Raw genomic sequence first — 72,089 nt, forward strand, 5'->3', positions numbered from 1 at the left:
ATTGTTCTGAAGATAGGTAGGCCTCTGTGTTAATAACAACCACAACAACGTTGTTTCGATTGCGGTTAGGAAGTTAGAAACTCAGCCTCCAGTTTTCCAATAGTCCCTCTGCTCTAACCTTTGAGATCTAATCTAATCTATGTTGAAGAACAATGTTAAAGTAGTGCTATGTTGGATCCCTTTTTGTGTTGTTTTTTTAAAATTGTAAAACATTTGATGTTCATCGAATTCGAAATGTCTACAATAAAAAGGGCAAAGTGTCCCACTAAACGTATGAACGGTTCAGAGGCTCAGTAATTGTTCTGGTCTGGACTTTTATCGCATCATCGTTTCAGAGTTTATTTTGGCCGTGGTGCGCTTCAGTGTTCAGCAGCCAGAGATTAAAGAGAATCAGCCTGCTTTTATTATTTAAAACAAAGTTGATTCTAAACTTCAACGTTATGCATAGGCCTAGCCTACTTCAGATTAGATGGCCGGTTCAGTGTCAATTATGAAAAATGTAGACTTCATACCCAAAGAGTCAATACCACCCAAGCAGATGAGACAGTTCTCGGTCTACAGTGGTTAATAGGCCGTTATGGGCTGTATGTGGCACTGTGGCCCCTGAGTGGCCCCCTCTGCTAGATTGGGCTTGCTTCCTCTCCCATAATGTCCACTTTCTATAGTGGAACGGTTTTATGAAGCTTTTAATATTCTTTTTAAGTAGAAAAAAATGGAATGGTATGGTCCACTGAGGGTGACCCACTATAAACCCAATAGCTTGATACATACTAATTCATTGGTATTTAACCACTGTACAGATTGTATCGTTTCATTGGCCTACAGATTATTTGCTGTTATTTAACACGATTATCTCAAAGCTTTGTGGAACCATGCCTAGTTTAAATTAAGATTTAGACCTACTTTATTAATCCCAGACTAGTTAGGCTATCCGTCTCACAGAAGAATCCTGCTCATGAGATTTAAATAGTAAATTGTTTTAACAATTTAAACACAATTGTGTAGTTGTTTGAACAAATTACTTCTACGTGAAGCAAATGCTCTAATTGTAATGCCTATTCAATTATTTCAACTACATTACAATGCATGCGCAGATTGGAAAGATAATATTTTGATGGTTCTAGCAAACCAATTCAAGTTACCTTTGTTTAGAACAAGACCCAGTTTAAGTTTATGCTATCTAACTTTATTGTGAACACCGATATGACTTAATCAATCTCAAAGTAACCATTCCAATGTCAACAGAAAATAATTCCATTAACAATAGGAAAAAGAGCAAAGTCATAAACAAAACATCTAATCTACAATGACATATTGTCAGTTTATTTTCAACACCAAAATTTCCTCCATTTTGGAGACACAGAAATGCTGTCACATGAGCTTTGCTGTCAGACGCTTTGGACATCCTCCTTACGCCTCTGAAATCACTGTTTAAAATAGGAAAGGAGTGTTTTTCGTGGAAGAAGGCTCACATGGTTGTGTTTGAGATCTCCTCTTTCTCAATTCTCATCTTGACATGAAGAAACAGTATTTTGGGTAAAAACAGTCCCATCTTCCAGAAAAGGGCTAGGCCTCTTAAGGCAGTGGCCTTGGCTGGAGTCTCGCTTTCTCTACTGGCCCTCCTCCTCGCGAAGGAACTGGAAGACCGAGGAGAAATCTTTGCTGGCGTAGCCCCGTGCGCACATCATGCGGTAGATCTGGTGGGCTAAGGACCCCAGGGGCACCGGTGTCTTTGTGTTGGTGGCTGTGTTCTGGGCCAGACCCAGGTCCTGGAGGGAGAGAGGGAGTGTGGAAAAAGATGGACATTTCAAGGCAAACAGAATTTAGAAAAGACAAATAAACAACCTTTCGATTTTACTATTGAACATATTGGATGTAGGGTAACAGCTCATAATTGGCATCATAATAAAACATGAAAAATATGAAGACTTCAGAAAAATATTTATACCATGATCCGTTTTACTACACTAGATATCTCTGCAGAGTTTTGATAAAAAGTTGGACTAGGGGTCACAAATAACAATATAATTCCAGATAATTCAAGTGGACAAAAATCCTGTTCCTTTCATGACATTGAATGAACGGACCTTGGCCATCAGCTGGGTGCCGAAGCCCCCCTGGTAGTGGTTCCCCGACGGAACCCCCTCCATGACCCCGGGGACAGGGTTGTAGGTGTCGCTGGACCAGCAGCGACCAGAACTCATGTTGAGGATCTTGGCCAGTAGTTTTGGATCAAGGCCTAGTCTGTTCTCAAATTATTTTGGAGGGGTTTGGAGAAAGGGCCATGTCACCAGTGGTATATGTGGTTAAATGGATCATATAGATCAGGAAATATTACTGAAGTAAAGCCCACCTGATTCCCAGGTTCATCGTCTCTGAAGTACCAATCATTCCAATAGCCAACAGCATGTTGTTGCAAATCTTGGCAGCCTACAACAACAACAAAAAATGAGTTAGTGAATCTATAGGTGCGTATATTTCCCATAAAATAGTCAGATCCTCTCCATCATGCTGACTCTTACCTGACCAGTTCCGACCTGACCGCAGTACACCACGTTGGCTCCCATGCAGTTCAGAAGCTCTTGGGCCGCAGTGAACTCCGCCTCAGCTCCTCCCACCATAAAAGTCAGTTTCCCTGAACTGGCAGCTCCCACACCTAAGGAAAGGGAAAAACAGGATGTTTTGAGCAAATCACACCAAACATTTAGTTTTTTGCCAAAAAAATAAAATAAAAATCATACTAAATTAGCTGGCTAAGGTAGCTGACAATGATGCTGAGGATGAGACACAATCAGCTGCTTTACTGTACTGTTCCCTGTTCTTCCCACTTAAGCGCCAAGCACACACACAGCACAGATTTCAGTTAATCTGTGTAGCTCCATAATACAAACAAAATCATATCGGTTTAATTGAGCTCGAAGGGCTTGTTTTTTTACACTTGCTGTCTATTTTGGACGCAGATTTTCCTATGTTTTCCAAGTATTCCTATGAATAAATAAAACTTGAACACAAGATATTTGTTGCCTGTTTTACGAACAAATCCAGTTCCACAAACAATTTCTTGACAAATTAACATACAATCTGCTTTAGGAATATCAATGATTGGACCAATGTTAGTTTTCTTGCTTTGAGTACAAATTCAGATGGTTCTCATCCATTTTTATTTTAAATTGAGACATTTTTTTTAAGAAATGCAATGCATTGTGGTGTGACTTTCAGCATATGAAGTTAGTGAGCAAGTCTGAAAGCCAAGAGTTGTGGATTTGTTTTCTAATGTTGGACGCTTCAATCTGTGCGGTCCTTCCCTGCAACAAAAACATCTCAATTTAATGCAGACCATGTTAACCTTTCCACTTTTTTTCCCAAAGCAAACCCATTTCACTGTCAGGGATATTTAATCCAAGCCTTGCTCCAACATACAATAATTGAGACATGTGGCACCACATATCTTGTCGGACTGGATAGAAATGGTCATTTGGCATTGCATGACATTCATAATCCCAAATGATCCTTGGAGCAGTTATTAAACACGCTAAAATAGACCAATTCAAAGTTCAGTGCAGCAAAGTTCTGAGAGTCCCAGGTCTGAAAAGGTGCAATGCAACAGCAAGTGAAGGTTTCAGATGTCAGGGTTCACACTTCCTCATATTCCACTCCAACCTCAATTAGCTAATGCCTATTGATATATGAGTGTTTGCTTAATAAAACGTGTGAGTCGTGGATAACTGGATATTGAACACTTCAGAAATGGGTTACGCATTGCCAGTGGCCATCATTCATTTAATTGAATGCCATTTTGTCACAATTCCTTAAATAATAGCCAAGATCTGAAAGAACAGGCATAAATTACTATTTTGCAGGCCTCTGCAAACGAGATTATGAACATTCTACTCAACTCCTAACTTGGATCCCATTTTATTTGTAACATAAGTGCAAAGATGAAGTGGCCCGACGCCAAGAAGGCTATTGCCATGGTGTGTGGACAGTCTGTCTGGGTGCGTTCTTCAGGGCTAAGCTTCTCATACACAGTGCAATGCCACCATGTGTGCCAAATTTCCTTCTACAAAATTGCTATAAGAAAACTCTATACTGAACAAGGTTGGCAAAACCAACTTGTCCTTCCTCATTTCAGAGCTAGGAGCCAAAGCTGAAACAGGTTTTTTTTTTATTTACAGTTGAAAAGGAATGAGTCACTCCAAATTGACTATTAATGAGTTAAAACATGGCATGCATGTGTCAGAAACACTATGTGCGTTGGGTGGAGCACTCCCCACTTAGCAAAACAACGCAGCACTGTTGCTTCACAGCACTATAGTAGAGGTTGGAGATATGGTTCATCATGATGCCCTTTTTTTATTAAATAATATTTTAATAAAGGGCATCCATCCATGTTCCCTCAAACAGGGATTTGGGAATAGAGTTCAATAGAAATCGTAGCTATCTAGAAGCCTTAGAATGACGACCTATACATTTTGTTCAAAAGCTTCAAAATTATTTATTAAATGTTACAGAATCTTCCAAGAACTATTCAAGAGTAAGAACAAAAAAATAGTTTTATAATATTATGTAAGGGTGCATTATTCCTTAAGAGCTTGATGCTATGTGTGCAGAGACAGAGAGAGACATAATTATCCATTCTAATAGGTGTCTAATTTGATTAATAATTAAGAGACAAATCTCTCTAGGGTTGAACTATTTTGTTCAGAATAGGAATATTCAAGGATTATTAGAACTTGTTACAATATTAAATGAAAACAATGAATATGCTGAATACATATTTACCTTGAACTCTAGTGAGCCATTCTGCAATCTTCAAAGAATCTCTTTAACCAGGCCAACGCATACTTAATATTTAAGGCATCCTTTAGGTGTGCAAAAATATATTTATAATAAATAAAAAAGATTGACCTCCTGAAACTGGTGCATCCATAAAAACAGCCCCCATCTTCTCAGCTGCGGAGGCCATCTCCTTAGACACCGCTGGGTCGATCGTGCTGGAGTCTATCAGCAGGGAGCCCTTCTTCACCTTCCTGTTGAGCCAAACGCCCATCAACTTCATACAGCTGATGTAATGGTGACATTTGGACTTAAACATAACTAAATTAAGGTAATAAAAAAGGGGTACTTGAGAATGCCATTGGGCCCTGTGTACACATCAATAACATTAGGACTGGAGGGAAGCATGGTGATGATGCGGTCTGCCTTGTCTGCCACTTCAGCGGGATTATCCAGAATCTAAGAACAAACAAGAGCACATCATGAGGACAGATCACACATTACATGCTTTAGAAGTGTTTGAGCCATTTAAAAAGTTCTCACCTGAGCCCCTAGCTCTTGCAACTCTTTGCAAGACTCTGGGAACACATCTGTAGCAATGACTGGGTATCCATGTTTCAGCAGGTTCTTTGCCATTGGGTTTCCCATATTGCCCAGTCCAATGAATCCCACTTGTGTCTTTGAAGCCATGGATCTTGTTGACACTTAACATACAAACAAAAAGTTTGCAGTAGACAGCATCATATTGATAATATCGTCGAATATTAATACAATTTCTCCACCTTGACAGTAGATTGCCAGCCGTTTGTAACCATTAATAGCAATGTAGTACAAGGTCCTTCCGTATTTCTGACGTATTACTGAACGCTTAATGCCTGCCCTTCAAGATCAATGTCATCTAAATGCTAATCATGCACCTTCACTTTATTTACTTGCAGTAAATAATTCTGCTAAAATTACATTGTATAACGAGTTTTTGCATTTCATTTGACTTTACGTAGCATTCAGATTTTCGAGGGTACAATGTACATTCTACAATGCTCGATCCGTTTGCCTTACCAACTGGTTTCATGTCTAGAACACCGGAAATATTGGTTTAAAGCGTACATATGTAGAATCCTATTCCCTCCACTACCAAGCGTTAGAGACCCTAACCACACAACAGGAGACGGAATGGAATGACTTCAGCGCGTCATGCAGTCAACATAGGTCAACTTTGGTTTAGACGACAGTCAAACACTAATTCTGGCATTTTCATATCGCCAAAGAGCCCAGTTTAACAAAGTTAAAGATTTTCGCCACGTTTAACGTACGTTACGTACAAAAGCATACTCTTCGTTATATCAGGTAACCGAGAAAGCACGCGTAAAAATAGGTTTAAAGACGATGTTATAATTTTCAATAGGTGCATAGCATTGCAACTTGTAGAAACACTTCGTTTGACATCCCTTACCGAACGCAAATCCAACATGTTTGATAAACCTTGCCCCCAGGTACCGCGACCCTCTCAGAGCGACCGCCATGCTTCTTCCTCTTGACCTCAGCTTGACGTCAGAGGCGGACATATATCTGACCCCCACCAATCACAGCACGGCAGCCTCCACAGCGAGAGCCAATGAGGTAAGAGGGCGTGTCTGGGTTGGCCCGTACATTACGACACGTTGCTGTCTACATACTAAAATATGATTTTGTATTACAGTATACCGACTCATTTTATAAGCGCGTTCATTTAAAGCTTCTGTACACCAATTATGAATTTACGTACGGTGTCCCCTGTAAATACACCCGTAACAGTAAAGTTATTACCATTTAAATTTCAATTCAAACGGTTTCTAAATGTATACCAACAACATTCATAACGTTTTCGACCGAAGAATGTAAATTTAAATTAAATATAGATCAACCTTTGGGAGTCCAGTTTTACCCGGAAGTGACGTAATGTTTTGTTATTCCAGGAAGAGGACTGGAAAGTACAGAACTGCGTAGACAATTATTCTGGCAGATTTGTTCGGTTTTTCCTCTACATTTAGACATGACAACGTGGTGAGTTCATATTTTGCCTAATGTTGATGTAAAGTGTTTTTTTCTAAAGGCTTATTTCCTATCAGATGTGACGGTTATTTAATGTAACTAGGTCGTTAGCTAGATGGCTAATCTTGTCGAGCAGCTGGTCATATCTTTCTGGAGGACAGAGTAACACAGAGACAGAGTAATAAAGAGTACATAGAGACAGAGTACATTGAGACAGAGTAACACAGAGTTCATAGAGACACAGTGCCAGCCCATTACAAGGGGGAACCGGTGTTCTCAGGAAACACTGATGGTTGAGGATTAAATCGCATTAATATTTGTTCATCGTAGTTGTCATCAACGATGTCAGGATGTTAAGATAAACGATGCTCTCTCTTAACAAACAGGCTAGGGCTTACCTAACCCTAACCATTAATGCAGCTACAGTTATAGTTACAAAATAAATGAATTACTATTAACATTACAACCTGAGGATTTATATGAAAAACAGAACAATAAGAAGACAGGACATATGCGTTCATATACGCCCTATAAGAAGTGATGGGCATTCAGGGCCCAGTGCGTCTAAAGCTTGAAGCCCTGTGGGCCTAACACAAAGTTAGTAACGTTATGGGAATTAACTTAATACTACTAGTGCCATATTGATACAGTAAAAAATGACTTAAAGCTCTCATACTACATAGGCTACATTAATAATGTTAGATAATAGAATAACATAGTTTATGTTTTGATTTTACTTTTACCTACCAGGGTTTTATTTTTGTTCAACCCCTGTGTTTGTTCTCATTGATTTAACGACTTTTGATATGAAAGGACTTAATGATACGCTCTGTTCTTTGTAAAACAAACTAAGATTTATTAAACAACTACTGAATTAAACCAGCACAATAAGCTTGATACAATCAGGATTATTGTGCCGATTTAATTTGTTATTACATCATGCCGATGTGGAAGTTATCCACATGATGTAAGTTAACAATATAGAATGTAAATCAATTCGCTTTTCTGTATTTGTTATTTATTCCTGTTTTAAGCATTATTGAAGAATCAAGGCCTGAACCTAACTATGAAAAAAACAAACAGTATCTTTTGAAAAAATGGTTTGCAATAGCATTTGTGGCCTAGCTGTCATTTATATTGCAATATTTAGAGAATGATGTGATAAATTGCTGACCTTGGTTTGCGAGGATAGGCTAAATATGTTTATAGGTTTGGATTGTTGTTTTCATGGTAACATTTTATTTTCCTCAGCTGAAGCATTATGTCCGATGCCAGACCCTTCATTGACACATCCTAATTGGGTTTACCCTACTAGTTTCTCAGATACGGGTTGTTTATTATTGCACAATAATGATAATGTTATCTGCTTTTGCTCTGTCATGTTATATTTCTCTGTAGCCACTGCTGAGTGTTTCACAACCCTCTTCAAGAGAAAACATCAACAGAATACAACATGGACATGTCAAACTTTGCCCATGTCATTTTTCAAAATGTGGGTAAGAGCTACCTGCCACATGCTGCCCTGGAGTGTCACTACACCCTAACACAGTTCATCAAACCTCATCAGAAAGACTGGGTCGGCATCTTTAAGGTAAGCACAATTTCTTAGTATTTTTTAAGGAATCGTTGGATTTACTTATGACAGGTTACATTTATTAGAATGTATTGGCAGCCTATATCCTCCGATAGCCTTTATTAAGGGGAATATCCTTTTAGGGCAAACCTTTTACCGTACCTCCTAGACTTCACTAAATGGTTGATGAATCAAGGACATTATCAGAGCTATGAAGAGTAATTGACCTACCTTCTAAATCTTGACTTGTTACTTTTAGAAACCACTTGACATGTTTGCCTGAAGTTTTTGGTGCAAATAGATGGAAAGCCCTTACACTTGCACTTAAAGGAGAGTGAGACAGTTGATGCATTAATAAGATAAAAGTGAATTCCATATGTGAGGATTTTGAGTGAAGTGGAATTCAAAAGTTTGGAAAGTGGAGCCAGGTTTTCTGCACACTTGAATTTCCCAGATGGATCCACTTAAAGGGAGCATGTTGAATCCAACATGGAGGAGGATGTCATTAATTTTCACCTCCTCTGCAGTGAGCGGGAATGAGGACAGCACAGGGCTTTGACTCATGCTGAAGCCTGCTTCTTCACCAGGGATCTGTAGATATTTTTTTTCTGGGACTAAATTTAAACAGTTGTAAACTGGTAGGCCTAGTTGCTCTGCTTGAAATTGTGGCCCACAGCCGGTAACGTTTCTAAAGCATTATTCACATTTGATCAGATGGGCAATGTTTTGTTTGACGACATGAAGTTATAGAAGTAGGGAGTTATGAATATAAATCCCCATCATTACTACCATTCTAACAATGACTACATGAGAGGAACTGTTTCAGCACTCTAAGGAGGTTAATGAATGTTTTTTGCTCTAATCCATTCAACCTGGTCTCACAGAAATCTGTGAAATGACCATGGGTGCTTAAGTCAAAATCCGTGGTGGTCTCACGGAATCACTGCAATTTCCGTGATGCGGCCGAGGATTTTGCTCCAATGCAAGTTATGACACTCATATTCCGTGGCACACACAGGTCCCCATTTCAACGACCGAGTCGACCCCGGGCACTTAACTCAAAATCCATGGTGGCCCCATGGGATCCCTTAAATTGTCTGTGATATGGCCATGGATTTTGCTCTAATGCAAGTTAATGACACTCATATTCCGTGGCGCACACACAGATCCAGTGGTGTAGTCTATTTTATTGTAGTGTGTATACTGTGATGATTCCCTCCCAGCCTCGTACACACCCGTCCCGCCGGTATACGTACGTGTGTGGCGCTTATGGGGTGTCGCACCACAATCAATAACGCGTGGGGTCTACAACCCGCTGCATGGATTTAAGAGTGCAACGATTATCAACATCATGGAAAGCTGAATAGGCTTATCCATTTTAATAACAGTATAGTATGAACAAATAAAACGCAAAAATGACAAGCTGTCCTTTGTGTATCTATAGTAGCAATAGCACCTGCTGTTTACAACAAGGTCAAAATCTACTCAAAATAATTTTATGAACTGTTTACAACCATGGCTAACCAATGCATGAGAAGGAGATGAAAGGAGATTAATGTTCCACTCTTTCAATTGCTCTAATTATAGCTTTAACTTTTGTTATCTAACATACCATACAGTAATTTAATTTTGTAAAAGTCTGATACTGCACCTTAAAAATGACTGAATTAGCTATACTCTCATTTGCATATTAATTAACTTTATGAATTTCAATTGTGTATACCAACTGCATGTTGGCTGACATTTACCTAACCTTCTTTCCCTCCACTCTAACCAAGGATGCCTGTTTTTAAATTCCTTAGCCTGACACAGTCCGAAAGGCTGGTCAGGGGTTCTCATCTAAAAGTAACAAGGAGATATACAGTGGGATTAAAACATTGTCTTCTGTTGACTACTTGTTATGTGGTATACATATTAATATGGGAGGACTGGACACACACACATTTTAATTCTTTATTTGAATCCACCAATCACATTACAAGAGACAGGATTCAAATATTTCAGAGATAAGATAGGTCTTTGTTCAAGGGTACCAAAAACATCTCTTGCGCACACGGCCAGACTGCCTATCACTGCTGATATGGAGCAGAACTTTGCTAAATGTTTAGATTTTCTGCTGGAGAGCCCTGCCAGCCTTAACCCACTGTAAACACGGTTGTGGACATGCCCCAAGCTGCCAAAAATAAACACTATTAGCTTGCATTGGTAGCCTAGGTCCCTTAGTACTTCCAGAATGGGCTGGTACTTAACGATTTTATCGTTGAAAGCAATTTCCATGTACAGATCAAACACACAGCCTATCTCAAGTAGGAGCACTTCCCTTCTGTCTCTGTTTAAAAACAAAACATCAGGGGTATTTGGGATGTTACAAAACACATCAGTAGAGCTGTTAAACCATTCCGGCATGATACGTGAATGTTTGTACATGGTCACATTTTCTAGAAATACTTCTTTAACATTGCTGGAAATCAGATCGACAAGTCGGTCATGACGTGCAATACACCCACACACAACCCCACCCCAACCCTGCTTCGTAACAGAGACAGGGCAGAGCGCGAGCATGCAGGGGGAATTTTATGACTGGTGAATGTAGGAGATAACTTCCCCTGCTAAAAGTATTTTATTGCAGTTACACCCAACCGGTATTTGCGAAAAATAAACACTGAATTAAAAGTTCTGTCCCAAAACGATTGATACGTATCCGTGCACATTTTTTAAGTGGGTATATGGAAATCCTGGAGCGTTCCTAGTGGGTATACGGCGTATACCTGCGAATCACGTAGACTACACCACTGCACAGATCCCTGTTTCAACGACCGAGTCAACCAAGGGCGCTTAACTCAAAATCCGTGGTGGCCTCACAGAATCATTTAATTTTGCTCCAATGCAAGTTAATGACACTCATATTCCGTTGCACACAAACAGATCCCCGTTTCAACGACCGAGTCAACCTAGTCTCACAGGGATCCTTGAATATTAGTGCTGTCAGTTTAACGCGTTATTAACAGAGTTAATGCAAACCAATTTTGACGGCGTTCATTTTTTTATTGCGCGATTAATGCTCTTTTGGCTGGGCAAACTTTGTAGTTTTTTCACCTGCTGTCTAGCAACAACTAGTCACGTTAGAAAAACTACAACACCATACCGGATCTAGCTACACCGGAAACAAAACAACAAGCACGCCGCACAAACTTGTTGGGTCAAGCAAGGATACGGAGCGGGTGAAAAACTCCTTAAAAGAGTTAAAAGAGTAAAAGTGTGTGTGTGTGTGTGTGAGCGGCCCCTCCCGAAGTGGTACAGCCCAGGTGGGCATTGAACTGCGATTGGTCAGAAGGACGTAACAGCTAATGACAACATTGAACTCTCGTGCAGGCTCGAACAGTGTGACACACAAACACACACACACTTTTAAGGAGTTTTTCACCCACTTCGTACCCTTGCTTGCCCCAAGAAGTTTGTGTGCCGTGCTTGTTGTTTTGTTTCCGGTGTTGCTAGATCTGGTATGGTGTTGTAGTTTTTCTAACGTGAATAGTTGTTGCTAGACAGCAGGTGAAAAAACTACAACGTTTGCCAAGCTAAAATAGCATTAATCGCGCGACAAAAAAATGAACGCTGTTAAAATCGGTTTGCGTTAAGGCCATTAAGAACGTGTTAAACTGACAGCACTAATATATATATATATATATATATATATGTATATATATATATATATATATATATATATATATATATATATATATATATATATATATATATATATATATATATATATATCTATAACAGTGCAGGCTTCTTCTTTGAGGAAGATCCTCCTTAACATTGTTGAGAATTAAAAATGTAGATTGTCCAGACTTCTGTAATGAATTAATGCCCTTAAATATGACTACTTTAATGCCTTTGAATATATAACGTTCGTTTCCATGGGTAAAGGGACATTAGCATCGCCTATTGACAATTAATTCAGGGAGGACGTTACTCCCTCAGCCTCCATTGACTCCCATTCATTTCCCCAAAAGTACTGGCGGCCGGTGAATAGCATGGGTTTCAATGGGAGAGAGGAGGAAAGTCCTCCTCTGAGTAGGTGTGACCGTAAGGGGTCTGATTCGCGCAAAAATCTATTTGTGCTGCGCTATGAACCATTAAGCAGGATCCCTGGTTGTTGAGCAGTGTTGCCAGATTGGGCAGATTTCCCACCCAATTGGGCTACTTTTAACCACGTTAGGCTGGAAAAATTATCATTGGGCGGGAAATCTGCCCAATCTGGCAACGCTGTCGATAGCAAACCCGTCTGGCACGTCTGGCACTGCAGGATTTGAGTCCCTGGGGGCGTAGTGTGTTAGTGATGGTAGCCTTTGTTACTTTGGTCCCAGCTCTCTGGAGGTCATTCACTAGGTCCCCCCGTGTGGTTCTGGGATTTTTTGTTCACCGTTCTTGTGATCATTTTGACCCCACAGGGTGAGATCTTGCGTGGAGCCCCAGATCGAGGGAGATTATCAGTGGTCTCGTATGTATTCCATTTCCTAATAATTGCTCCCACAGTTGATTTCTTCACACCAAGCTGCTTACCTATTGCAGATTCAGACTTCCCAGCCTGGTGCAGGCCTACAATTGTGTTTCTGGTGTCCTTTTGACAGCTCTTTGGTCTTGGCCATAGTGGAGTTTCGAGTGTGACTGTTTGAGGTTGTGGACAGGTGTCTTTTATAATGATAAGGAGTTCAAACAGGTGCCATTAATACAGGTAACGAGTGGAGGACAGAGGAGCCTCTTAAAGAAGAAGTTACAGGTCTGTGACAGCCAGAAATCCTGCTGGTTTGTAGGTGACCAAATACTTATTTTCCACCATAATTTGCAAATAAATTCTTAAAAAATCAGACAATGTGATTTTCTGGATTTTTTTTTTCATTTTGTCTCTCATAGCTGAGGTTTACCTATGATGAAAATTATAGGCCTCTCTCGTCTTTTTAAGTAGGAGAACTTGCACAATTGATGGCTGACTAAATACTTTTTTGCCCCACTGTATATATATATATATATATATATATATATATATATATATATATATATACACAGACATGAAATGGCAATGGGAGCGTTTCTCAGACTTTTTCATTTTCCACAGAACAAAATGTAAACCAATGCATTTTGAATGAGAGCATTTCTCAGATTTTTTTTTTTTTGAGAGAGAGAGAGAGGGGTCAATGCTTTGTATTATGGATACTCCAATTTTTATGGATACTCCAGCAGATCATATTTATATATAGGTCTTGTGGTCTCCGTATATAATAAATAAATGTATACATACATTTATTTATTTATGTATTAGGCATATTGATGTAACGAGAAAGGATGTAATGATAACACAAAGAAGAAAAAGGCTACATGGCTATAACATGGCTTATAAAGCGTATTACGACAACGAGACGATAGTTGTGGGCCAGCAGAGGCTGAATTTTAACCGAATTCGGCCTATAACCATATCTATAGCCTAACTCTATATACATGTCAAATGTATGATATGCTGTACGTATAGCCTATTTTTTATATGATTGATATTTTAATATTGTCTGGTTATACCTGAACCACACTCCCCATAGAAAAAGTAGGCCTACACTGTGTTAGTTGGTGTTACAACCCTTTTCGTTGATTGGATTGGTGGAAGTGGATTGTTAATGGTCAGATACAGATCTTGTTATAACGATAATAACTACATGATCTACTTATATTATAATTAAATAATTGTATATTTATATATATATAGGGGTACACAGTAGGGGCACACTAGACATAAATAGGAACCACACTCAGGAGGAGGAATGACCTCACACATGATAACTTAATTAATTGTTTGAAATAACCCTGCCTCGTTAAATCAATGAGCTTGGTCTATTGCTTTCAGGAATAGGTTATAAGCTGTGTCACTACAAATTCTGTCCATGCGGATCTCTCAGAGTGACGTAACTAGACACAAGACAGCGATTTAAAAAAAAAAGCGAGTCAAGTTCAATTCAGAAGTAACTTATTATTGCATTCTAAACTGCGGAAAATAGAAAGATATTCCAAGTTGCCTTTTGGAGGGCAATTATATTTCCTAGCCAGCGGACCCTAGTTTACGACAAAACATTTGAAATCGGTTCATCCTATCCTGAGAAAAGGCAGAAAGTGTCTCTCTGGCTCAAAAGTAAGAAATCCTACAACTACCACAGTGCATTGCGCTCGCTGCACCGCCTGCCTGTTTCCGTTTAGAGGGGGAAGGACCCATGGTCCTAGCGCGAGTGTCAGCGCGAGCAAACTTTGTGTAAACAAATCCCCGTGATACGTTGACTACTTGTAACTGAAAGGTTGCTAGTTCGATCCCCAGAGTGTTGATGTGTCCCTGAGCAAGACACTTAACCCTAACTGCTCCTGGCGTGCTGGGTGTCGCCTTGCATGGTTGACTCTGCTGTCGGTGTGTCAATGTGTGTATTAACCGATGTAAGTCGCTTTGGATAAAAACGTCTGCTAAATGCCCTAATTGTAATTGCTCTCGTTTTTTCAAACGCAATGATGCCCAGTGGTTGTTGGGTACCCGGTTGCACCGAAAAGACGAGGATGGGACAAAGAGTAAGTTTTCACGTTTTTTCAGTGAAAGTCGATCAGTGTTGCAAACTATGGCTGCTGGCGATTAACAACCCCACAATTGGAGAAGACACCGGTATGGAAATTATAAAAGGAAAAATGATGTGCAGTCTCCATTTCAAACTGGAGGATTATGATGTAAATCTTTTCGGCATGATGAGGCATGCTCTCAAACCAACTGCTGTTCCGTCCGTCTTCGCTGTGGGCCCGTTCCCAGATCACTTAACAGGCTGGGGCTTCTAATGCACCTCCCCAGCAAAACGCACTCGCCTACAGGTAAGACTGTCGTAATATTCTACTATATTTCTGTTTACAAAGTACACAATAATAGCTGCTATTGGGGCAAATTGCTAAAATTGTTCAAAAACAAAGTAAAGCAGCTTTGTTTATCGCTGTTATAATCGTATGTTCTCCAGGCAAACAAAACATGTTTTTAAACGACATCATTTTCAGTGAGATAGAATCTAATGTTATACTAGTAATAACTGTTGTCTTTATGGTGATATTTCAGAATCCGATTGCTTCAGCTGCTGGGATAGTGGGATCAGAAGATCAATTCCAAGGCCAGTCTACTTCTCAAGCAACACTCTCAAGCAGAGAGGTATGCTACAAATTGTGTACAGTATAATAGTGTATGTGTTGTGGAAGCAAATGCATATTGAGCAGTTTTATGTTATTCTTGTCCCTACATTCAATTTTTTATAGTTTTATGTGTATTTCCTCTCGTCTTTATTTTTTATGGCCCCTATAAGGGAACTTGCTGTGAATAAATCAGCCTGATGGGTGGCCGACACCCTAAACTTCCTGATTGTTTCAAAGAAAACCCATTTCATTTGCATCATCCTGGTGACTGCCAGGGCCCTATTTTAACGGTCTGAAACGCAAGTGAGAAGCGCCAAGCACAAGTAGCTTTGTGGGCGGTTCTATGGCGATGTCGCTATTTTTTGTATAATAGAATAGAAAAGAAAAATAAATCTTGGCAAGACATTCATTTTTACCACATTAATCCTACCTATCAATGACAGAGGAAGAGAATTCCACCGCTTGAAATCTAGTCCAAGCTGGGTAACCAAAGGGACATAATTGGCAGAATAGAGAGAAGGCAAGGTGCGGGTCACATTAATCCCTAAATATTTAAACCCCGAGGGGCTGAGCTTAAAAGGAATATCGGACTGTTGGAGTTGTAAAGCTAGGGTGTTTTATAGGATAGCATTCACTTTTAAGTAGATTAACTTGATAACCTGAGAAAGAGCCAAATCTCTCCAGTAATGATAAAATTGACGGAATAGTAGTCAGGGGGTCCGATATATACAAAAGAAGGTCGTCAGCATAGAGAGACAATTTTAAGTCAATGCCAGAACGAGGAATGCCGTGAAAGTGGGGGAGAGATCTTAAAGCAATGGAGAGGGGCTCTATGGCCAAAGCGAAAAGTAAGGGGGAGAGGGGACAGCCCTGTCTAGTACCACGTGATAATGTGAAATATTTAGAACGGGAATTATTTGTGTGGACACTTGCTTGAGGGTTGGTATACAGAAGTCGAATCCAATAAATAAACCTGTTCCCCAGGCCAAACTGTTGTAGAACTTCAAAAAGATATCGCCATTCTACCCGATCAAATGCTTTCTCAGCATCGAGCGAAATAACAACTTCGGGCGTTGAGGCGGAATGACCAGAGAAAATTACATTTAAAAGTGTTCGGACATTGAAAAACAGCTGGCGCCCTTTGATGAAGCCATTCTGTTCCTCCGATATGATGACAGGAAGAATCTTTTCAAGACGAGTTGCTAAGGTTTTGGCTAAAATCTTAACATCAACATCAAGAAGTGACAGAGGCCTGTACGAGGCACAAGAAACAGGGTCTTTTCCTTTCTTCAAAAGAAGGGATATGGACCTGTCGGACTGGTGCAAGAAACTGAATGTACAAATGATCGCTGAGAATACATTCTATGAGATGCAGAAGGCTTACTTGCACCCTGCCATTGAAGACCTGTATCAAGAACATAGAAAATATATCATGGCCAGAGTGTACCTAGAACAGGAGGATGGGAAGAAGCTACCCTTGACAGGGGATGGCCGGTGTGACACGCTAGGTTTCAGTGCCAAGTACTGCTATTACACCCTCATGTTGGCAACACAAAGGAGATTATTCATACAGAACTGCTGCAGGTAAATAAAAGATTAACACTGGAAAATAAAAATATATGAAATTACAATTGTTGCTGTGAAAATTGTTATTCAATTCAAGTAACTATTAAACTTTATTTTCTAGTCTACAGAAGCCGGCAGCTCTGTTGCCATGGAACCACTCGGTTTCAAAAGGGGCATGAAGGAGATCATGATCACGGACCGCTCCACATCGATGCGTAAGGTCATGAGGGAAGAATTCCCCAATGTCCAGCATGAGTTTGACATCTGGCATACAGCGAAAGGTACGTATTTTAGGCCTTCACTGTACACACACTCCCAAACATAATCCTCCACCATTCTTCAGCCCTCCCCATTCACACATCATGTCCAGAGCTTTGCAGCACAGAGTGATTTATATATTCCAGATAAAAGGATGGGATTTGGCTGTACTTTACAACAAAAAATAAACAAATGCTGTTGTGAGGTGACCAAACTTCTGTTAAATTTATTCTTTCAGGTTTCAGGAAGGAGATACAGTGTAAAGGAAAAATTAAAGGGAACGATTCTTGCTGCATGGAGCTTTTCCCTTTTATTTTATTGCATACAGGGCCTTTGGAGGTCTTTCACATTGCACTGCTGAAGTACCTCCCAAAAAGGCAGGCATTCTCTTTCCAGGGAATGAGAGAAAGGGGTCATCTTGCACGTTTGGAGCACAATGAAAACATTGTCAAAAGAAAGCAGGCCACAACCAAGACAGGTGTGTAGTAAGAGTTGCACAATGAATAAGAATATAATTTTCACAGCTTACTCAGGTTGCAGATTTAGCTGATTAATTAGGGTATTTCATTTGAAAAAAGTACAACATGTCAAATGTTGTCTTTATAGTCTTTTATCTATAATTATTTTTCATTTTTTTTGCAGGACAACCACGCTTCAACCAAGTATTTTGCAAGAGATCCAAGCAGTGGGTCGTGAAGCAGATTTTCATTCCACACACCACCCAGTTCATTGACACTCTTGTCAAGTGTCATAGACAGAAGACGAAACCCAAACATTCTATATAAGATTTCAACAGCCTTACTTGCCCTGCCCCAGCCTGTGCTGCCACCTAACATTGCACCAGTGCCAAAACCACCAAAGGAGGCGGCAGTTGCTGACTTTAAAAGCCGCTTCTGAGAGGGACATTTGACCATGGCACATCTTTGGAATTTCAACAACTTCAAAATCTGCTGCATCTCATCACTCATCAGTATAGTACTTTCTATTCTCACGCCTGTAAACTGTTGAAAGACATGAAACAGATGGCCATGTTCAAACATACTGGGGAAAATAGTTATCCTAATAAGCTTGAATACTTTACAAAATCACTCCCTAAAGAGCATGTTTTATTTTTCATATTCTTTTCTCTTTATTTTATTGCATACTGGGCGGCTGGAGGTCTTTCACAGTGCACTGCTGAAGTACCCATGGGGGTGGATAGCATGGGCATCGTCACTACCTGGAGCCTGGGTCTGTTGAAGGAGGCGTTGTTATTTTTAGGCTGTGATAGGCATGTGATAGTATATGATAGGTAGAATCGGCATTGACACAACCTGGAGCTGGCATGTATGGAGCCTGGGTCTGTTGAAGGTGGCGTTGATGTTTTTAGACTGTGATAGCCATATGATAGGATAGGATAGGTAGAATCGGCATTGACACAACCTGGAGCTTTCATGTACGGAGCCTGGGTCTGTTGAAGGTGGCGTTGCTTTTTTTAGGCTTTGATAGCCATAGGATAGGATAGGATAGGTAGAATCGGCATTGACACAATCTGGAGCTTGCATGTACGGAGCCTGGGTCTGTTGAAGGTGGCGTTTCTGTTTTTAGGGTGTGATGGGATAGGTACATTCTACCTATTTTCTTTATTTATTTTAACTTATCTTTTATAACAAAACATTTGTTTTTAAATTGTATCTTTGTAATGTTGATATATTGGATCATTTTCCATTGTGAATAAAATCTTATTGTTTTTACCACCTTACATTGGATTCCTGTATAAACCCATGTTCACCATAACAAACTTGTGTGTCCCACTCACATGGTTTAACCATATGGTTAAAACTACAACTTATGTGGTATAAATCACGAAGATGCAAAGTAGGTTCAACATGCAGCGATCATGTATGAATGTAGCAACAATAGCTTATCTGAAGTACTTTAGGTATCTGTAACAGGTCCACAAATGCACAAAGGGGAGCAGGCAGGGGTGCTGTCCCTCAGCGGGTGGTCTCTTTTATTGTTTTTAAAACGAGAACACACAAACTCGTAATGGTAATGAAAAAGGGGTTCGTTCCCACAATGTCTCTCTCTCTCTGGACTCCTGCGGGATCTCGGGGGTCCGTGCTCCGGGTTTTCCTTCTCCTACTACAACAGAAAGCAGGCACATAAGTACACCCTCCCTGATTGACCTGAGTGCAGACACCTGCTCACCACCAGGTCCAATCCCCCCAGCCAATCCCGTGCGCTCCCAACCTGTCCATACTCCCCCTGCAGGCCAGACGTCGCACGTCCCCCCACAGTATCATTTGTATATTACTGTACAGCATAAAAACATTTGCTAATTACAGTAGCTCAGCATATCAAGTATTTGTAAACCTTTTCTCCCCAGTTTAAATAAGTGTTCATCTTATACAGCAGGCCTACTTTAATGTACCAGCACTTGATATAGTAAACAAATCACAACAACCAACATGAATTTGAAGTTTTATTCATAAAATATAAACTATATACAAAAATAAAATGTATGGTGCATTTGCTAATAATCACAGCTCATCTTGGGCATCTACTGTCTCCTGGTAGCCACGGTACTGCCCATCTTGTGCTTGGTAATTAGCCCTGATGGCCTGGATAACACAGGTTGGCAAAACAAGGCGATTGCCTCTCCCAAGTCTCTCGCCTTGCAGTACCCACTCCAGGAAATGCCAGTAAGATGTAAGCTGATACTGTCAAAGAAAGAATAAAATTAGCAAAGCAAGATAAATTATGCCTTGAGTAGCCTATACAGCATTACACAGACTTCAAGATAACGTAACGTAGCCTATGCTCTGCCAATAAGGTTGGCTACTTTCGGATAACTACATTGTCACGTTCCCCGGGACTCAATACTATTGTAGCCAATGTGTTAGTAAAAAAAAAAGTACTCTGTGCTCAGACATCCGTTTCTCCCGGCGGGCTTTGGCTGGCGCTTCCAGTTCACTTTCTGGGTCCGGAAACATGTGTCCAATACCCAACTGTTCAGATGAGGCGTAAAGCCTGGGTGAGAGGTTACACACACGGCCCCGTCCTCGCTAGATTCAGCCATTTCTTCTCGAAGAAACTGGCATCTGTGAAATTCCCTGCAGCACAGGGACTCTGTGAGTGCCCATAGGTGAACAGAGCAAACATGTACACCACCAGTTCACTTCGGCGCGCTCCGGTTCCTCGTCCTCGGCAACAGGCAAGGCTTGTTCAGCTGCAGCCTCAGCAGCCTCCGCCTGTATTCTTCTCAATTCTTCCTCGCTGTATTCTGGCTCATACAAACTTCTTCCTCAAACTTCGGCTGTTTCCCATTGCAAATTTGCTTCTGCCATGGAGGTTTGTGAAGGTCTCGGGATAAACGGTGAAGAAACATGGCGGACATTGTGTTTACACCTAGTACGCAAGCTCCCGCCTCCCTCATTCCTTTTTGGTGGGCTTACAATTTTGCAGAAGTGGTGTAGTCCTCGGCCCTTCTAGCAGGCCAAAAGAAATTCTCCCGAGATGACGTCAAACGCGTCATTTGACGTCATCTCGGGAGAAAATTAGATCAGGAAAGCTCGGCCAAGGGAAGACTGGGTTAGACTGAGGGAAAAAAAACATTTTTTTTATATTACAATAGCGATTTTATAATGATAGAACACTGGTTCTGAATGGGTGAAGTATCCCTTTAATATTGAATTAATTACACATTCAAATATATATTATCTATTTATAGATATATATAAATATACAATTATTTAGTTATAATATTATAAGTAGACCATGTAGCTATTATCGTTATAACAAGATCTGTATCTGACCATTGACAATCCACTTCCACCAATCCAATCAACGAAAAGGGTTGTAACATCAACTACCACGTTGTACTTTTTCTATGGAGAGCATGGTTCAGGTACAACCAGACAGTATTAAAGTATTTATAATATAAAAATGAGGCTATACGAACAGCATATCATACATTTGACATGTATATAGAGTTAGACTATAGATATATGGATAAGGTTATAGGCCGAATTTGGTTAAAATTCAGCCTCTGCTGGCTATCGTCTTGTTGTCTCATTGTACGCTTTTAATAGACCATTTTCGTTGCTTTGAGGAGGTCTGGTAGCCTCTGTATATATATATATATATATATATATATGTATATAATTATTTATTTATTATATATAATAAATAAATATATGTATTTATTTATTTCGTTGCTTCAAGGCCTCGAAGCAACAAAATAAAAAAAAAAATATAAATATGATCTGCTTCAAAAATTTGAGTATCCATAATACAACACATTGACCCTTTGTTGCATTTGTGGTTTGTACATATAGCCTACATAAATAGGGTGCACTGTAATATCTGCGCACACACCTTCTGAAGCTCTCTCTCTCTCTCCCTCTCTCCCTCCCTCCCTCCCTCTCTCTCCCTTGTTTCGTTCTGTGGAGCACGAAAAAGTCTGAGAAATGCTCCCATTCCCATATTGTGTGTGTGTATATATATATATATATATATATATATATATATATATATATATATATATATATATTCACGGATCCCGGTGAGACCAGGTTAACTCGGTCGTTGAAACGGGGATCAGTGTGTGTGCCACGGAATATGAGTGTCATTAACTTGCATTGGAGCAAAATCCGTGGCTGCATCACGGAAATTGCAGTGATTCCATGAGGCCACCAAGGGTTTTGATTTAAGCGCCCGTGGTCATTTCACGGATTCCTGTGAGACCAGGTTGAATCCATCAGAGCCAAAAACCAATCAACTAATCTCAAAAGTACTTTAACCATGTAGCTTTATTAGTCAGATTACTAGGTTTTTGTTTTTTAGGTACTTAAGGTGTGTGTTGAAAGGGAACCACTCCATTCAGTTCACATGGTGCTTTACCAAGAAGCAAGGCATATATCTTATCCAGCAATTTAGACAGACACACACACACACACACACACACACACACACACACACACACACACACACACACACACACACACACACGCGCACACACACATATACACACACACACACACACACGCACACACACACATATACACACACACACACACACCGGGTGTAGGACCGTAAATCATGTAAATGTTCCTGGCTCTCATGCAAGCACTCTGTGGTGCTTGCATGCTAAGAGATCCTTGGATCTGAACTCCCTGTTCTCACCGGCTCAATGTCCTTGCTACAGCTCAGTAAGGTGCTGTAGTGGCTCTAACCTGGTGTTGAGCAGATGCTGTTCTGCCATCTATGTGCTATGGATATATCAATATGTGGCTCTTTGTTTTTTTGAAGACTTAGAAACTATTTCAGAGATGTAATCCAGGCAACATGCAGACTTACAGACATACAGATTCCTAAAAAATGCAGATCTTGTGTGAAATCCATACACGTAAAGATGTTTTATGAATTAAAAAAGATGGCCTTATTGAAGGTCTTGCCTGGAAAGTAATGTAAGGTTATATTTAGGATGAAGCATGTTGTCAGGACAGGTAGTTGGAGTGGCTTAGCAGAAGACACAAGCAGCTTTATAATTAAACTGTCGCTGAGCACAACCCCTGTATATGATTGATGAAAAACCTGCCCATACATTTTGAGTTCTATGTCTGACTGGCACATAGACAGCATACTATCTACTGCAATGCATGGGCTTCTGTTGACACACTCCTTAATGCACAACTTGCTGGAATGTTGGTGAAACCGTCTCTTATAATGTGGTGTTAAAGGATTGCAGGGATTCAATGGGTTATGAGGCTATTCATTAAACTTTCCTTGTCTAAATTGTCTACCTTGTTGGTCTAACTTCATAGCTGCGGCATCTGCTTCTTGCTACTTTATGGAGTATGAAAGCCCAACCATTGCCTTAATCTTAAGTAGGAAAATTGAAGACCTTGTGGCCCGAGCCGGAGTTCCTCTCAATTCCTTTCCAGCTCTCTCAGCCACCTTCCCTGCTCTAATGAGTGCAGTGGTAATGGCCTTCAGTAACGATACTGCCTAACTAGGTGCACACTTTAATGGCTTCCTGTTCTTTACTGCTGCAGGCTGGAGCGCCCCTTGGTAACAACCGGGCGGCTCTGAGCCCAGAGCTGCTATCTCTGGCTCTGAGAAACACAACCAAGTATGAGGACCCGCGCTTTATGCCGCTCACCAAAGAAGGTTAAAGCAAGGAATGATGTCCTTTATGTCAACAACATCGGCTGCAGATGGTTTTAGAAACAGTGGACCACCATATGTTGTGTGCTATAATTTGCATGGTTGATTATAGAAAATAAATGGAGCGCTCCGGTTTGGGAATAGAGGGGTCCTTGTGTTTGGAAGTCTGCGCAAGCCTTCAGTGCAGGCAGAGAACCAGCCAACACCATGTGACTGTGATTTAGTTTGACAGTTTTATGGCAGTTGGCTGAAGTTATGGATGTGTTTTCTGTGCTTTCCCCCCTCATCAGCCATCAGTTAACAACACATAAAATACATATAATTACATTTTGGTTTTCATTTTGAAGTCGCCTTTGTATAAAATTTTCACCTATTTCCCTTTTCCTGTCTAAAGTGAGTTGTAGCTTCTAATCCTTACTTTGGCTGGCTCTTGACAAGAGACCTGCCATATGCAACATGAACATGGCAAGAAAGGACTAGTTAGAGGGATCCCTTTCTGTCTTTAAGAAATAATTTAACAGCCATCGCGAGCCAGATCCCTAGCAGTCGTTCATTAAACTACACCACGGCTAGTGTCACTCATGGAGAGCCTGAAAGATTAATTTGGAAAACTCAGTATCCTGTACTGTTATATTGCTTGCGTTAAACTGATGTACCTCATCCTCTTTCAGGTCGGTTGGAGCACTGCACGGGACTACTACACCTTCTTGTGGTCCCCTCTCCTGGAGAACTATGTGGAAGGCACCACGGTCAACAGAGTGGTGGTCTTTCAGGGTAAGACCATAGAATAACGTAATTTTACTTTGCTACCTTTAGATTAGGGATGCAACGCCACCGATATGAAAAATGTGGCCGATATCCGATATTAATTTTGCTGTTATGGCTGATAACCGATATTTACCGATATCGATATATGTTTTTTAAAAAAAGTTTCTGAGATGATGAAATTTTGTACAGACTGAAAATCATGCAAACTGAATTTTTCAATGTCTTCCTTTATTCTCAGAACGTATTTAACTTCTAAATAACAAGATTACAGGGCTACCATAAAACATAAGTAGCCTAACCAACCTTTACCAACCAACCTATACTCTAGGGTCTATAGCATATAAACATGTTGTCGGATTACAGTTTAATTCATTTTTCACAATTTACCAGCTCTTGTTTTGAAGAATAATCACACGCCATTCGTTTCAATGGGAATCGCGACAGTCTATACTTTCAACATAAAGTGTACATATTTATAATTCGAAATTCGTCCCAGCCTTTATACCACAGATACACTAGGGTATATAGCATATAACCGCGTTGTCTGATTACAGTTTAATTATTTTTTTACAATTTACCAGCTCTCGTTTTGAAGAATATCACCGCGCCATTTGTTCAATGAGAATCGCGTCGGTCTATACTTTCAACATAAGGTGTACATATTTATAATTCGAAATTCGTCCCAGCCTTTATACCACGGATACTCTAGGGACTATAGCATATAACCGCGTTGTCTGATTACAGTTTAATCCATTTTTCACAATTTACCAGCTCTCGTTTTGAAGAATAATCACAGCGGCACTCGTTTCAATGGGAATCGTGACGGTCTATACTTTCAACAGAAAGTGTACATTAGGGATGTGAATAACTCAAATTTTTCATGGTCGAATAATCGGTGGGTGGTATGAACGAATAATCGATTATTCGATGTGTGCCGACATTCACAAAGGCAGCCATGGATCGTCGGCAAGAAATCACAGTTTCTTAAACGCAAGTAGTTCCAGTCAAATTGTCTGTTCAGCCATCAAAACGAGAGCTGGTAAATTGTGAAAAATGCATTAAACTGTAATCCGAAAACGCGGTTATATGCTATACCCTATAATATCTGTGGTATAAAGGCTGAATCGCGGCAGTCTATACTTTCAACAAGTGTACATATTTATAATTCAAAATTCGTCCCAGCCTTTATAACACAGGTACTCTAGGGTCTATAGCATATAACCGCGTTGTCTGATTACAGTTTAATTCATTTTTCACAATTTACCAGCTCTCGTTTTGAAGAATAATCACTGCGCCATTCATTTCAATGGGAATCGGGACGGTCTATACTTTCAACATAAAGTGTACATATTTATAATTCGAAATTCCTCCCAACCTTTATACCACAGATACTATAGGGTTCATAGCATATAACCGCGTTTTCTGATTACAGTTTAATGTAACAGTAAACTGAAAACATCGCTATTTAACACCGCAACTGCAAATTAACCAAACGGAGATAACCATGGCAACCAGTCAAACAAATGTTCTTTTTGTGATCATTCTGCGCGTGTATCCGCCGTGTTGATAAACAAATACTCCCCCTATACACATGACCAAATCCCCCTCCCCCTCCTTCTCCCTCTCCCGACACACACTCGCCAAGAGAGTGGTAGGTCTACACAAAGAGCGTTGACCCAGTTAAATGTGTCAGACTATTGTTTTTTGTAATAGCAATGCTGAAAATGCCTTTGTTTAAATTATCTATTCACAAATAATTGTATATCTATAAAGAACATGCAAGTAGGGAAAAATATGCAGGATAAGTATTTCCAGGGAGAATGATAAAAAAGTGGACTATATGCTTGGTTATTATTGTTATGTTGCAGGCTTTGGAGAGCAGTAGAGCAGCTGTGAACATCCATGTCAAGGCCTCCCCTAGCCTAGTTCAGGGCGATGTGTGGCTCTGTGACACTGCTGGTTTAACTGGAGTCCTTCCTGTCCAGGATACTATGTGCCAAACGACGACGGGGAGTTCTACCAGTTCTGCTATGTGACCCACAAAGGGGAGATCCGAGGGGCCAGCACGCCCTTCCTGTTCCGCGCCAACAGCCCCTCTGAGGACGAGCTCCTGACCGTGGAGGATGAATGCAACTCTGACATCCTGGTGGTCACCACAAAGGCGGGCTTCCTGGAGGTACCAGGCCAGATTACGACCCACATTCATGTTGGCAACAGAAAGGGTTATGCCCTGGCACGCAATGTGGATAATTGTTTATATATACATATCAATTCAACAGGGTCCTAGGGTATTTGTAAAACGCATACAGTTGTTTAGTGTTTTCAGCACGGGGGCCCGTAGCTACAGGATGGTCTGGTACAACAGCCACAGGATCTTTCGAATAGATTATCAAAATGCCTGCCTGTATTCCTACACAGCGCAAGATGGAAGAAGCCCAGCGAGAGAAGGAAGAGCTGTCGGGAAACATGGAGGTTCTGCAGCAGGAGAAGGAACAGCTGGAGGAGGAGAAGGAGCGCTTACAGAAGCGCTGTGAGCTGGAGGAGGAGATGCACTCAAAGCTGATAAGAGAGCACCAAGTAAGCACAACTGTCAAAGTCCATCTTAAACACAAACACACCAGACCAATTCAATAGGTAGGATTCAGGAGTTTTTTAACTTATTTTAAGCCATATGCATTTGATGTATGAAATTTTCTGTTGCATATATTTTATTTAAGGTTTGCAACGTACATTTATCGAAAATGCATTTTTTTTTAGGTCAAACTTGGTTTGAAGATTTGGTTAATACACATGAAATCTTCTGTCTGGAATTGTTTGAGTTATCTTTTGTTTAAATGTTTAAGGTACATTAGGATCGTTTTAGTTGAAGCAGTCTAAAGGCTGAAGTCTCAGTTAAGCCATGTAGTCTCTCAGCGCCTCCTATTGGAAGGTGGAGTAACAGCATCTTTTAACTCCACACCACTGAGAGATTTAAAGTGTATTGAGAAGAGTAAATCAAATACTGACAGCTGTAATTGTGGGTAATGAACATAGATATGAATTGCTGTGCTTTTATTGCAAATCATCAAATGTAACCACAAATGCAGTCCTTTGGATATTCTATTCGTTGTGTATTTTCCATAAATCCGTTCTAAAAATAGCTCTGACATGATAACAACTTTGGTGGCTGTTCATTTTATGACTACTTTGATATGTTTTTTTAATGTGTTTCCAATAGTTTACATACAAACACACTTGCATAAGGATATCGCCCAGAACTGAAAGTTATATTATTAACGGCAACCTGCCTTTTTGAACTTAGCATAAGAATGTAAACAAACTAGAAGGCTTTACAAACAGACACTGGTGGTGTGCAGAGGAATGAGAAGTGTGTGCTTTGATGTCCAGGAGCTCCAGAACTCTTCCCAGGCCCTGCAGGAAGAGAGAGAGGAGGTGAAGAGGAGGCTGGAGGAGGCCACAGCCAGGGTCCTGCAGCTGGAGGAGGACCTGATTGGAGTCACCCAGAAGGGTCTGCAGAAGGAGACTGAGCTAGATGGGTAGGTGCTGTTGGGCATCAGATTGCGTTGGTTTAGTTGGTGTATGTTGTGTTTGTTGGTATTGGAATACTGTTGCTATTGGAGAGGAGTGCTTTTTATGAGGGATGGACTTTGTGTTAACATGATATTGTTTTGTCCTAGCTTGAAAGATAAAATGAAGAAGCTGACAGTGGAGAAAGAGGCGTTGGAGTCCCATCTGAAGAACGAGAAGGATGAAAAGGAACTCTACAAGGTACTGTGACATCAGGTGTAGAATAATGGATGCAAAATAGTTAAGCCTCTCTGTGTTTGTGTGTTCAGGTTTATACTTTACGCCACATGAATAATGGTAAACACAACTACTTGATGCATTTTTATGCAAATTATACTCTGCATTCATTTTCATGTTGGCATTCAATTTATTTTTCTTCCTTTTAGTTCCTTCAGTATTGTACACTCCTTTGTTTATGCAGTCTAAACAGTGCATGTATATGTCTGCCTTCTAGTTGATCTGTTGTTTTTGAGGGTTGGGGTTTGTTGTGGTGGGCCAAGGGACTGCCACAGAGACACTACCTGATTTAACTTGTTACGCTTTTAGGCTATAGCGAGAAGCCTTCCTCAGTCTCTGTTTTGTAATTAAGGTCAACGTCTATGTTAATGGTCTTGTGCTATTTGTTGCCGACTCGCTATGGGCACCGTATGAACTAAGGAAAAACGAGTAGCCCTAGGTTTTAAACTTGGCCTGTTTCTGTGCATGTTCACGTATGGCATGCTGATGTCGAAAGATTCACCTGAAGAACCGCGAGCTGGAGAACACGAAGCAGAGTGCAGAGCTGCAGCTGCTGAAGTCGGTGGATGTGAACAAGGAGAGCAGCATCGCTCGCTTTAAAGAGGAGGTGGCGCGCCTCCAGGCCTGCCTCGCTGAGCAGGAGAAGCAGCACCTCCAGCTCCTGGCCAAGGTCTCCCCTCCGGTACGACCATCAGCATTTAGTTGGTCTCCATTCAACCAGAAAGGGTTATGTAGATTGCTCTTTTACGTTGTTTCGTACATTATTTTTGATTATTAGTTTAACTGAGGTTCAATCTCCCGTTATTTATGTGACACTAGTTTGTGTTACTGTAATACAGATCGTTTTGAAACACGTAGCCCAAAGCAAGAGTTCCAAAATTGTTTGTCATGCTGTGACTGGAGTGTGTTGACCAAGGACCCACCAAATACTGTGTTTGGTCAAATGAGCACAGCATTCTCCTTACCTTTTTTTTAAAAAAATGAAAAAGAACCATAGATAGATAGTAAAATATTTTCCTAAATATAACAGAACATTGATTGTGGCCATCGCCCACGGTGTGACCTCATGGTCCATCCTTAAGGTGTGTGTCCTATCCCATGGCTCTCCCAGGGGGACATGAAGGCCCTGAAGGAGCAGCTGAGGCAGAAGGAGGAGCAGCTGCACGCTACACGGCAGCAGTCGTCCATGTTGGCAGCTGAGCTGCGGGATGCCTCAAGCGCCCGCGACCACAGCATGTCAGAGTTGTACCGCATGAAGCTTGAGGCGGACGCCCTGCGGCAGGCCAAGACCGACACCCTGGCCAAGTGCACGCGCCTGGAGCGCCTGGTGGAGCAGCTGAAGGCGGAGGCCAAGCAGGAGGCTGTGAGTGGCCCCGTCTCTGCACCAGATCTGTTGGATTAGTTTTAGTCAATGGATATCAAGAGCTTTAAACGTCTAAACACTAGGGCTGGGCGATTAATCTAATTTCGATCTCGATTTCGATTTTAGCGTCATTTTAGTGGAAGTAAATCTGTGCCTCGGAATAACCTCGGATTTTGAAAATAAAAAGCCATTGAATTCTAAACACTGAATATTTATGCATTGAAATAACATATCTGGATTTTTTTGCCTCTGAATTGAACTCAATAAATCATTTTCAGCTTCATTTTTCAATGTTAAAAAATTAAAAATCAAATATTCAACGTTAAAAAATTCAACGTAACGTCCCCAAATTCAACATGCCAAATTCAGCGGCAAAATTGAATGTCAGAAAATTCAGTATTAACACCCGGGGACCCAAGGAAGAGCAATCGATCCTAGATGCTAGATATTGGTCAAGCAAGGAGAGCAGGAATAAGAGCGTCACTCGCTGGTTCTTTCTTTCTTGATACAAACGTTAATTCTAACAGCATTTTACACAGTAGCCTAAAATAGGAAATGCTCAAAGGTGTAAAATGTCATAAAACACTGACTGTAGCTTTTTATGGGGAGAGAAGCCACCGAACAGTGTGACCCTAGGGAGTGCTGTTGCACATTTTCTGCAACATGCACGAGTTTGAAGCGTAGACAGGCATGAAGTCATTCATGTGCGGAAACACGCCCATGCTTAAAACGTTTGTATCATCATCGATCACTTGGATTGGGGGTATTCTTTTTGTAACACCGGAGCAAAACGGTTGATATGCCTCTGTGGTGGCATAACAAGAGCGCAACGAGCACGCAGAGCCAACACTATTCCGCACTGAGTGACACGATACAGATATGAGGATGAAAAATTTAAAACAGGTTGCTTTTGGGCGCCTCTTCCCGAGGCACGCCGTGCTTCCACTGGAACTACAGGCTGCTGCCGCTTCAGTTGCGCAATACTGTCGGCTCTGCGCTCTCGTTCCACAGTGGGCAGCGGAGTTCAGCATCACATCACAGATCGCCCCAGCATCACACCAAACGTAGGCGAAGTGACCTCGGCGGATTGCCCCAAATTGGTGCCCTAATAAATTGGGCTCCTTGACCCACTGCAATTACTCTTACGTTGCATGTAAATCCAGCCACTGTCACAAAGTCACTGCAATCACACACACACTTCACATACAGGCATTAGTTCGTTGTTTACTTCATACTGCAGTAAAAAAAACAAAATTTTCAATTTTCCGACATTGAATTATGCAGCTGAATTTGGCTTGATGAATTTGATGACATTAAAAAAAATATTTACGTTGAATTTTTTAACGTTGAATATTTGATATTGAATTTTTAACATTGAAAAATAAAGCTGAATAGGATTTATTGAAAATTTTAAGAGTTAAATTCATAGGCAAAAATTCCAGATACGTTATTTCAATGCATAAATATTCAGTGCTTAGAATTCAATGGGTTTTTATTTTCAAAATCCGATGTCACAGATTTAATTCCATCCAGCGCAGATCTATGTGGACACGCCCACTAGTGATGTGATGTGGGGCAGATTTTCGAAACGGCTTGTAAGGCTAGTCACACTCACACCTGGTGGTATAATATGTCCCCTCTAAGGTGAAATTTCAAAGTTCTCAGTTACAAAGTGTTTTTGGGAGAGACATGCTGAATAAATACGTCATGTTTTCAAACTCAAAAATAATCGTTTGAATAATCGTTATTTCAATATTGATCAAAATAATCGTGATTATGATTTTTTCCATAATCGAGCAGCCCTACTATACACACTGCAGAAGGACTTGTGCAACATGACCATTATTAGTTTAAAACAATTAACGACTGTGAAGGAATAACAAAATTAAGCTATGTCAACCAAAGGTCTTTGGTAGCCTCTGCATTTCCTCATTTCTTGCATAGGGGTGGAGGCCACCACCTTCTGGTAATATTTTGCCCCTATTTAGTGGAGGCTTAATCAAGGAAAAGGTTTTGTTTCTTCAACTCCTTTTTTCTGTTGTCATCCCTTTAGATGCAGAACTTGCGTCTGTCTACCTGTGTGATGATATGTGTGTATAACCAGCCCCCGGTGCTGTGTTAGGAAATTAATTGATATGTGTGTACACTACCATACGTAACCCCCCCCCGGTTGCTGTGTGGTTCCAGGCCCGGGCGGAGGAGGATGCTGTGGAGGAGCCGGTGGCGGAGCTGCAGAGAGAGGTGGAGGACCTGAAGCTCAGGCTCCACATGGCAGCCGAGCACTACAAGGAGAAGTATAAGGAGTGTCAGAGGCTGCAGAGACAAGTGTCCAAACTGTCGGAGCAGCAGGGGGTAGGTCCCCGCCACAAACCATGGCTCCCGAAAATCAATCAATATCACCAATTTGTTGACTGTGTGTGTGTGTGTGTGTGTGTAGGAGCAGAGGAAGAGCTCTGCGGCTGAGGCTGCAACCGTTCATGTGTCAGTGAGTCCGGACACCTCGGTTCCAGGTAGAGATACAACTGACTCTAATGGCTGTAGCAGGTGTGAGTGCTCAGTTAGAGCCTGACCCCCCTGCTGTGTGTGCAGGGAGCCCGGGTTCAGCCGACCCCATGCTAGAAGCCATAATCCAGGAGAAGCTCAGAGGCATCAGCAGAGAGGCCTCAGACAGGAACGACAAGTACAGGAAATGCAAACAACTGCTCACTGTAAGAAACTCCTACATCCTGTTTTATACAAGCAAGTCAGCGATATGATGGTATAATATCTTTAATGGTGCTGTGGGTGTTTTTCTTAAGTAAGTTGTTCTATACCCAGGCTGTAGTTGGCTTATCAGAAAATAAGTTTGTGAAGAGAATTCCAGCTGATGATGGGCGTTAATGTTCTAGGAGGAGAAGGAACGGAGCTGCATGTTTGCAGATGAGCTTTCCAAAATGGAGGTGAAACTGAAGGAGCAAGTGAAGACTAACGATAACCTCAAACTGCAGCTGGCAGCGGAGGAGGACCGCTACAAGGTAACCATTCAGTGCTCAAAGCAAAGCAGCAACTGGCAAAACACTCCTGCTAGCTAGCCACCAAACATGCTCCACCAAACGGAGCTCTCTATGGACGGCTGATACTAGATGTCTGTGTTTCTCTTTATTGCCGTATGTGGCTGGCCTGGAGGATGTAGCCTTTGATGCCAGGGCCCCAGCCAACACAGCCCTTGTGATGGTGTTGTTTATGAGGCAGGCTCTCTCTAAGGACGTTTTATGGCTGTTTATGTCGGGCCCTGCAGGCAGGAGGACTTCTGAGGAGTCTTCCTCTTGTTGCCTGTTAACTGGGCTTAACCCCGGCATAGAGACATTCTCAGTGCTAGTTAAGGAATCCAAACAGAATGTTTTGCTTTAAATCCCGCTCTATGTATTAGTCCCTGTTAGAGATGGACAGCCACTTATACCATAAATGAATGAGTTTAGGGGCCCTATCTTGCATCCGGCGCAATTGACTTTCTACACTGACGCATGTGTCGTTGCTAGTTTGCAACTAGCGCAGAGCGTTATTTTCCCTCCACCGCCACCCGTCGGTAAATTAGGGAATGATCTTGCGCCCCAAGGGGCGGTTTGGCGAAAGGAGGAGGCGTGTTCTGGCGCAAATGTTCCCTGGTGCTATTTTGCAGTTTCAGAAAACAATTGCGCCACAAACCAGGACATACCTGGTTTAAAGTCAGTGGCGCGTTGTTCAGATGCTATTTTAAGTGTGCATGCATAATGTTGCTTGTGCACCTCGCGCATACACTTTGCTTCTCTCATCTACCAAGCCACACATTCTTGTTAAATTATTTAGGAAAGAACAGCTGATACAGCGGTGATAAGTTGTACTTTTAAATCAATGCATCTGCAAACGCCGTACAGCAAACACATATTTTCTTGACACAGACATCGTGTACATGCCCATAACTTTTAGGATTGATGAGTATTTGATTGTGAGAAAACATTGTTTTACCGCGAGTCAATGTTAAAAAGAATGAATGAATGCGCCCGCGCGTGTGTGCATCCATCTGTTTAAACACACGCAAACTAAACACGTAACGTATAATACAGTCCATGGCAATGTATATTAATGGGGGGACACATAAATATTAGGAACACAAGTCGATAACAATAATGCATACAATACTGGTAAGAAACAATGTTTGTTAATGTATTGCGTATATCATTAAATAGAACCACAGTTACCGCATATCATATGTGTGTTTAGTTTTCTTTGCCGAAATTTATTTGAGGACTCAGTATTTCTGAAGTTGTGGAAGAAAACACTATTCCATGTGTGAATTAGGCCATATTATTTGGCCATAAACTGAGCCATTTGAAGTTTGAAATTCATGTAGTCATGCATCTGTCTCATCGGAGACTGCAAACACGCTGTCAAAATATCAACTTGTCAGATTCAATTGCGCTCATGGCTCTTAAAGGGGATGGGAGATGGCACTCTCATTGGTTTATTGCACGTTACGCCCAAACCACACCTGCGGGTAATTAGGCTACTGTAGACCAACCCTTTTTAGATTTGCGCCGGGCGCAAGAGTCATTTATGCGCCGGTAAAATAGCAACATCGGCATAGAACCGCCCACAAAGCTACTTGTGCTTGGCGCTTCTCACTTGCGTTTCAGACCGTTAAAATAGGGCCCTAGGTGTGTATAACACGTTGCAGTGTATTTTGCTTCATAACTCATGTTGTATTGTGTTGCAGAGCCAGGTGGCGGAGAAAGGGCGCAAGCTGAAGGACCTGAAGGACACGCTCACCCTCCTGGTGAAGGAGAAGGAGCAGCTAGAGGAGGTTGGGGACCACCTTCACTCTCTCCTTTTATAAACTGTTTCCACTCTAAAACTGAGCCCAGTCTGCCATTCCCTGCCGTCTGGGTGCTCCTGATCTGGTTTAGGTTCAACATTTTTCTCTAAATGGAGAAGCAAAGTCAATGAGATGTGATTTTCCGTTACTCTGGACCACAGCGATTTCTAACCCCGAGTACTGCCTAGAGCATCACGGCTGGAGCTTGGAGCGGTGAAACGGCTCAATCTGAGGTTCCGAATGTAAATTAAATTGGCGCCTGCAACAAATTTCCATTAAACAGAAACTATCATTCCCTTTGAAACGGAGAAAAGTTTATTTTGAATGCTGGTTTAAGTGTTGGGTTGAGTGGCCAGGGGGATGGGTCTCCAAAGGAGCTGTTGTAGGAAGTGATGGATCGTCTTGAACACTGGAAGGCTTGGAAAGATAAAGAAGTATCTGCATACATATGGCATCGCTGTGTCATTAAGAACTAAAAGTATATTTTTACCATCAAATCTGGTTGAAATTGGAATAATGATGTTTGTGTTGCCAGGGTGTGAACAAGGGCAGCAGCAGGAAGGGGGATCAGAGGGAGGCTGAGGGCATTGAGGCCAGCACCCCCGTGTTCCTGCAGTACCCCATCCCTTACACCCTGGACGCCCCCACTCCCATGTTGGTCGCCCAGAGCTCCACCGAGCTGCACTTTGGGAATCCGTACTCCACCTCAGACCCACAAGGTCAGTATCCTCCTAACCCTTTCTCAAAATTCAGTGAAGAGTGGGATTGCAGTCATATGTCGGAGCCCTTCTGACATGCATATTTCCTCTGAACAACATGAGCAGGTGAGTCAGACGAAGACTTCTTAGACGAGCAGCTGCTCAGACTGCCCCCTTTGGGCCCGCCGTCCTGGGACAGCAACGTGGTGTGTATCCAGCCCAGCCGCAACCTCAGCCGGCCCGACGACCTGGACGAGCCCAAGGAGCAGCGCAACAACAACAACGTGAGTTCTGACAGAACACGGACACACTTTTATGAATGTGTGTATATATGTCTATATAAGGCCTCAGCCACCATTTGAGGCTGCCTAGGACTGGTTTCAACTCCATTTACCTTCGCTATAGCGCACATTGATATAACCCCACCTCCATTTTGACGCCAACTTCAATATATCACGCTGCTTGCTTGGAGCCGATTTTGCGGCCCGAAATAGGACAATTCACCATGACGTCACAATACGTTTTTCCGGGTGGCAAAAGCCAATGCGTTCTCCAATGGCACCACTAGTAAACAAACCCTTCCACAATCGAGAAAATTGAGTAAATGGCTTGAATGAATGATTTTCTTCTTGCGGGGTGCTACGGGACTTCTATATACATATATATATATATACATATACATATATATATATATATATATATATATTATAGAATATTAATATCGTTTTCGTCATCGTTTCAACTTCAGATCAACAACAATGTTTTTAACTATGTTTACAGTAGCCGGCTGGATTGCTTCTGGTCAGTTGAAGCCGTCCGCGTTCTTTCACCCGGAAGTATCTTGACGCCTATTGTTTACAAACATTCTGAAATGCTGTATAGAGACCAAGGATGTTGATCCAGTCAAAGTTTTTCATCTTTGTGATTTGATTTTGCTCAGAGTAAAGACCGTATGATCAGCGTGTTTTTAGTCAGGTTTACCATATGAGGATGGTCCGGTCAGTTGTACTTTTCTTTATGTCCACGCTTATTCCATTGACTTGTGTCCTACTTATGTAACAAAATGGAGTGAATATGTTTGTTTCTGCATACACTGTAATTAAAACAAAATGAATATGCAGCTTAGAATAGATTCTCAATATAAGGGTAATATAATGGTTGTCTTTGTGGACCCAGTGACCGCCTTATAATGAAAGTTAAGTGTACTTATCGTTATGGAATAGGTGCTTAGTCATTGATATGTAATGAAACAATGCCCCCAATTATAAGGTTTCTGCTCAATTGTGCAAAGTAAATGAGAGTACTGTGGGCTATTTTTAAACTGGTTTCTTTGTGGTTCCCAGAGCAACGGTAATGAGCCGCCGGAAGCAAGCGACGCCCAGAGCCCCTTCATGAGCGAGGGCCAGAGCCCCTTCTGCTTTGAGCCCAGGTAACCCCCCCACCGGCCTTCTGTCTGAGGTGTAGCTCCACGCAGCAGAGTGTTGTACATGTCTAAAGTCCCCTCTGTCAGCTGCTGCCGTTAGCTTCCAGCAGGCCAACCAGTGCCTGAGGCCCTTACCTTTTAATGCTCATCCCTGGTCTATTAAAGTAACAATGTGTCACATATCAACTAGCTTTCAGCTTCAAGTAATCTTGACATATCTGTAGTTAATGCTTTTTAATAGTGATTTTTATGTTATTGATAAAATCACAAATCATTTCCTAAAATATAAAATGCTGAACCGGGAAGTGACACTAGTTAGAGCGGACACAACACTAAAATAGTTCCTTTAATTTGTGAGAATCAATCAATGACCACCTTAACACCAGATCTCTTCCATCTTCCCCCATCGTTTGTCCTCTGGCCTCCATACGCAGTGTGGACATGAAACGCTGTCCACTCTGTGAGGTCATCTTTCCACCCAACTATGACCAGAGTAAGTTCGAGGAGCATGTGGAGAGCCACTGGAAGGTCTGCCCCATGTGCAGCGAACAGTTCCCACTCGACTGCGAGCAGAAGATCTTCGAGAACCATGTACTGACGCACTTTGACGGCAACATGCTTAACTTTGAGTAGACAATGGTTAAATCCCATCTGCTTGGCCTGTATACCTTCTCCGCTCAATCACATCAACTTCTCTTACCGCATGTTCTAGTGTGAAGATCTGCTCTTTAGGACCTTTTAGTATTTTGGTTTTGTCTGCTTTTAATTTTGTTAGTTCGAAGGTGGTTTGACATAAAAAAATGTGAGATTGTATCTGACCTTCACTTATAACCCAGGGCTACTATATTTGGCGATGAGATGTGCAGATCTAAATAGTTTATTTTTAATGGTGCCTAAATTCCTTAATTTGGGTATGACTTAATTAAGAGTTAAGACTGTTCTACAAGTTGGTTCTTTTTTGATCTGTCGTAGGTCTATTTTTTTTTACTCGATTTTACAAATCAGGAAAAGAGCCAAGACGTGTTTGTTTACCAAACGTACATTGGACTCCATCTAACAAAACTCAAACAACCTCTTCAAATAGCAGCTTAGTGCACAATATGCAGGAGCGGAGAAGGAATTGCTTGTGTGATTACATTAACAAATTATTTCATGTGATGAAATCATATACTTTGTTTTTTCATATATATAAACAATGATGTTGTAAAAGCCTTGATGATTCATGTACCCTCTCATCTATTGTCTGTCTTGGTCAACTTCGGATGTTAAATTTCGTTAAATATTTCAGTAACCGTCTGGATGATGCCTTGCATCTATTTGGGTCTTTGGTGCATGCCAGGCTTGTTATTTCTTTCTGTTCTCTTCAGATTTCCAACGATAACTTATGTATTTTAAAATGTTTGATTTGTTTTTAGCAAGCTCCATGTATTGCTTATTAAAGAATAAAGTCTGTTCAAAAGTCATCGGTTTGTTTTCAAAAGCATGCTTGTGAATTTGAAGGCATGCTTCAAAAGCATTTTCTTCAGACTCAAAGTTAACGCGAAGCAGCTTTATTTTGAAGAATACAGTAAATCTAAAACAACTGATTGCATAGTAATTATCAAATACACGTGTGTATATATGTTATTCTCCCCAAAATACATGAAAATATACTTTTATGCAATTAACGACAATAAATTCACTGTACATAATATTTCAGTACCATAGATACTGGCAGTACAATGCTTTGGAAATTCTCCTACATACAAATGGTATTTTAACATCAACGCCCATGTATTGACATTGGCTTTGAATAATCCATCAACGCCACTGTTTTTCACGAGACCCTTGTAAGGTTCTTTGTGTAGCATTCTCGGGCAAACAGCTGCTCCACACATATGGCACTAACCTAACAGACCAACGGGGGGACAGAGGCATGCCTCAACTGAGAAGATTGTTGAACGTAACGCTAATGAAGGTTACATAGATGTACAAAACCCCAAGTCAATCAAAGACAACGACAATGGCGCACAATCTGGTCCTTCTTCGCCCCACAGTTAAAAGGCTGCATAGAAAGCGTAGGACTGAAATGCAGTGTTTTAAGACTGAAGGAACTTACAGAAGGTCCAAATTCGAAAATATTGGAGGTGGGTTGGGAACAGTCCAAAAGAGCTGCTCCCAATGACCTTGTTCCTTCGATAATCCTGGACCGGTTCATATTCTAAATACAGGAGATGTGGTCTAAACAGCTTGCTTATGTCTGGGCAATTGGTTAGAAAAAGTGCTTGATTCTTACATAGAAATAAGATGTACTGCATACTTCTGGGAAAAAAGCTTGAAAATAAGAGTGTCAAAACCACAAACATCCTGCCAGAATTGTGGCACCAAAATGCTTAAATAGTCTCCTGAGATCATCTTCTGGTACTAAATAACAAGACTTCCTCCCCTAACAAGTATAAAATAAAAGATTCAGATGATTTTTTTTCCGTTAATGCTTAGGCTCTATAGAGACATCTGAATGGGAACCATGAAGACCAGTGTGTTCTCCGATCCGTTCTTCGTGGCCATGCTAACTAAACCTCCACACCAACGGCTCCTTTTTCTGGTGATGAACTTATAAACATATCTTTGTTCTGCCGTCCTCAGTCATTTATGTAGAAAAACCCCTGATAAATATGAATGTGCAAAAATACAAAACTTACCTCCATATGAGCTCCAGCATTAAACCCAGAGTCGTCATGTGCATAAATAGCCTTTTTTGAGGAAACATATAAAAGAAAATATGACTGTGTTTTTGATACCCAAAATGGTTTTGAAACATGTAATCAACCACTGTGATAAAGAATGAATGTAAGGGAATAAAAAGCTGATAGAAAGAGAGTGAGATAAAGAGAGAGGCCTTGGTCAAACTTGTCGATCATGTGGTCAGATCTCGTTTCAACATCATGACCGGAAAGAGTTACAAATATAAATCAATTCAGCTTATTTCATAGTTGTAGGCTATAAAAATGTTTATTAATTTTTGATTATGAAACAAATAAGTCTTTGGAGGCCAAACAAAATCTAACACTCACTCATGACATGCTTTCCTGTTTTATGCATTCAGGGCAGGGGGCTTACAGAGTTATCTGTTGTTACCAAATATTTAAGTGTGAGCCAAACCATATGCAACCCTGCCTATTCGATCAAAATGTGACCTAGATCTGATCTGAGAGTGTCTGTGCCCGAAAGCTAGGTCTTATCCATCCTGGAGAGATCTAATCACAAAAGTCTCACTTTTCAAGCATAACCGAGGCCAGAGATAGAAAGACAGAGTTGGTTGCCTGTGGTGGCTGGTGAATTTGTGTCAGGTGGTTGCTGGTTCCACCTTCTCCACCTCACCGCTACATCTTGCAGATGATGTCAGCTGAGAGCGGCGGGTGGAAGTTGATGGTGTGATGCCGGAGGCCCTGAGACGTCTTGTAGCTCTTCCCACAGCGGCACTTGAAAGGCTTGTGTGCCCTGATCTGGTTCCTGTGGCCGTTCTTCGCGTGGTACTTGATCCCATTCACATTCTGAAGAGGAAGGCAACGATGATGAATGAGGCCCAGGGGGGATTGTATTCCTCACCTGTAACTGTGTGTTCATGATCAAAGTACAAGCACACAGTTCACCTTTGTTTACAGAAGAAACTTCACATGAGTGCAATTCTAATATACTCAAATGGCCGGCTAAGTATAAGTGCCTGTCTGAGGTGTCTAATACAAAGATGACAAAGCCCTTGTAACTATAACAGAACATTATAGTGTGCAGGGGGGTGTGGTGGTGGAGGGTGTTTGGCTCCAAGCTAAAAGGTCCCGAATCCTGCAGTCTGCAGGGTAAACAGTAAACTTGCTCCTTGTTGACCAGTAGTGCCAGTACTGACCACTGTGAGCTCATGTCCTGGCCCAGAACCACGTCCTTCACGTCAGTCATGCAACTTTCTCAAGCTGCACATCTTTTATTCCGACCAAACATGAATGTGGCCATGTGAATGAAAAATGCAGTTAAATCTATAAATCATTGGAGTGTACTCATTTTTGCCTTTGTGTTGACATGCTGTAATGCTCAACTAACACCTTGTTTTCCACTAGGAGCAGCTTGGTGTCTATTTGTGTCTCCACTTGGCAGTGAGGTGGTGATGGGGGCTTTGGAAGGGAGACAGTGCTCTAGATGAACTAAGGCTTTGTATCGAAGATAGTATCAAGAAGGAGAGACAGCGGTCTACGTTGTATCTCTTGTTGCAGCCCGACACGGGGCAGGCGAAGGGCTTCTCGTCAACCCCGTTCATGCCCATGGAGCCGAGGATGGACTCAGAACTGATGGCGCTCTCCATGGTCCAGGACTCTGTGCTGTCTCAGTCCTCGTAGTCCACCTCCTCCTCATCACACTAGCTACCTTTGGGGGGGATGTTGGCGTGTATTGACACCAGGTGTGCGTGAGTGAGTGCAATGATGTGTTAGTGAGTACATTAGCAACAGACAGCAGATAAAACATGTGGCTCTTTGGTTTTGTTGAATGATTGTATTGGTTGTTAGCAGAGAGAAGGTAAAGCCTCCTGCTAGTAATCCTTCTCCCTGTTGGGCGTGGCTCGTCTCTGTGTTCCCAGGTTCCCTACTTCCTCTGGGGCCTGTGGCCAGAGAGTAACCTAAATCATTAAGCCCTACTCCCTGGAGTCCTGGGGAACAGTTGAATCGTGTAATCATTATTAAATAAGCTTGGGTGACTAACAAAACGCTGAAGGCCAAATTAACATTCCATAAAAAGATCAGCTTTGACAAACATAGACATGGGAAAATGAACTCCCTACGTTGCTCTCATGAGAATCTCTTTATCGCCTGTGTCATTCCCCACTACCAGACAACCTGGCTCTTCCATAGTTAAAGGATTTGGACGGTTTATTAAGAATCCAGAGACGTTTTTGAGATTGTCTATGGTCAGATGTAAATCAGCCATGACTGATTTACTGAGAGACAAAACGTCTCTCCCCATCTCGCTGTGTAGACACGTTCATACACAGCCATAAATGCAGTTATTGCAATAACAACATTGACTACGCAACAATATACAAGAACAAGAGTATGCACTAGTGGAGTTTATCGGCCCCACAGATCAGTGGATACACATGTCACTGACAGACAGTTTGTGTGTCAGGGAAAGGCAGGCCGCCCAATCAATGTGGGCATTTAGAGGACTGATCAGTGTCCCCAAACGACTGTGAGGTGACGTGATCAGGGTATTCTTCAGGCTAGCTATGGATTGGCTTAGTGGGGGAAAAGTGAAACTTGTGCCAAGTTGACATTGTGTTCATACAACAGGGAACTAAGCACTAATTTGGATTCAAAAGCTTATTCTGCATTCCAATCAGTAAAAAAACACCCCCTAGTAGATTTACCATCGCAATTTATTGAAATATGGCTCTTCTGGCCTCAGTTTCTAAGTCTGTGAGCATGCATACGTTTCAACACAGAATTGAAAACATGCAGCATGGGTAGTCCATATACACGTGGAAAAGTCAAGTACTGCTATGGGAACTGCTAAACACTGGAATATAATGGATGGCAATGGGGAGAGAGAGACAAATAGAGAAAGAAAAAGAGACAGAGACAGAGACAGAGGTAGAGAGAGAAAGAGAGAGACAGAGAGAGGTACAGACAGAGGGAGACAGAGAGAGAGAGAAACTATTCTCTGTCTCAGTTACCTGTCGGGGTACTGCTGTGGAAGGAGGAGCCTCGGTCATGAATCTGCCAAGCCGGAGTTATTAGGGTGAGCCTGGGAGATTTCATCCACCTTTTGGGATCTCTTCTCCAGCCAGTCTGCCCTTAAGAGACACGGTGTAGTCTCTAAGGATGAGTCTGATGGCAGCAGCCGGACAGGTCTAGAGGTGAGGTTGTTTGACGCCTAACCAAAAGCTTTTCGTTGTGGAGTCTGTGCAGTGTATCTTTAGACATCGTCAAGCGTAGGTGCCTAACCTTTACCGGCTCCTTAAAGGTAGGGTTTCTGGTTTGGAGAAACCAGTAAGAGTAGGCTTGTTCTTTGGAGTGTCCCAAAAAAATCACTCCCCCAAAACACGTGACTAGCTCGCTAGCTTTAAGTCTACCAGCCTTATGGAAGACTCTGCTCATGGTATTGAGTTCTCGGGCAGAGTACTTGCATGTAGTTTCATTCGGCCCGAATAAAAGACGAAAGTTGCTGAAAGTGCAATTCCGGTCAAAATTGAACCCAGGGTCTTATTCGGCATGAAGACCCATAAAATAAGCCCTCCAGACGCTATTTTTCATTAATTATCGAGTATAGGGCTTGCCCACGAATGCCCTGATCAATGTAACAGCCCAAATGGCTTTCATGTAATTGGCTAGGGGCAGTTTGAACGCTTCCAAATCGAAATTTATTAACCATTAATATTGCTCAAAATAGCACCAAACCTCTGCAGTAGCATGACTAGGGTCCCAACACATAAAATAAAGCATAAAAAAACGTAGTTAGCGTACCAGGAGTTCATTAAAAAAGACTGTTTTCCAAGGCTGTGCCTTACCGGTAGGTACATGTTTCCATGTTTTCCAGTCCACACAAGTCGATTACCAGCTACCGTAAATAGTATAATAGAGGCGCCAAAAATTGTAAACAGCAAAGTATAAACAGGGGGGAGATTGTTGAGTTTAATTTGTTGGCGCCTCCATTATATTTTTTACGGTAGCCGGTAATTGACCTGTGTGGACTTCCTAGAAACATGGACCTACCGCTAACTAAGTTGTTGATGCTTCGTTTTATGTGCGGGGACCCTAGTCAAGCTACTGCAGAGGTTTGGTGCTATTTTGAGCAATATTAGTGGTTAAGAAATGTCGATTTGGAAGCGTTCAAACTGACCCTAGCGGAATTACACTTTAATACAGGCCTACGTACGGATAGTTAAGTCGTTTACCGTATTAAATGTTTGCCGTAAAAATGAAATGTTCACACAGACATAGTTTAAGCAAAAGTGGAATTAACAAATTAAGTTGAAAGCACTTCAAGATGTGCTTTTGAACGCAGGGAGACAGTGGTAGACCGTTGTACCCTGACTGCTTGCATTAGGCCTTTACGACCCTGAGTCAAACACCATATCAAAGACCACTGGGATGAACCCAGGGCCTTTAAAACAGTCATCAAACCTATTTATTCTGAGGAGTGCAACAGATGAATCTTTAACTGAAATTAAATTGATTAAACGAGTAGCAGCATTTGAAGTAGATTGAAACCGGGCCTATCCTACCTCAATGCAACACAGTTAAAATATTATCTTTTCATCCCACTTATATTGATGGAATTGTGATAATGATTCGTATAATCAAAGAGTAAAGTAATACCAACGCCCATACTTTCATATAAACAAATACATATGATTGTGCTGTCTGTATTTGTTGTGAAAGTGTGCTACTTATGAACGTGTATGTTTACCTGTTGACATAGCTCAGGGCGACATAGGTAGGCTGCTGCTGCTCCTGCCTCTCCAGGAGACGGGGGTCTGTGTCTGAAGAAGAGACAGAGAGGGAGAAGAAGACAAAAACAAGAAATGAGAAGAACAAGAAGAAGACAAGAACAATAAGAAGACAAAGAACAACAAGAAGATGAAGAACAAGAAGACAAGAACAAGAAAAATAAATTAGACGAACAAGAACAAGACAAGAACAAGAAATGAGAAGAACAAGACAAGGACAAGAACAAGAAATGGGAAGAAGAACAAGAACAAGAAGAAGACGAAGTACAAGAGCAAGACAAAGAGCAAGAACAAGATGAAGAACAAGATGAAGAACAAGAAGACGACGAAGAACAATAACAAGAACAAGACGAATAACAAGAACAAGATCAAGAAAGGAGAAGAAGGAGAAGAACAAGAAATGAGAAAACAAGAAATGAGAAGGAGAAGAAGAAGAGGAAGAAATAGAAGAGAAAGAACAAGAAGAAGAAGGAGGAGAAGATTAGGCCTTGAGCATGGTACTTTTTTTTAAATCTTTCCAATGTGTTGAGCAACCTCCAGGTTGCCAGGTGGGTGGTTCCTGTATCAGTGGACATATGAGGGCTAAGAAACATCCATTGTGACAACTCAGTCCAAGGCTCAGTCCGATTTCATTGCTCATAGGAAAATCTCAGCCCTACCCCTCGCTGTTGCGCTTTCACGCGCCATTGAGCCATGTCCGAAACCCATTTAAAGGTAGGGTAAGGGGTAAGGGGGAGGACTAACATCCCCTCAAAATTGAGATATTCGATGGGCACACTCAAAGAAACTGAGAACGCTCCAGTTGTGACTTGCTCCCACAATACCTTGCGAGAAAATGAAAAATCAAGAACAACCTTAGGCAAGATGGCGGGCGAAAAGATGCGACAGGATTGAAAACCACAAATGTAAATGTTTTCTATGTTAATAATCATGCCGGGGGCTCCGCGGCAGCCCGGCCGCGGGCTCCGCACCCCGGCCATGGACCGGGGTCGGGCGGCCCACGGGCGGCCCACGGGCGGCCCACGGGCGGCCCACGGTCGGGCGGCCGGCAGTCGGGGAGCTGCCGGACTCATGTCGTATGATTTCTATATGTTCTATGTTCTAGGGACTCCAGGTTGAAGATAAGCTTTAATTCCCTGCCAAGTAATGCAATAATTTGTTTTAAAAATGCTTATTAGCCTGGAGGATGGTGGATCAATGTGATGTTGTTTCTTTTTATAAACCAGTGTATTTTTTCATTTATTTTGGTAGAAATATCTATTCATCAGTTATTATATATTGTACATAACATGTGACCATATAACCCAGTTATACCATATAATTCCTTCTTATTTGTTATTTGTTATGTTTTCTTTCAGAAGATCATTGAGGCCGCTGCCATCACAGAGCCCATCCCTCCACCACCTCAAGCACCTCTTCTGCATTGGTAGCCCTAAAACCCCAAGGAAGATAGAAAGATTAACCATCCACTGATGGTTTAAAACCAACCAAGTTACAGATAAAATGTGATGGTTGATGCCTTTTTGTAATGTGCAATATTAGTTCCATTATATCACTGGTTCTTGTTTGTATGATATTTATTAGGGGTGTGCATCTCTCCTTTATAGGACGATTTGATACGTATCTAGATACATGTGCTACGATACGGTTCAGGGACGATACATTTTTAATATGGAACGATTCGATGCGATTCGATTCAATGTTCTAACGAGCCGGTGCGATTTGATGAGATATGAATCAATCTGATAGATACGGTTAATATTCATTTAACGTTAACACGTACATTTTCTATTCATTAAAATAAGCCTTCTATAAAAGAGACATTGCCTACTTTCAAATATATATATGGTGTAAGGACCATGGAATCTTAGGTTTTTATATTTATTTCTTTATGTAAATAAAGGGTTTCTTCTTTTAAGTGCTCTTGTTCTTAACCAATTCTTATCTGATACCACCTTTAGCATGTAGCTAAGTGACATTCAAAATAAATGGTATAATACGAGGGACAGATTGTTGTATTAAAAAAATCCTTTATTTAAACATTAAACAGCTAATTACAAAATACATAATATAAATACCATTTCAGGTTAAACATCTTTACAATGGGGCTTGCTCGTTGCCCGAGACAATGGCAGCCAGTCTGTCCCTTGTAGCATTACCAGGGGTCTGGTTCATGCGCGGAGCTTGGGGGTGGCTTTCGGGACTGAAGCCCCGAATCTCACGTCAAAAGCCCCGGATCTTTTTTAAGCTTTTGAAGTTATGACAACCCTGACATGTTCCCTCATGTTTCGACTGGTAGTGATTTTCACCTCTTGAAATTTATTTATTTTAATTTTGAAAGAAACAACACATGGAAGCATTGTTAAATGCCATCTCTCGTTCGGTTGTTTAGAACGGTTGCCAGGACTGTCATGTACGGTAATTGAAATGTGCCTGCGCATATACTGTGGCATATACGTTAAGACAGCAGTGATAGGAATGCCACCAGAGACACTGGATGTATGTACCGCAACGAGTTCGAAGTAAAAGCCTTTCCACGATAAACGCCTCAGGAGCAATTCTTGACATGGGGTCAGAAGCGCAAGACTAGGAGAGTCATGGCCAAATTTAATCCCCCGACAAACTTTTCATTCGACAAGCCTGCCGAGTGGCCTGATTGGAAGCAGCGTTTTGTGAGGTTCAGAACTGCTACCAAACTTGACAAGGAAGATGGCGCGGTGCAGGTGAGCAGCCTCATTTATGCAATGGGCAGCGAGTCAGAGAATGTGTTTCGTTCGTTCACGTTTGCCGAGGAAGGAGACGAGGAGGATAACTTTGGTGTCGTGCTAGCGAAGTTTGATGAGTATGTTGTACCGCTAAGGAACGTGATTCATGAGCGGGCATGTTTCCACCAACGTCTGCAAAGACCGGGAGAAAAAGCAGAGACTTTTATCAGGGCTTTGTATGAACTCTCAGACCATTGTGATTTCGGTGCGAGTAGGGAGGAGAATATTCGCGACCGAATCGTTGTTGGAATACTTGACAAAGACGTCTCGCGAAAACTTCAGCTAATGAAGGACCTGACACTGGTCGTAACCGTACAAACCGTCAGGCAGTCTGAGGAGGTCGCTTCACAAATTAGCATGCAAGGAGAGGCAACAGGAGCAGTGCACAAAGTTAGTCACAAGTTCAAGAAGTTCAACAAGAACATGAAATATGGCGGTAAGCAAAGAGGGGGAAATAATGGAAATGGCGAATGTGGAAAATGCGGGAAAGTGCGTCATAGCAGGGATGAAAATTGCCCTGCGCGTGAAACCACATGCAACACATGCAACAAAGTTGGGCATTGGAGCAGAGTGTGCAGGAATAATAACAAGGCAGTGAGTGAGGTTACTGAGCAGCAACAGTTGTATGAGCGGGCATGTTTCCACCAACGTCTGCAAAGACCGGGAGAAAAAGCAGAGACTTTTATCAGGGCTTTGTATGAACTCTCAGACCATTGTGATTTCGGTGCGAGTAGGGAGGAGAATATTCGCGACCGAATCGTTGTTGGAATACTTGACAAAGACGTCTCGCGAAAACTTCAGCTAATGAAGGACCTGACACTGGTCGTAAGTTGGGCATTGGAGCAGAGTGTGCAGGAATAATAACAAGGCAGTGAGTGAGGTTACTGAGCAGCAACAGTTGTATTTCGTAGGGGCAGTGAGCAAAGCCGCTGATGGGTCATCAGAGCAATGGGCCGTCAATCTGCTAGTAGGCTCCACTCCGGTTGAATTCAAAATCGACACAGGGGCCGATGTGAACATCATCAGAGAGGAAACCTATCACTCACTCAGACCTAAAACACCACTGGGGCCTGCAGACATCCTATTGGATAGCCCAGGTGGGGAGCTACAGTGCATAGGGCAGTTCCAGAGCACTGTAGCCTACAAAGGAAAGAGACACCCGCTCACAGCTTATGTTATTTGTGGACACACAGTAACCAATCTTCTCAGCAGGCCACTGTCTGTGAAGATGAACCTAGTGAGGAGAGTGGAGGAAACGGTGTGCAGCACAGAGCACCTACAGGCATACGGTGAGCATGGAACACTGAAGACTGAACCTGTAAGAATACAACTGAAAGACAATGCTCAGCCGTACGCTGTCCACACAGCTAGGCGTGTGCCACTTCCCATGTTAGAAAAAGTCAGAGAGGAACTCCAGAGAATGGAGAGAAATGGCATCATTGAGAAGGTGACACAGCCCACTGATTGGTGCGCACCCATGGTGCCAGTCTTGAAGAAGAGCACAGGTAAAGCTCACATCTGTGTAGATCTCAAAAGACTGAATGTGGCTGTTAAGAGAGAACAGTACACCCTGCCTGTCACAGATGAGATTATAGCAAAACGAAGTGGTGCCACTGTCTTCTCGTCACTCGATGCAGCTAGTGGTTTTTTCCAGATTCCACTGCATCCAGACATTTGCAAGCTCACTACCTTTATCACGCCGTTTGGCAGATTTCACTTCAAGAGGCTCCCTTTCGGAATAACGAGCGCTCCGGAAATTTTCCAGAGAAAGATGATGGAGACAGTGCAGGGGCTAGAAGGGGTAGAGATATTTATGGACGACGTGCTCGTCTATGGCGCCACAGTGAACGAACATGACCAGCGGTTAGAGAAAGCCATGCAGCGCATTGAGACGGCTGGATTGAAGCTCAACCGAGAAAAGTGCTCCATTAGGCAGAGCCAGCTGCGGTTCCTAGGGCACATCATCGACAAGGATGGAATACAGCCCGATCCGGGCAAAGTCTAAGCTATACAGCAGCTACCACCACCAGCAAACGTACAGGAGCTGAAAAGGATTTTGGGAATGGTGAATTATCTGGGAAGATACATCCCCAACCTGTCCACGGTGGGACAGCCGCTGTATGAGCTCCTGAAAAGCAAGAACATGTGGACTTGGGGTCACGCACAACAAGCTGCTTTCGACCAAACCAAAGAGCTAATGACAACGGCGCCAGCTCTTGCTTACTATGACGTGGGCAAGCCTACGTCTGTGTCTGCTGACGCCAGCAGCTATGGACTGGGGGGGATGCTCCTTCAGCTCCATGGGCAGCAATGGAAACCCATCGCATATTGCTCCAGACGCCTCACAGAAGCGGAAACACGCTACGCCCAGATCGAAAAGGAATGTCTGGCTGGCGTGTGGGCGTGTGAGAAGTTCTACAGGTATCTCACCGGGCTGGAGCAGTTTAAACTAGTAACGGACCACAAGCCACTAGTGCCGCTCATCAACAGCCGTAGCCTGGACAACGTACCATTGCGGTGTCAGCGTCTTCTCATGAGCCTAATGAGATTCAACCCCGTGGCAGAGTACGCTCCTGGGAAAACTCTGGTAGTCGCCGACACCCTGTCGCGTAGTCCGCTGTCCAGCACGTGTGCTGAGATGGACACTCAGAGCGATGTGGCATGCTATGTTGCTGGTGTAGTGGGGGGAATCCCGGCTAGCCAAAGCGAAATGGATCTGATCAAAATGGCAACTGCATCGGATGCCAATCTGCAGTCAGTCATCAAGTTCATACACGCTGGATGGCCAGAACACATCAGCAAAGTGCCTTTGAGTATAAGAGAATACGTTCAGGTCAAAGCAGAGCTGTCAGAGCACAATGGCCTTGTCCTCAGAGGATGCAGGATCATCGTGCCACAGCCGATGAGAAAAGAGATTCTCCAGAAAATCCACGAAGGCCACCAAGGCCTGGCTAAATGTAGGGAGAGGGCGTGCTCATCAGTGTGGTGGCCCGGGCTCTCTACAGAGATAAGCAGCCTTGTTACATCATGCCAGGTGTGCCATGAACTGAAGAGAACACAACAAAAAGAACCTCTCATCGCTACACCACTTCCAGATCGTCCCTGGAAGAGAATTGCGATGGATCTATGTGAGTACAATCACCAAAACTACCTGATTATCTCGGACTATTACTCCAGATTTATAGAAATACTGCACATGCCCTCCACAACCAGTACACAGGTCATACTGAAGTTGAAGGCCATCTTCGCCAGGTTTGGTGTTCCAGACGAGGTGGTGTCTGATAATGGGCCGCAGCTTTCTAGCTCTGAGTTTCAGGAGTTTGCGAAACAGCTTGACTTCAGAAACTGCACGTCCAGCCCCCATCATCCGCAGGGAAATGGGCATGCAGAAAGAGCCGTCCAAACGGCCAAGAAGATCCTCAAACAAGCAGATCCGGTGATGGCCCTGATGATTTACAGGTCCACCCCGTGCTCCTCCACCGGCTACAGCCCTGCAGAGCTGTTAATGGGAAGGAAGATTAGAACAACACTCCCTACATTGGAGAAGAATCTTCAACCTAAGTGGCCCAGCAGAGCAGCGGTGAAGGAGAGGGATGAGCAAGAGAAGGCTAGACAGGCCTATTACTTCAATCGCCGCCACGGAGCCCGACTCTTACCTGTCCTGCAGCCAGGTGATGCGGTTAGGTCCAAGTTGGACCATGAGAAATCATGGTCACCGCCAGCGGTGATCTCAAGTGAAAGCATTACTCCAACATCTTACATCATCAAGACGCAGCAGGGAGCTGAGCTTCGGCGAAACCGTCGCCACCTTCAACCTGAACCGGTTCCCCAGTCTTCATCATCAGCAACCAGTGAGAACACAGGGACAGACACCCACTCTGACACGTTAGAGACTGTCCCCAGCAGTCAGAGTGTGGCTAAACCTGCAAGCCCTATGCCCGGTCAGACTGTGACCAGATCTGGACGGGTGTGCAAACCGACCAACAGGCTTGACCTGTAGATTGAACATATGGCCTTTGGGGGGGGTACACACACAAAAAAAAGGGGGAAAAGTGAGATGTAAAAAAAAAAAAAAAAAAAAAAAAAAAGACAAAGTTGTACTGAAATGGCATTAATGTTGGCGATGCTGATTTATGTTCATAACAAGAAAGTTTATTTGTTTGTCTGATTTACATAAAACGTAAAGAGATTTGTGTTCATAAATAACCCACTTTAAAGGGGGAGATGTCATGTACGGTAATTGAAATGTGCCTGCGCATATACTGTGGCATATACGTTAAGACAGCAGTGATAGGAATGCCACCAGAGACACTGGATGTATGTACCGCAACGAGTTTGAAGTAAAAGCCTTTCCACGATAAACGCCTCAGGAGCAATTCTTGACAAGGACAACGTTACGTTTTCTAAACATTCACATCTCTCAGCAGTCTTGTTAAAGTAGCCTCAGGGTGTGGAACAAACATTACCATGGACATTAGAAATTATTTTTCTAAACCAACATCCAGTGAAACCGTAGCAGCAGCAGCCCCTGCCAATGACCTGTCAAATGTTTCAGGTCAGTGAAATCACCTTGATGCGCGCTGGCCGGGAGCAGTAGTGCTGGTGCTAGTGCTAAATAGCCTGCATCGGCTAGCTAGGCTGCTATGATAATTACTCCTTCCACACAAAATAGATTACCAGCGTTGTTTAAAATGTCAGAAATCCGTTTTTCTGATTGCGATTCGGTCTCAGCCAATATTGTACAGTGTTGTGTGTTACCAAATGTTACCTTAAATTAAATGTTGAGGTCCACTGAATATCATGAAGAGGTAAAAAATATCCATGTCTGACATATCGGTTATTTTAAACCCAAACTTTATTAACGATTTAGATAAGATATGTACAGATATCACGTTGCTGCATTCGCTGTTTGACCAGCAGCCAACATGTCAACGATGTTACCGATGCGTGGCTGGTGCCAGACTGTCTTGTCTACTTTCAGCTTGCGTCCATATCCACGTTAATTGAACTTTGACCCCTTTTTAAATGAGTTCTACCAGAGTGATAGATGCGGACAAACCTCTAAAACAATGTAGTACTTATTTGTTTGCATATGTTTAATACTTCAGTGCATTATCATTATTATTTTAAATTAAAATAAAATAAAATTGATAATGATAATGCACTAATATCTCAGAGATTTAGGATTTGTCAATGTCCAGCAGGTCACCCTAAAATGGACTAGAATGCAGGAAATCGCATTTTAGAAATTCAAATTTTTTGGGGGGAGGACCCCCAGACCCCCCTCTGGGCTAAGCCCCGGATGTACACAAAGTCTGGCTCCGCCTCTGTTCTGGTTATCTGCTAGGGGATCACGGGGAGGTTGGGGGTCAAGCATTTCGAGTTGAGCATCCGCATCTAGCTCCAGCATGTCGCCATTTTCAAGGCACACATTGTAGACAAAGGCACAGGACGCGATAACAAGTGCGGTAAAAGACGGCCGAACCTCCAGGGGTCAGAAAAGGGTTGACCTCCATCGGGCCTACATCATTCTGAACGCCCGTTCAATGATGCTGCGCCCCCTTGAATGGTAGTAGTTAAAACGCCCCTGTGCCTCTCCACGAACGGGGTCCTTGTACGGGGTTATTAGGCAGATGGGCGTATTTAAACAGGGATAACCACCATCACCGTCAACAACTAATGACATACACGCCGTTGACGACTAATGATGACGTCACAGGGTAGGGCCTAGCGATGACGTCACAGGGTAAGGGTTGTCCCATTTGGTAGGGGAAGAAGGGTAGGGGTAGGGGGTCGGCTTAAAAGTTAGGGTTAGGGTTAGGGTGAGGGTTGAGCAATGAGCAATGAATTCCGATTCAGCCCAAGTTGCCCATGCATCTGCAACCAAACATGTGTGTACTTTAACTAAAGCCCAAGTGCTTCAGGGTGTTTATAGGGTATTAGTGGGCACATGTTTCCTCAATTAAAATAAATAATGAATACACTTTTCAGTGGCAGTTGCAGGATATTGTGCATTTATCAACCAGACCAAACATGATGTCATGCAGCTTTGTCTAGACTAGTCATCGTTGAGAACAATCCTGCTGGAGTCAAAGACATGGTTTTGATGCTTGTGTTTTTTAAAACCACCAATATGGTGGTTTTATCAATATGGTGGTAATATGTGTCTAGATGTTCTGTATGTCAGAGTGCTATATTTGAGAATTTCTGTAGCAAGTGGTAAACCCAATGTGACCTCAAGTCAGCCGGTCTGCAAGTGGAATCCAGGATCAATAATAATGTCTGTCTTGACCCACATACACAACGGCAACAGGTTGTCAAACTTAATACCTCTTTAAAACAGAGTTTTAGCTGTTTCCTATATAGCAAGTGTAAAACCAAGATACCTATACAGTTTGCAATCTAGTCCTCTGTTTTTGTCTAATGATATGTTTTGCCCTGTAAGCTAATTGAATTGGGAGTGTTGTTTTAAAACAATTGAATAAACTGTAGTGAAAGCTATACTGACCCTTATTTTGTAGACCGTATTTAAAGTTTTATTCACACAAGCTCATGCAATGGCACACAAGCATGCAGGAACACAAATCAAATTCACATGCACACAACAAGTGATTCTTACAGTGATAATGACTTGCAGATGCGTAACTCCTACAATGCACAAAGGAAAGTCCCAATGCTGCCTTCATGCTAGCAACACAAAGAACAAGTCTAATCCTGCCATTAAGAACAGAAACTAGAACGGCTAACTGTTCAAGCTCAGAGGAAAAAAAGCTTTTCAAATAAGAAAAGGTCAAATGATTCAGGTAAATTTGCCTCCGGAAAAAAAGAAAATCCCTTTTTAATTAAAGAGAAAATTTTAATAATTTTAATGATCAACACAGAGTAAAGAAGCGCTGCTATTTTAATCCTGATTTCGTAGTGGTCCAGTGGTATTTATAGTGTTTATCAGCGGAGGCTTCTCCAGTGAGGAGAGGGAGGAAGATCCTCCTTAACATTGTTGAGAATAACAAATGCAGATTGTCCAGACTACTGTAATGAATTAATGCCCTTAAATAACACTATTTTAATGCCTTTTAATGTTCGTTTCCCTGGGTAAAGGGATATTAGCACTCCCTATCGCCTATTGACAATTACTTCAGGGAGGACGTTCCTCCCTCAGCCTCCATTGACTCCCATTCATTTCCCCAAAAATGTTGGCGGCCGGTGAATAACGTGGGGTTCAATGGGAGGGAGGAGAAAAGTCCTCCTCTGAGTGGGTGTGAGTAGCTAAGGGATCTGGATCCCACCTACATCTATTCAGGAATAGGTTTGAGCCCTGGCTGCGCTATGAACAAATAAGCAGGAGCCCTGGCTGTGGAGCAGCCCGGAGGGAGGGGTTATCCCCTCACGTTTAGGCTACGAGAACCAACAAACCCGCTCAGTCTTATGCTTCGTTTCCACAGAGCGGTGCGCTACTCGTCATTGAGGTACAGTGCAGCTCTGTTCGCTTATATTGACGAACAGAGCAACGAGTCCGTTGCCCACGGCCGGGCTGCGGAGCCTGCGGCCAGGCTGCCCGAGTCCGAGCTGCGGAGCATGTGAGGAGGATTGGATTGATCTATAAATGAAGTCCCTCAATCTTAATTGGCTTAACAACCATGACCAACATTCTGAAACACCCATTAACATCCACATTTGCCTCAAACAATGTTAGGCTTACAGCCCACGTAAATAGTTAGATAGAAATAATAATAATAATAATAATAATTGATCAGTTTTTTATAGCGCTTTTCTTTATACTCAAAGACGCTTTTATAATGTTCTTGTTGTACTTTTAATTGTTTGTTACTCTGACCGTTCTGTTTGATATTTTGGAAAGGATGTTAGTGAATGATTCAGAACATGATGCATTTTAAATGGCATCACTTTTGGTTTTGTGTCTTCATTTTTCTTAAAATAATTGTAGCTGAAAATAAACATAGCCAAATTACAACCAAGAGCTTCAGTCATTGAAGGCAAAAATAAGCCCAATGATAGGCCCAGATTTTATTATTTAGTTTTACAAATCAAGACTAGGCCTGCTTTGACTAATTAGCTTTGCATCCTTTCGTTCTGCTATTGTAGTCCAAGACATGCTGCCCACCAGCTTTCAAAGTACAATGCTGCCACTGTCGGATTTGTATCAATTCACATAATTATCCCTCCCTGATATTTTGTAGTTCACCAAAACACCCTGAAACAAGTTGAGTCTGACATAGTTATGCCACCATACGCCACTAACATTGCAAGCAGGCCAATGGCAACCAAGCGTGCAGTCCTTCCTCCCTCACTTTAAAAACAACCAGCAGCCACTGGTGTATATATATATATCTACTGACACACTGGCCCTGGGAGCAGCTGAAAGTGCCTCGGAGGGTCATATGAGATCGGCCTCAAACCTAAGTGTTTCTTTAATTGTGGATTTAGCAAGAGTGAAAAGGACAGCAGACCGCTCTCTGCTGTCCAACCTGGTTAATGTAAACACAAAGTGAGAAACACACATTAATGTCACCATTCCCCCTGCCAAACCCCCCAGGGTTCGTTTCACACACTGCTGTGCGGTGTGTTTGTGTGTCCAACGAGAATAAATAACTCCTCACTTCCTTAATAAGCATGGAGGAATAGATGCTGTCGATCAATGTACTCCCACACACTGTAAATCACACACACCTGGAGTGAGGAGGAGACGGGGAGGGCCAAACCTCCAGCTCTCCACTCTATACTTCTGTGGGGCCACCAGCACTGAACCCCACCCTGGGCCCTGTAAGGGATTCAGATTGGAACCAGGACTAGTGCTTATAAGAGGAGATGGAAAGCCGTCTACTAAGGCTACACAGGTTTGGTGGTCAACCCCTTTAACACATTTACGTTTTCCCATCATTCCCATAGAAAATATAAATCATAGGTAGATTCTAAGAATTGTCTAATTACAATGGCTACAATGAGGTCAACACACTGTGTTGCTTAATATATGGTTTACAAAGGTTTCATGGATTGGTTTTTACTTTTTAAACAAAGACAGCGACCGAGCATCACATTGTTAGTCGTTTTGCTGACTCAGCAGGTAGGAGCGTTTGGGGTATAGGAAAAACAAGATGCCAACAACCGCGGCCCTCATTAGAGCAGTGGCTGTAGCGCAGGCAGCCCACATCAGGAAACCCAGGATTAATCCCACAACAAACCTTAGGCAGCAGGGGAAGTGACGCCTACTTCATCCCTTCACGCCCCCCCCCCCCCCCCCCCCCCCCCCCCACCCCATCACTCTCCCTCACACACACACACACACACACACACCCACACACACACACACACACACACACACTAAGATTGCCCCAGACTCAGTCACACCTCACCCCCTAATTTCCACCAGACGTGGGCTGTCCCGTCCATCCCTCCCAGCTATGAGGGCACTGTGGGAAGTGCAGAGTGGTGAGAATCATGGTGACATGTTTATGAGCGCTCCGAGCAGTGGGTGACATTTTTAAGAGAGTGGTGGCACAGGTAATTCATTAAGAAGGGACCCTCTCCGGAGGAAATGAAACTCCTTTCAGTTGGGTGCAGAGTCAGGCCATGTTGCATGTTGTAGAAAGAGCCATGATGTTTACGCCATGTCATGTGAATGTCATGTTTTAACTACAGATTAAACATGCAGCCGCTATGCTTAAACGCAAATAGAAGAAAGCTAACATTTTGGAAAAGACATCACTGACTCATGTATCCCGGTGTTGTGCACTGTCACCATGTCCAGCACTATTAACCATGAACCATGAATACTTATTTTTGTTCAGTGTAGCAGCGCTCTACCTGGCCTAGCACTAGAACAGGAGTGTTGACATCTTAAGGAAATGTAATTAGGGTGACCAGGTGCAGAGGGCACCAGTTACTACATCTCAAATGTATTACTTCCGCACCGATAGAGGTGGTGAATCAGATATTGTTCTAAATGAGGCCCAAGTGAAGGGGCACACAGTCCTATTGTTGTTGCACAGCTGTACTACTACTACTAGGCTGCAGAGCTCTGACACTTCAGGACTTTATTTGGCCACAGGCCACAACAGCACAGAGAAGTAAATACAGAACTCTATTTGACTTCTGCTCCTTGCAGGCCGGGAACCGTATCAACAATGTCCAAAAATCTGAGGTTTTTTTTCTTGTGCCACACAAGACAACCCTGCCATTCAAGAGATGGAGAATACTGAAAACATGGCTGAATGCTTACAATGGGATTTGAAAACAGTACTTCCAGTGATCATACTGGGACTTCAAATAAAAGGTTAACCTAGTTAGGAGGTTAGATTACATTTATCAACTTTTAAATACTTTCAAGTGGGCCAACAATGAGGTGTATAATAACGACTTATTTTGTTTTGTTATAAGGCCAAATACATGTGATTGTACACATCTCCCCGTCCATACTGCCTTTGTTCATGGGTGGCATATAACACATAATAACTACATAATGAATCTATATTTTTGTGACACATCATCCTTTAAATCAAATAATAACAATAATAATTACGCCTCACTGAGATGAATTGACAGTAACAACCATGTGTGATAAATTTGCTGTAATGTTTCCTAGTTGAGTCTTACTAAACCTCACTGCTGTGGTACTGATCCAGTTCACAGTAAGGCAGTGCCACCTGCTGTCTGAACACCAAACCAGCAGGCGTCAGAGGGGAAGACATGCAGAAACAATGTGCTGTGCAGTTTTCCAGGCGCCTAATTATAAAGCAGAATGTGTTTTAACCAGCCGGCCACCAGATGAAGAGGAAGAGAGGCCAAATCTATCACCCTCTCTGTTATTAGGCTTCACAGGCACTTGGCAGGACACGCCAGATTTCTCACTTCTGACTCCAAGCGGGCGCAGACCGAGGAGAGGTGGAAGGGGGCTATAATTTTTTTTCACTGTAGTTCAAATAATTGCCTCATTATTCCCCAATAAGTCATTCAGAGTTTTTTTCCCCATGGCCTCACACCTCGGACACGTGCATGACACACAACCAGAGTGGGGAAGAAATTGAAACAAGTCCAGTAACAAACTAGAACAACAGAGAAGAACCTGCACGCGTCACCTTCAATTAGAACTGGAGAGAAATTGAACGGCTTCAGCAGCATAGTGAAAGTCGGCATTAAATCATGTTCATGTGTTATGAGTTATTATAACATATAGTAAAAGGTGGAATTCACAATTGCAACCCAGCTTGGATTGCAATTGCGAATCATTGAACACACAAGGGCACTGAGAGAATGGGGAGGAGCTGCAGATTATGAAAACTTGTTGTAATTAAACCCATAGCAATCATGTGGAAACCCCAGTCGATAATGTAACAAAATTCTGAGCGCATAATACAATAAAATTTTGCCTATAATGTTACAACGTATAACATTTGTTCACCCCAAATGACTCTTAAAAGCAGTGCCAACATTTAAATATTAAATAATAACATTCAGGGGGCCACTCAATGACATGCAGAAGCATCATCAAAACGCCCACTGGAGTGGTGTGAGAAATACCGACTTTCTACTCCTCATTCACATATAAGGTAATTTACATTTCCTATGGAGAAAATACTACCTTAGGGGTAGTATTATTCAGGAGATTTTCAGGGTACAAATGTCAGGATATGTTGTTCAAACATACGACCCATCAGGAGAATATCAGGACTTACACACGTGTCAGAAAGCAGCTAGTGAAAAACTGGCAACGCTATTGAAATTGTTCCTAAATAAAAAATCCTCAAATATAAGGAGTGATATATTTTTCAAAACTAAAGGTTATAGTAGGACCATAAAGAGGCCATACCTCTATGGAACAAGTTTTGGGGCTCTATAGTCAATAATGGCGACGCTATTGAGATTTTACCATTGTGGTCGTTTTCAGTTTTGCACTTTGCAGACGGTCCCCAAGCTAAATATCAAGTGCAAAACACACTGCCGCGGCAGTGTGTTTTGCACTTGATATTTATACAAAAATAGGCTATATATCATTATTTATTGGGAGAAAGAAACTATATGTAAAATCAGACATTCAGCTTCACCTATAGCCCGAATGGAATGATCCTGTGTCAGGCTCCTTAGATCGAATCATAGAATAGTCGACTATTCGGGGTCACTCCTACTTGTCACATAATTGTGTGGCAGTTTGGTTTAATTTTGAGATGTTTAATTTGTATGTTTCAGGTGCCGTGCCACAATATGAGGTGGATGTGTAAGATATGTAGCTTTGAGTCAAAGAAGAGGTTGGGATTGTTAAAACACTACAGACTAAAGCATGGAAATGGTGGTCGCAGTCAATCAGTCCCTTGTCTTCACACTGATTGCCCTTGCTCGTTTAAAACATTTAATGCCCTTCAGACCCATTTGTCTCGACATCATGTGGAGATGGTCACACAAAGTGGACCTCTTTCATTTACTTGTCTACTTTGCTGCTCTGTTTTTTTTTGATTCAGAGAAGCAGTATTTTGAGCATCTTGGCAGCCACTTAAGGTAGTTTGAGGCAGTTGCATGCGTCTTCAAAAACTGCAACTTCAGTACAAATATTTATTCCACCTTTGCTACACATAGACACAGAAAACACCAGTCACACACCCTTGAGGATTTTAAAACTGAAGTATTAAAAAGCCAACCTTATGAACCCATGTTTGCTCAGGATGAGACCTGTGTGGAAGAGAGCTTGGAGCTTTGGGATGGGGAACCACAGTAGTTGTCTCAAGATATAAAGGAGAAATTTGGCCATCTCTTTTTAAAGCTGGAAAGCATGTTCAATGTCCCAAACAAATGCAGTGATGAAATAGTAGATGAGCTTATATCCACCTCTGCATCTGGTTCAATTTTAAGAGATGTGGTGGTGTCCACCTTGAAAAGCCATAATTGTAATCTGGATCCAGCCATTATCTCAGATTTAGTGAAAAATATTTGTGAGACAGACCCTATAAGTACTGCCTTGGGGACAGGTGGCCCTTTCACAACTTCATACAAGAGAAGGGAATTCATTAAGAAGCATTTTTCAGTTCTTGAACCAAAAGAACACATACTTGATAAAAAAAGAGGGCAAAACCTTCCAGTATGTCCCAATATTGCCCTCCTTGGTGCAGGTCCTAAGTAAGTCTTTTCAAGAAAACATATTTGCAGGTGAAAATAAATCTGAAAATGACTTAAGTACCAGACATTTCATGATGGATCTCACAATCAAAAAAATGAGTTTTTCTCTGCAGAGGAGAACAGAGTGAGTCTCATCCTGTACATTGATGACTTTGAGGTATTTAATCCTCTTGGGACATCTCGAAAAAAGCAGAAAGTCACAGCTGTCTATTGGGTGTTGAGAAACATTCCAGTGCAGTTACGTTCCACATTGACATAACTCTATCTTGCAATTCTGTGTAAGGCTGAAGACACCAAGCAGTTTGGATTCCAGTGAATTTTAGAGCCACTGGTAACAGATATCCAAAGCTTAGAGAAAGATGGTCTTTTCGTTCCAGCATGAGGGAAGGCCATTAAAGGGACTGTGGTCAGTGTGGTGGCAGATAATTTAAGGGCGCACTCTGTGGCAGGATTTTTTGTCGAAAGCTTTGCAGGGTCATACACATGGGCGTCACTTTGGTTTGAAATGTGCTGGGGACAGAGACGCATTCGGAAGTGCATTTTCAGAAGTGCTGGGTACAATGAGGATGCACTTTTTTTTTCTCTTTTTAGTGCCGGTAATGAAAGGTTCTGAAAGACGGCATACCCATGTAGCTAATTACTGAGGAATAAAATGTATACAAAATCTGTCTGGCACGTTTTATGAAGAAAACATTTCCAAAAAGCATCGGACATATGACCCACTTTGTTCTGCTCCATGTATCCAATGTTGACAACGTGACATGACATGGCTAAGCTAACAACATAAACAAGAGGAGCTAGGAAAGGAAATGAACTGCGTGTTTAAGTTCAGAAGGGCCAAACGTGTGGCTACACACAGAACTACAAAAGTCGTCAAGATTGAAAAAGAAAAAAATATTTGTTGCGCAGCTGAACTCTATGGAAGCATATATGTAGCAAAATTCAAATGGCAATGCAATTTGCAATTCAAGTCATTACATTATGCAATTGACAATTCATTATGCAATTTAATAATGTAATTTGTAAATACGTTATTCGAAGTGTATTTTAATATGCAAAGTGACAATCCAAATCCACAATGAAATTTGCAAAAGTTATTACAATAAAAATAGAATAACATTTTGTCAATTTTTTTGAGTTCCTTTATTCAAATTGAAAAGCTATAGCATCCCTGTGATTGCAATGCACTTCGCCACGCTCCGTGTGTTGCAAAATTCAAATGACATTTCAATCAGCAAAACACTTTGCAAAAGATTTTGCAAAACGTTTTGCAAAAGATTATGCAAAACGCTTTGCAAAAGATTTTGCAAAACGTTTTGCGGATTGAAATGTCTTTTGAATTTTGCAACACACGGAGCGTGGCGAATGTTTTGCAAAACGCTTTGCAAAACGTATCAGCCAATTGCGTCTGGGCGGGAATTACGTCACTTCCTCATTAGACCAGCTGATCATTCACAACCTAGTACTTGGCATTTTATTTTATATGCCTAGCATTGCCCCAGGTTTGACTCAAACTAGCCTACATCAGGCATTCTGACCAAAACTCATGCACTCCCCCCCACAATTATTCCAGAACTCAAGCAAAGCAAGAATGACCAAAAGTCACTTTGTGTCAACAAGAGACTGACTCCACCGACTATCAATTGCAAGAAAAAACAGCCTACCACTTGAGTTCAAAAAACACAAAAGACCTCACCACAGCACCAGCAAATCTCAAGCAATAAATATTGCGTCTTACCTTTATTTATGTGGCAGTGGTCTGCAGATGCATCCCGTTGTGTAGCCTACCACATCCTTTTAGTTCAACAGGTTATCGTTCTGATACTGTCCATGATAGTAGCAACCTGCTCTGGTGCTTTTTACCTATGTATTCAGGCTAAAATTACTTGATTGTCTGATGCCTCATCATCCCAGCCAAAGAGTACTGGCATCATTAGTAATGGCTACTTAAAATAAAATAAGTAGCCATTATTAAAATAACCAGTAGGGCCGTGTCATGTACTGATGACGTCAGCACGTCAACGTTGTAACGGTGATTCTTGACGGAGACACCATGAAGTAAAGTATGGCAAAACTTGGCTCTCAGTGTGTGCGTGATTCAATTCAGTTTCTAGGCATAACATGCCATAAGAAGTGTAACATTGGCGACGAGGATGACCAAGCTCGGTACTAGTTAAATCTGAAGTGAGTTTAGTTTGTCTACGAGATGGAGAACAATAATTCTAACGTGCCGAAGTTTGAGTGCTACAATGAGCCTGCTACGCTAGGACCTCGCTGGACACGGTGGCTAACAGCGTTTGAGCTGTTCGCAGACGGCAAAGGATTGATTATGCCGGAAAATGTGAGCGATAACACTAAAATTCGGAGAAGGGCATTACTCTTGCATCACGCTGGGACAGATGTGCAGGATGTCTTTTCCACTCTTGAGGACACGGGGGTTCAGAGGACTATGTCAAGGCATTGGATGCTCTGAACAACTACTTTGTGCCTCAGGTGAATACCGCGTTCGCGCGCCAATCTTTCTATCAAATATCACAGAACAATGGGGAGACTGTACAGCAGTTTGTAACGCGTTTGCGGCAGACAGCCAAAGACTGTGCTTTTGGGGCTGACATGGCTAACCAGCTAAGGGATGCTGTACTGAGTAGATGCACTTCGGAATATGTGCGGAGAAAGTTGCTCGAGGAGGGCTCGGCATTGACTCTGGCAAGAGCGCTGGAGATCGCTGCACAATGTGAACGTGTTGAACAGCAAATGGCGGCCATGCGTGTGAGTAGCACGGAGGCTAAAGGCACTGAGACTGTAAACCAGATAGCGAAAGGAAAATGTGCGAATAAGAGCCGAAAACGTGATGGAGAGGAAAAAGGGAAAGAGAAAGTGTGCTTTAGATGTGGGCACGGAGACCACTTTGCAAAAGATGAGAAATGCCCAGCATGTGGACAAACCTGCAGAAAATGCAATGGTAAAGACCACTACGCCAAAATGTGCAAATCTAAAGCTAGCAAGGGGTCAGTGAAATATGTAGACTCAAGAAAGGAAGAAAAGCAGGATAATGATTTTGCATTTGTAGTACGTGACAATAGCTGCATTGACAGACTCACATTTAATGTGGGAGGTGTAGACCTAGTGATGTTAATTGACTCAGGGGCTACGAACAACATAGTAGATGAAAATACATGGGAAGGATTAAAGAAAGAAAAGATACAGTGTAAGTCATTCAAGTCAGATAAGAAACTATACACATACTCATCAAATGAACCACTACCAGTGAAGGGAGTATTCACATGTGAAGTGAGGATAGGGAAAAGGGAAACAAAAGCAGAATTTACAGTAATAGCAGGTCAGGGAATACTGCTATTAGGCCGAGAGACAGCTACAAAGCTAGGTGTGCTAAAGGTGGGTGTAGATGTAGCAGCGGTTACTGATGTAAAGGCAGAGGTTAGAGGGAAGTACCCAAAGCTCTTCACAGGGGTGGGTAAACTCAATACCAAGCAAATCAGGCTGCACATCGACGACAATGTGGAACCCATAGCACAACCACTGAGACGGATACCATTCCACCTGAGAGAGGCGGTTGACAAGAAAATAGAGGAGCTGCTGAGAATGGACATTATCGAGAAGGTTGAGGGTCCAACACCGTGGGTAAACCCAGTCGTAGTAGTTCCAAAAGCAAAAGACACTGACATTCGTCTATGCCTAGACATGAGAAGGGCAAACAGAGCTATTATCAGAGGAAGATATCCGATCCCGACAGTTGATGAACTGCTACACGATATGAATGGCTCAGTTGTGTTTAGTAAGCTCGATCTAAAATGGGGCTACCACCAGATGGAGCTCACAGAACAGTCAAGAGGTATAACGACGTTCGCCGTGCACAGTGGAACATACCGCTACAAAAGACTCATATTCGGGGTCTCATCAGCGAGTGAGCAGTACCAACACGAAGTGGCGACGGCACTGGCTGGCATCGAAGGAGTGGCCAACATATCAGACGACATCATCGTCCATGCACCCGACTGTGAGACACACAACAAGCGACTACACGCCGTACTGGAGAGACTAGAGAAATGCGGCCTAACCTTAAATGGTGAGAAGTGTCAGTTTGAGATGGACAAATTAGTTTTCATGGGCATACTGTTGTCAGAAAAGGGAATAGGACCCACAAATGAGAGAGTGAGAGCACTGGTCGAGGCACGCGAGCCAGAGAATGCATCAGAGGTCCGCAGTTTTCTGGGTTTGGCTGGGTACAGTAGCAGATTCATACCCCAGTTCGCTGCCATCTCAGAGCCGCTGCAGAGACTGACCAAGAAAGATGTGCCATTTGTCTTCGGCCCTGAACAGAAAGTGGCATTCGAGTCACTCAAGAATAAGTTAGCCGAGGCGAGCACGCTGGCATACTTTGACAAAGATGCCCCCACAAAAGTGATAGCTGATGCAGGGCCAGTGGGCATAGGAGCAGTTCTGATACAGGAGCAGCAGGGAGCTATGGTGCCTATATGCTACGTGAGCAGGAGCCTGACAGACTGTAAAAAAGAGATATTCCCAAACGGAGCGTGAAGCCCTGGCACTGGTTTGGGCATGTGAACGCCTACATCCGTACATATATGACAAGAGGTTCGACCTGGTAACAGATCATAAGGCCCTGGAGGTGATCTATAGCCCAAGATCAAAGCCATGTGCGCGGATTGAGTGTTGGGTGCTCCGCCTCCAACCTTATGACTTTCAAGTAATACACATAGCCGGGAAATACAACATTGCTGATCCTCTGTCTCGTCTCCTGGGGGAGACGGCGAAGAAGACGACACATGCACACGGAGCAGAGGAATACGTGCGCTTCGTGGCGGTGCAGGCGACGGCCAGGGCGCTGACTACGAGGGAGGTAGAGAGAGCCTCCGCAGAGGATGAAGAACTGTCTGAGGTGAGAAAAGCAATACAGACGGGCCGATTTGATAAGTGCTCAGCTTATGCCCGTATTGCAAATGAACTGTATACCATTGGGCAATTAGTGCTGAGGGGGACACGGATTGTCCTACCACATGCTCTACAGAACAGAGCGTTAGCCTTAGCTCATGAAGGACACTTAGGCATTGTAGGGACAAAACAACATTTGAGGGGAAAGGTGTGGTGGCCAGGAATGTATGGGGCGACAGAAAAATCTGTCAAATCATGCCATGGGTGCCAACTAGTGGCACGGCCTGACGTACCAGAGCCATTGCGGCTAACAACTCTCCCTGATGGACCATGGCAGGACATTGCCACAGACTTGTTAGGTCCATTGCCAACAGAACACTCCATCCTGGTAGTTGTAGACTATTACAGCCGTTATTATGAATACAAGATCATACGATCCACCACGACAGACAAAGTGATAGACTGTTTAGAGAACATCTTCATCTATCAGATCTGACTGTGGGCCACAGTTCTTGTCATCACAGTTCCAGGACTTCTGTCAGGAGAACGGCATACAACACGTGAAGACGACGCCTAGGTGGGCACAAGCAAATGGAGAAGTCGAGAGGCAAAATGCGTCGATCATGAAACGGATCCGCATCGCACAGGCAGAGGGACTGGATTGGCAGAAGGAACTACGCCGATACGTCACCATCTACAGATCAATCGACCACTCCACCATGGGCAGGAGCCCCGCCGAACTCCTGTTCAATCGGAAGCTCAGGGGAAAGTTGCCAGACATCAGTACACCAAGGAGTGACCTCGAGGCCAGAGACACTGATGCTGAGCGCAAGGGCAAGTCCAAAATGTACGCTGATGAGCGGCGCAGAGCCAGACTGTCCCCAGTGCAGGTGGGAGACAAGGTGCTTTTAAAACAGGACAAGACAGATAAATTCACAACAACATTTAACCAAACACCTCACACGGTAGTCAGTAAGAACGGTAACTGTGTGGTAGTTGAGTCACCCACAGGAGCTCAGTACTCCAGAAACACCACACATGTCAAAGTGTACACACCAGCTCAGCAGACACCCCCACCCGGTGGAAGTGAACCAAAGACAGTGAGTGAGACAGTAAACACACCACCAGAACATGTTGTGACGTCCACACCAGAGACGCTCGCTCAGGGGTCAACACCATGCCGACCTCTTACAGTGCAGACAGAGCGACCGCGCCGAGAAGTGAAAATGCCCCAGAGATTCACAAGCTTTGTTATGAAGTGAATGTGTTATAGTAATGCATATGTTCATGTGTATGTTCAATGAAAATTAATGCACAATGCTAGAGGACATAAATGTTTATTGGAAAAGAACCAAAGGTTTATTCTGACAGAGAATATGTTGATTAGATTCATTATATGGTTTGTGTTCAAGTAGCCAAACTGAATGTTTATGTGAAGGGAATATTAGAGTTTTAATCCAAGTAAGGGGGGGATGTCATGTACTGATGACGTCAGCACGTCAACGTTGTAACGGTGATTCTTGACGGAGACACCTTGAAGTAAAGTACGGTAAAACTTGGCTCTCAGTGTGTGCGTGATTCAATTCAGTTTCTAGGCATAACATGCCATTAGAAGTGTAACAGGCCGAGCTCTCTGAGTGGCCAACGACGTGCGTCGCGACGTAGGTCGCATTTGTCACGACGTAGGTCGCATTGGTCGCTGTGTTGGTCGCTTGTCTGGCTGCTTTCAGTCGCTGTGGTCGCTGGCTGGCTTGGTTGCTCAAAGTCAATGGGCGGTCGTTAATCAGTTAATTTGCATGTTATTAACTTTTTTTGCGACAGTTGAAGTACCAGAAAGCCATGCACTCTGGCGAAAGCTACCTACAGCTCTTTATTGCTAATATTATTTTAATATTTTTCTTTTCAATTGTAGTGAGTGTAACATAATTCCCTAAAATATTTTGCTATGTGTTGTTCTTTACACTGTGTTAGGCATGTCGTTTACTGTCCCGGTGTTTCAGGGATCGCTGTCCCTTTAAGGATTACGAGCATCTCATGACGCGGAGCCCGAGGCGGGATATGTTTACTTGCAGCACGTTTTGATTCCGGTTTGTTCTAACGAAATAAACGACTCACACAACTGTGTGCTCAACGTGCGAAATTGTATCTTTCATTCAATGCAATTTCCACACTGGTGACCCCGACGTTAGTCTGCTGGACGTATCCAGGGACACGACACGACCATGACCGCGAACGCTGTTACTCTCAAGCTCCCCGAATTCTGGGAATCGTCGGCATCGGCATGGTTCGCCCAGACCGAAGCGCAGTTCGCGTTGCGGGAGATCACCGCGGATACGACGAGGTACTACTACGTTGTGTCAGCTCTTGGAAATTCGACAGCATCCAGAGTGGTGAACCTCCTTAAAAATACTCCGGCAAGAGAGAAGTATGCGGCACTCAAAGCCCACCTCTTAAAGACGTTTGAACTGTCGGACGCTGAGAGAGCCAGCAGGCTTTTCTCACTTCAAGGGCTCGGTGACAGCAAACCGTCTGAGCTCATGGACCGTATGCTGGATCTCATGGGTGAGCACGAACCCGATTTTCTTTTTGTTCAGCTTTTCCTGCGTCAGCTGCCTTCCCAAGTGAGGGCTGCTTTAGCCAACACCATGATCACTGACTGTCGGAGGCTGGCTGAAGAGGCTGATAAATTTTTCCTTGCGGGTCAAGGGCACTGTGTGGCCGTGATTTTTCCCACGCACATCGCTCCTGTGACACTGGACGACTCCACGCTCATTGCTGCCACCACTTCTCGTCGGCAGCTGTCTTCTGACCCCCAGCAGTCTTCAGGCCCGCAGCAGACTTCAGGCATGTGTTTCTACCATGCAAAGTTTGGACCGAAGGCTCTTAAATGCCGTCCGCCATGCAGTAAAGGCCGGTTGGGAAACGCCAGGGCCGGCGCTCGGTAGCGGCCATGAGCGTCGGCCGTGCTGGCAGGCTGCTTTTCATCCGCGACAGCATCTCCGGACGGCGATTCCTGTGCGACATGGGAGCACAGAGGAGCGTCCTGCCTGCTTCCCGTTTGGACATGGTGACCAACGGCCACGGCCCCCCTATGGAAGCTGCTAATGGTAGCCCCATCCGTACCTACTATCCGAACGAGGTACATTGAATTGTGTTTCGGAGGCCACCGGTTTGGCTGGGACTTTGTTACAGCAAAGGTCTCCGTTCCCCTCCTCGGCGCCGATTTTTTGTGTGCGCATGGACTGTTGGTGGATGTAAAGAACCGCAGTTTGATTGACGCCGTCACGTTTTGTTCCTATGCGTGCATGCTCAGCGGGGCTGACTCCATACGACTGTCTAGCATGCTCTCCACCTCAGATGACTTCCACCGTCTGCTTGCCGGTTTCCCAGCCCTCACTCAGCCTACTTTCTCTGCGTCTGCCGTGAAGCATGGTGTGGAGCACCATCTCGCCACTACTGGTCCACCCGTCTACGCCCGTGCTCGGCGCCTCGACCCGACCAAGCTTGCCGTTGCAAAAGCTGAGTTTGCAAACATGGAGCACCTGGGTATAGTCCACCGGGCCTCACCCCTCCACATAGTCCCCAAACCGGGCGGCGGCTGGCGCCCGTGTGGCGACTACCGGCGGCTAAATGAGGCAACGACGCCTGACCGGTACCCAGTGCCGAATATTCAGGATTTTTCAGCCCACCTGGCTGGTATGGTGATTTCTTCCAAGGTGGACCTTGTCCGGGGATATCATCAGGTGCCTGTACACCCACTGGACGTTCCCAAAACAGCAGTGATCACGCCGTTTGGTCTGTTTGAGTTCCTGCGGATGCCGTTTGGCCTTAAAACTGCAGCTCAATCTTTTGAACACCTCATGGACTCTGTTTTGCGGGCGCTGCCTTTTCTTTTCGTGTACTTGGATGACATCCTAGTGGCGAGCACGTCCAAATTCCAGCACCTGGCGCACCTCCGGACACTTTTTGAGCGGCTCAGCCAACATGGGCTAATTGTCAACCCTGCCAAGTGCCAGTTTGGTCTCTCCATCATCGATTTCCTGGGACACAGAGTCACTAAGGACGGTGCAGCCCCTCTCCGATCAAAGGTGGAGGCGGTCGCACAGTTCCCACGCCCGCTCACTGTCAAGTCCCTGCAGGAGTTCCTCGGCATGGTGAATTTTTACCACCGTTTCATCCCTCGAGCCGCCCAGCTCATGCGACCCTTGCATGAGGCCTTGCAAGGTAAGCCCAAGCACGCTGTGGACTGGACTGAGAGCCAGGGCTGCCACTAAGGCAGCCCTGGCGAACGCCACCATGCTGGCACACCCTTCTCCCACAGCCTCCATCGCCATCACCTCGGATGCCTCGGACTATGCTGTCGGTGCCGTCTACTAGCAGTGGGTGGGCAGGGCCTGGCAGCCACTTGCCTTCTTCAGCCGTCAGTTGCGTCCCAACGAGCGGAAGTACAGCACTTTCGACCGGGAGCTGCTTGGTCTCTACCTCGCCATCAGACACTTTCGTTCCCTGTTGGAAGGTCGACACTTCACCGCTTTTGTCGACCACAAGCCGCTGACTTTCGCCATGGCCAAGGTGGCTGAGCCGTGGTCCGCCCGCCAGCAGCGTCATCTGTCCTACATTTCCGAGTTCACCACGGATTTACAGCACGTTGCCGTTAAGGACAACCAGGTGGCGGACTGCCTGTCACGGGCTGTGGTAGGAGCAGTCCATCTTGATTTGGATTACAACCGCATTGCAGCGGACCAGACCACAGACCCAGACGTGCAACTCCTGAGGACCTCGACAACAGGGCTGAAAATAGAGGATGTGGTTTTTAGCGATGCCGGCACCACGCTCCTGTGTGACGTCTCCACAGGCAGTCCTCGCCCAATCATTCCCAGGGGATGGAGGCGACAAGTTTTTGATGTAGTGCTGGGCGATATATTGAATATATGCGATGTATCGCGAGATGTTCTCCAGGCGATGTATAAAATGCCCCTGTCGCGAACATCGAATACAAATTGGCACGTAATGTTTCTTTTTGCCGCCGCCGGCATACTCGTTGTGTTCCCTTCTCTCGCTCTTTCCTGTGGCTCTCTGCCTCACAGACTCATATGCATTAAACACACTCACTCCCCCCGCGAGATTCTAGGATTCTACGCGCGTGTGTGATGTCACACACGCGACCGGTGAGTGAGGACAGCGACCGGTCACTCATCTCCTACCGTTGAGTGAGAACAGCGAGAGAGAGAGAAAAGATGATGGAAACGGAGGATTTGGTTTCAAAAAAGAATAGTACAGGATCCGTCGTCTGGCAGTGGTTTGGCTACCGAAAGGAAGATGTGGAACAAAAGACGGTGTTATGTAAAATATGCCGCAAAACCATTGCCACGAGATCAAGCAGCACCACAAATTTATTTCACCATTTGAAATGCCACCCGCTGCAAAATGAAGAATGCCAAAAACAGCGCATGGCCCAATCTCCATCCACATCAACACACAAACAACCAGCCCAGAAGCAAATGACTTTGGCTGCGTCCTTTTCCAAAGCAGTCCCGTATGAAAAAAAAAGTCAGAAATGGAAAGAAATTACTGCCGCTGTCACACACTACATAGCCAAAGATATGGCCCCAATAAGTGTCGTTGAAAAGCCTGGTTTCAAAAACCTCGTTAAGACGCTTGACCCTAAATATGAGTTGCCTGGTCGCAAGTTTTTTGCCGAAAAAGCTCTACCAGAGCTATACATATCAGAGAGAGAGAAGCTGGCCCACACGCTCACAGACGTGACTTTTTACGCGTCGACCACCGATTTGTGGTCCAGCAGGACGTGTGATCCTTATTTAAGTTTCACAGTACACTACATTGCCAACTGGGAGTTGAAGAGCGCGTGCCTTCAAACAAGCTTTTTCCCGGAAGATCATACCGGCGAGATATTGGTACACGGCTTGAAGGAAGTACTGGCAGCATGGAATTTACAACAAGCCCGTCAAGTCAGCATCACCACAGATAACGGGGCCAACATCGTTAAAGCTTGTAACCTGATTGGTTGGACAAGACTGCAGTGTTTTGGCCACCGGCTGCACCTGTCAATTAGTGAGTACTGGTATCCACCTAGTGGTAGTAAAGTTATCATTTATTTTAGATTTTTTTTTATCAGCCATGTTAAAATTGACTAGAATAAAAAAATTAATGTGATTTATGCATATTAATGTGTATATTGAAAGAAAACTATTTGAAGTTAGAGTTCATTTTAAAATAAAACTATAAAATGTACAAAAGATGAAAAGATAATTATAAATTATGTTTGAAAGAATTAATTTGGTGTTGCTGAAGAATTATGGATTTCTTTACAAATATTAATACATTAAAATGTTTGTTTGTTTTTAATCTCAGAGAGAAGTATGAAAGACCCCCGGATAGACCGTGCTGTCAGCCTATGCAAAAAGTTGGTGAGCATCTTCTCTTTTAGCTGGAAAAGAAGGAGAGACCTGGCCAAAGCTCAGCAAGAGCTGAACATTCCTGAACACCAGTTGATCAGCGAGTCTCCTACCAGGTGGGGATCCAGACAAAAAATGATAGTGAGGGTGCTGGAGCAGGAGCGTTCCGTTTCCAAAATCTTGGGCTCCGACAAAAAAACAAGGCATCTTGTTCTTCATTGGCAAGACCTGGAAGTCCTTGAATCCGTTAATAGGGCTCTAAAACCCCTAGTCGAATTCACCGATGCCTTATCAGGTGAAGACTATGTCACAGTGTCCTACGTCAAGCCTGTGCTCCATCTCTTTGAGTCCAGCATCTTGGCTGTTCAGGAGGATGACACTCCACTGACAAAGTCAATCAAAGTCTCCATCCTGGACTATCTGAAGGAGAAGTTTGCTGACCCTGAAACAAACAAGTTGCTGGAAATGGCTTCTCTCATGGATCCCAGGTTCAAAACGACATACATTGCAGAGGAAAAGATCGAGGACATCAAGCTCAGAGCCATGGCTGAGATGGAGAAAATGCTGTCTGACCAGGGTGCAGCTGAGGCCACTGTTTCACAGCCTCAAGAAGAGCCACCAAAGAAGAAAACTCTTGGAGGTTTTTTCAAAAAAGCTACGCCGTGCTCTGCCTCTGCCACACCATCACAGAGAGGCCAGATACACACAGAGATGTCCACCTACCTGCAGTCTGCTGGCAGTGAGTCTGATCCCCTGCAGTGGTGGAAGAAACATGAAGACATGTTCCCAAACCTTAAATATCTGGCCATTAAGTATCTATGTGTGCCTGCCACCAGTTCCCCTTCGGAAAGGGTATTCAGTACCAGTGGGAACATTGTCACATGCCAGCGGGCATCTCTCAAGCCTGAAACTGTGGATAGGCTTGTGTTTTTGGCACAGAACCTGTTGCTCATTTCATATGTT

At 43.1% G+C, this 72,089-nt stretch overlaps 2 protein-coding genes and 1 pseudogene across 4 annotated transcripts; 1 reads left to right on the forward strand and 2 right to left on the reverse strand.

Moving 5' to 3' along the window:
- Positions 1–1,179: 1,179 nt before the first annotated feature.
- hibadhb (3-hydroxyisobutyrate dehydrogenase b) lies at positions 1,180–6,341 on the reverse strand (the record flags this gene model as incomplete). The annotated part of the gene is made up of 8 exons (XM_079749143.1): positions 1,180–1,769; positions 2,088–2,244; positions 2,354–2,430; positions 2,523–2,656; positions 4,909–5,030; positions 5,126–5,235; positions 5,320–5,480; positions 6,230–6,341. The coding sequence occupies 8 exons, from the start codon at positions 6,339–6,341 to the stop codon at positions 1,611–1,613; spliced, it is 1,032 nt and encodes a 343-aa protein (XP_079605269.1). The 3' UTR covers positions 1,180–1,610.
- A 377-nt stretch (positions 6,342–6,718) lies between these two features.
- On the forward strand, positions 6,719–37,901 carry tax1bp1b (Tax1 (human T-cell leukemia virus type I) binding protein 1b). 2 transcript variants are annotated; one of them, XM_079751909.1, is made up of 18 exons: positions 6,719–6,819; positions 8,206–8,398; positions 24,223–24,325; positions 26,305–26,495; positions 26,738–26,896; positions 27,707–27,855; positions 27,997–28,087; positions 28,620–28,805; positions 29,235–29,486; positions 31,674–31,838; positions 31,924–31,996; positions 32,076–32,194; positions 32,375–32,500; positions 34,219–34,305; positions 34,853–35,036; positions 35,142–35,299; positions 36,359–36,444; positions 36,873–37,901. In XM_079751909.1, exons 2-18 carry the CDS (start codon positions 8,261–8,263, stop codon positions 37,069–37,071), a joined length of 2,466 nt encoding a protein of 821 aa, XP_079608035.1. In that variant the 5' UTR covers positions 6,719–6,819; positions 8,206–8,260; the 3' UTR covers positions 37,072–37,901. The 2 variants fall into 2 exon arrangements, with proteins under 2 accessions (XP_079608035.1, XP_079608034.1); XM_079751908.1 differs by lacking the exons at positions 6,719–6,819; positions 8,206–8,398 and adding an exon at positions 12,118–15,596.
- A 1,899-nt stretch (positions 37,902–39,800) lies between these two features.
- Positions 39,801–44,985, reverse strand: LOC307083833 (juxtaposed with another zinc finger protein 1-like; annotated as a pseudogene). Its single transcript has 5 exons — positions 44,847–44,985; positions 43,873–43,945; positions 42,137–42,179; positions 40,664–40,825; positions 39,801–39,971 (listed from the first exon to the last, which is right to left on the reverse strand). The product of its transcript is annotated as a juxtaposed with another zinc finger protein 1-like (transcript).
- Between the last annotated feature and the right edge of the window lie 27,104 nt (positions 44,986–72,089).

This window comes from Pollachius pollachius, assembly GCF_949987615.1.
Source record: "Pollachius pollachius genome assembly, chromosome: 1".
Lineage (NCBI taxonomy): Eukaryota > Metazoa > Chordata > Actinopteri > Gadiformes > Gadidae > Pollachius > Pollachius pollachius.

What these genes read in the sequence shown, in the direction of transcription:
- tax1bp1b (XM_079751908.1), top strand. Translation starts at nt 15,423, where the DNA reads ATGTTTTTAAACGACATCATTTTCAGTGAGATAGAATCTAATGTTATA. An exon ending in AGCTGATAAGAGAGCACCAA is followed by an intron (nt 26,897 to 27,706) that starts GTAAGCACAACT and finishes TTTGATGTCCAG; the next exon opens with GAGCTCCAGAACTCTTCCCA. An exon ending in ATGAAAAGGAACTCTACAAG is followed by an intron (nt 28,088 to 28,619) that starts GTACTGTGACAT and finishes TGATGTCGAAAG; the next exon opens with ATTCACCTGAAGAACCGCGA.